This window comes from Helianthus annuus, chromosome 16 (genome assembly GCF_002127325.2).
Source record: "Helianthus annuus cultivar XRQ/B chromosome 16, HanXRQr2.0-SUNRISE, whole genome shotgun sequence".
Lineage (NCBI taxonomy): Eukaryota > Viridiplantae > Streptophyta > Magnoliopsida > Asterales > Asteraceae > Helianthus > Helianthus annuus.
Genome location: NC_035448.2, coordinates 104428778 through 104500866, shown reverse-complemented (window position 1 = coordinate 104500866; position 72089 = coordinate 104428778). Strand labels below are relative to the sequence as shown.

The 72089-nt window shown below is 36.9% G+C and overlaps 4 protein-coding genes across 5 annotated transcripts; all 4 read right to left on the bottom strand.

The window, feature by feature from the left end:
• Nucleotides 1-23312: 23312 nt before the first annotated feature.
• LOC110937772 (suppressor of mec-8 and unc-52 protein homolog 1) lies at nucleotides 23313-42595 on the bottom strand. 2 transcript variants are annotated; one of them, XM_022180231.2, is made up of 17 exons: nucleotides 42338-42582; nucleotides 41802-42012; nucleotides 41572-41724; nucleotides 41428-41476; nucleotides 39369-39452; nucleotides 39181-39284; nucleotides 37746-37832; nucleotides 37612-37665; nucleotides 37386-37481; nucleotides 35901-36028; nucleotides 35636-35762; nucleotides 34499-34558; nucleotides 34291-34398; nucleotides 33518-33618; nucleotides 33310-33361; nucleotides 24026-24091; nucleotides 23313-23426 (listed from the first exon to the last, which is right to left on the bottom strand). In XM_022180231.2, the coding sequence occupies exons 1-16, from the start codon at nucleotides 42364-42366 to the stop codon at nucleotides 24041-24043; spliced, it is 1494 nt and encodes a 497-aa protein (XP_022035923.1). In that variant the 5' UTR covers nucleotides 42367-42582; the 3' UTR covers nucleotides 23313-23426; nucleotides 24026-24040. The 2 variants fall into 2 exon arrangements, with proteins under 2 accessions (XP_022035923.1, XP_022035922.1); XM_022180230.2 differs by lacking the exons at nucleotides 23313-23426; nucleotides 24026-24091 and adding an exon at nucleotides 30763-31178 and having other exon boundaries at nucleotides 42338-42595.
• Nucleotides 42596-43563: 968 nt separating this feature from the next.
• Nucleotides 43564-45437, bottom strand: LOC110935229. The gene is made up of 3 exons (XM_022177719.2): nucleotides 45050-45437; nucleotides 44510-44897; nucleotides 43564-44437 (listed from the first exon to the last, which is right to left on the bottom strand). The coding sequence occupies exons 1-2, from the start codon at nucleotides 45401-45403 to the stop codon at nucleotides 44574-44576; spliced, it is 678 nt and encodes a 225-aa protein (XP_022033411.1). The 5' UTR covers nucleotides 45404-45437; the 3' UTR covers nucleotides 43564-44437; nucleotides 44510-44573.
• Nucleotides 45438-56529: 11092 nt separating this feature from the next.
• Nucleotides 56530-60861, bottom strand: LOC110937773 (TMV resistance protein N). The gene is made up of 4 exons (XM_035985829.1): nucleotides 58536-60861; nucleotides 58240-58437; nucleotides 57102-58022; nucleotides 56530-57010 (listed from the first exon to the last, which is right to left on the bottom strand). Exons 1-4 carry the CDS (start codon nucleotides 59640-59642, stop codon nucleotides 56660-56662), a joined length of 2577 nt encoding a protein of 858 aa, XP_035841722.1. The 5' UTR covers nucleotides 59643-60861; the 3' UTR covers nucleotides 56530-56659.
• On the bottom strand, nucleotides 60366-60860 carry LOC118488230 (disease resistance protein RPV1-like). The gene has a single exon (XM_035985469.1). It carries the CDS (start codon nucleotides 60858-60860, stop codon nucleotides 60366-60368), a length of 495 nt encoding a protein of 164 aa, XP_035841362.1.
• Nucleotides 60862-72089: the final 11228 nt, after the last annotated feature.

Below are 72089 nucleotides of genomic sequence, written 5' to 3'. Positions count from 1 at the left end.
TTAAAAATAATAGCATTATTAAACGTTGTTTAAAATATTTGATAGTTATTATTTCTTGGAATTGTTTAAACGTTTCATTTACAAACTACGAATAATAGGTTACAAACTTTTCTGGTTATACAGATACTAGATTATTTAAACAAGGTTTTCAATAAGTTCGTTATACAAGATAAAAGATTTTAGTCATCGTGGTCAGCTACGTACCAGTCTCTACAATGGTTTTGTGTTGGGTTCAATATCAGTTATGTGTATGGCTGACTTTTGTTCCGTATCAGTTTTCGTTAAAGTTTATATCGGTTAGCGTATTAGTCCTTCTTCTGCATCTGTTTTCTGTACTTGTGTCAGTAATCGTTTCAGTTCAGTCTTAGTTCTATTATGTTTTTCTTTCCGCTGAAATGACTTTACTTGTACTGTTGATCTCTCCGCTACTGAGCAATTTTTGGCTCATCCGTATTTTTCTTTTTGTGTTTTTCCTATTTCTTTTACAGGTAATAGGGATGATCTGGGATTTCAGTGAAGAGCGTTAGGAAGTTTCTAGTCAAGATTCTTTATTTCAGTAATATAATAAATGTAATTAGGATCTTTCATTTAATGCCATGGAATGGTTTTTGGTTTTGATATCTGTAAGAGTGACACGTCAGCCCTAGCGGGATTGGGGTGTTACACGATCTTAGTGATTTGTTGAAAAAGCGTCTTTAATAAAACATTTTACTGATTTTGAAAGAAATTTTAGTAACTGATCGAATAGCATTGGTTAATATTTTGTAGGTGTGCGTGAAAAGTTGGTTTGATTCCCAATTGAAAATAGAGAATCTCTAGTTTAAGGACATAAGATGAGCCTTTTTCAATAGTTACGTTGAATACAAAATTTCATGGGCAATGGATTTATTAAACCAACTAGGTTGATAAGTAGCATTTCGTAAATTTTGAAAATCGAGAAATAAGCGTTTATGGTACAGGTTGAGAATTTCGTGTGTGTGAGCTATAAAAAAAATATATATATTGTAGGATAAGGAATTCGTTCATATAAACAATGCATGCAGAAATAAATAGAGATTTGGCTAATGATAAACGATTTAGGTATAAACGTGATCATGTTTACGTAATATAGTCTATTAAGGAAAAATATTGGTAACGATCACCTAAGTAAGGGAATCACCCCTAATTCGTTGGCGAGGTCGTTGTAAGATGGGAAAAGAAACGGAGTTAGTCGTCAAGGTAAGGAAATCACTCCTACCTTGATGATATGTCTCCATTTATTGTTACAAGGGGTATAAATAAAATTATGTGAAATCATGTATGTGAATAATGTATAAATGTATGATAAAGTATTTGTACGATATATGTGTAAAAGTGAAATTTCGAAAATAATTCGAATTCGAAAAGAGGGAATAGGTGAGACTTGATCATAATGTTTGTTTAAGAAAATGAATTGATCACATAGCATAAAGGGTCATATAGCATAAAGATTCAAGTTGATTTGCATAGCATAAAAGTTTAAACGTTTCATATGGCATAGTCATGGATTCCACATAGCATAGCATGAATAAACGAAAGCATTGTAAATTTAGTTTGTTCACGAGGGATTATTATTGTTTATGATTGCGATTACGTGCGAAATGATTAAAACGACATTTAGAAATGAATGAACGTTCAAGTATAAGAATCACATATAAATTGAGATACATAAGAGAGGTTCAATAAAACATTGGATTGTTTCGGGTAGAGAAACGTCGACTATTCCAAAGTGGGTCGAAAGTTCTTTCGAATTAGAGATATTGTGCTTTGGCCTATAAGTAAGATACTCTCGTCGAGAAGCGATTAACGGTATCTTACCCTTCCGGTTACTACACATCTCTAAATGATTGAAACATTCGGGACTTTGGCGAGAATAAAAAAAAAATCGAGGAATGGGACTTAATCGACGAGATGCGGGTTTCACCCCTAACTTGACGATTTCGTACCCTAAATGTGGTTGGTACTCGTCGATCAAAATAAAATTTTGACACCTTGACGAGGGTCCACTAGAGTTGAAATGGAAATTACCATTAAGTTGTGGATGTCACTCCTAGCTTAATGGTGGAATTTCGTGCAAAATAGATTAAAGGTAGAATGAGAGTCGTTTACCAAATTGTGGGTTTCACGCCTATTTTGGTAAATTCTTCTCGTTGGTGTTACAAGAGTATAAAAATAGCATAAGTGTATTAGTGTTAGCCTTAGGAAAGGCACATAATTTTAATAGAAAGTATAGCTAGGAAGCATGCATGGTAGAGCACAAAAGTTTTAAACAACAAATAAGAGGCAAAATTCCTAGAACTATAGATTAGGGCAAAAGCATGGAAATTTTCCTAATTCCCTATAGTTATGGCTCTGATACCAATCTGTCACACCCCAACCGATGGCGGAAACATCGGGATGAGACGAAGTGTGTAAAGATTGCTAGAGACGTCATAACACTATGTGACAATATTTAATTAAATTCAAATTTCATTTCAAAACTAAATGTCATACAAATTCAAAAGGAAATAACAACATTGTTTCAACAAATAACATAACAAAAAAAGATAGATAAATTTAGGTGTGTATCTAGTCCACCCTAAACGTGTCTCATCAATCATCCATACTTCAATAATCAACCTGCAACATGTATTAAAATAGAGTTTCAATGCAAAAGCAAAGAGCGAGTATACAAGTTTGTTTACATAGCATAATAGAATAAAAACTCGTATCCAACATGAACATATTAAAATAGTTTCAACCATGCTAGTTTACGCAGTCCAAGTGATAGCCCAAGTTTCCAATGCGTTAAAGTACATAACCCAAAGTTTCACGGGAGGTTAATATGTCTCCTCCTAACAATACCCCCAAGACTAATGGGGAGGTGCATTACCCCTATAGCGCTACCATTGTTAAGGCGGAACTACACATAAGGATTAAACGTTCACATAGCACAAAATAGTCTCAAGTTTCACAAGTTTCATGTTTCATGTTTAAAAGGATAGAGCATGTTTCAAATAAGTTTCAAGTGTCACGTGCGTTTAATATAGAATACATGTTACCCCCAAAGTGTTTAAAAGTAAAAATGGGTTCGAGTATACTCACGGTGGTTGCGAGCTTTCCCACTTGAAATCCCGCGAGCGAGTTTGGTGGATGGATTAAGTTGGAGCACCTAGTCCTTCTACACAAGGAAACGTAGGTGTGTGAGTTTGGCATAACGGAAGATTATAAATTTGGAGTTTAACATGTAGAGAAAATAACATAGGTGAAAATAATCATCTTGTACACATAACCCTTGTTCTTGACACTATTAAAACTCAAAAGAGTTGGTATGATTTCATGGATTCAAAGGTCCATTAGAGTCGTAACAAGAGCATGGTCATAGGTGATGTAACATATTCTTAACAAGTAACTATTTAGTTATCATTAAGTTTAGTTACTTAGGTATTTATATATAGGATAACTTAGATAATATATAGATTACAAGTCCTATGATTCAAGCATGAAGTAGGAGATTAATGTCTCCATTTAGGCACCTCTTTGTGACATAGAGTTCATACATGAGATAGGAAGAACAAGCTCCCATTTAGGCACCTCTATTGTTCACCACTACACTTGTTGTTATAAACAACAAGGAGGGTCATGAACATACAAGTATTAAGGTAATAACAACAACTAATCTATGGAAAAACATCAAGTAGTGAGTGGATTTCTATGAAGGATAGCCCAAGCTAGTCCAACCATCACACATTCAACAAGTTTCATACTTGTACACTACTTGTGGGTAAAACCCTAATTAAAACAGAAAGTTTGTGAGGTTTTAACCTCTGATTTAAGTGTCTCAACCATGTTTTTAAGCCTAACCAACCATAAGAGAGGTTGTAAGCATTAGGACATTGGTATGAGATGTGTTAAACACAAGTTGGATGAAGTTTAAACAAATATGTAACATAACAGAGAGTTTTTGGTCAATTTCGGAGCATTTCCAGGTCTGATTTCTCCAAGGAGAAGTCAAGGAATCAAACTCCATGATTAACCAAGCAAGTAGGAAGAAGAATCAAGTGATTTCATCAAGAAATGAGCAAGTTATGCCAAGTTTTGTGCAAGAGTATGAATCTGTCCGAAAATGCAGATTCTTGCTTGAATTTGAGAGTGTTTTGGTGAGATTAGAGAGTGATGAAAGTGTCCAAGTGCTTGGAGGACCTTGGGTACTTATAGGGAGGTGACTAGGGTTGATTAGAGGGGTTAACAATGGCCAAAACTCGGTTTAAACCAAAAAATCCCGCTCAAAAATGAACCTGGTCGCGACTGTCCATATTTTCTGTAGATATGAGGTCCAGGCGGCCCGCTTGAGGTTTCAGGGTAAGTCCACGCGGGCCGCGCGGGCTTGTTTATTTGGAATAAGTTTCAAAATTTACAATTTGGCCCCTGGAGTTGTGTATTTGATGCTTTTAAGGTAAGTTAAGGGCCGTATTTGCCACAAAGGCATAGTTTAAGACATGATTAAGTATGAGGAGTATAAACCAAGTATAATCAAGCGTATAAGTATCAAATCAAGTGTCATTCTCGTTCAAAATACGTTCAATGCATAAGTTTAGTTTAATTACAAGTTTCACACATAGTTTCCAAGAATAACGATTAAACATCGATTGATTCACGAAGTCGAACATACGAGCATACATAGAATGCGTATAACATAAATGTAACAAAATACAAGCTTCATTAATGATCCAAGTCTCGATTTGATAATGATTACAAAGAAAGGAACGACCACAAGAATACAAGGTTTCCAAAAATAGAATTTCAAGCAATGGTTTATAAATAGGGAAATTATGAAAACGCAGGGCGTTACAAGAAGGCCGATACAGAAGGGCTTCGTCCAGACTACGAACTTCTGGGTCGCTGTCCACATCATCTAGAATCGATTTTTTACCAGCTTGGGACCCGGAGGATCCGACTGCACCCTTGGTAGGCGTTGGGATAGAAGAAGTAACCTCAACAGCGGCCTGATCAGAATATTTTGGGGAACAACCGGACGAATTTCCTGAGCCGAAGAGGCCACTTGCTTCATCAACGGAACTTCGTCCTCACCTTGATCCTCAACGTCGAAATCAAAAACATCAAAACTTGGAACCTTTAGAGCATACAGGAGGGACATTATGGTACCTGCATTTTCAAAGAAAACAAAACAAGTCAGTTTAAATAGGTAAAGAAAAAGGCCAAAGGGAGGGTAAAGGGCTGGAACTTACGATCGCGCTTCCTACGAATGACCGGCCACTCCCTATGTAACATTCCCAAAATTTTATAGAAAAACTTATGTTATTAAAAGGATGCATCATGGGTAAGTTGACCAAGGGAAATAGGAGGTATATTGGGCAAACGTATGAACCATTTAATAATTAAATTATAAAAATACATTATATTTGAATCTACTCTGTTTTTAATGAAACTTGGTTCAAAATGTAGATAAAAATATGCTTGTCCTAATAGCATATTTATTATTTTATAAAACGTCATATTTTAGAAGTTATACGCGCCAAATGAGTGAAGCAGTTGAATTAATTATAAAAAATAAAATAATGTAATCAAAACTAACAAATTGAAATAGTTAGTTTTCGTGTACAGTATATTGAATATACAAAGGTGTACGTGGACACCACAACTAAGATTGAATTTCAATTGTTACGTGTATGGATTGGCGTAGACTCCAAGCTACCATTCACTATAAATAGAATGCATTCTCCTTCATTTTTCGGTCTCCTCTTTCGTTCTCTATGTACTTTGTTTCTATGATTTTATTTACCATCTCTCACATATATTCAAATTTTATTTAGTATTCCACATCATAATATTTTAAAAGCCTTGCCCCATTTTAAGTGTTTTAACCCTTGATCACTGATGTCCTGTCCGACTGACGTAGGGCCCCGTAACGTATGTCAAGGCTCTGCCTAAATGCGTTGGGGTTCTGTCTCGTGACGTAGGGATAAAGTAGAATTGGGTCACTATACTTAATGTGAGTGCACTAGATATTTTATTAAATAATCCAGGAGTTGTACCCAAAATATATCAACCCTCCAAAATATTTCTGACACCCCTAATATATTTAGAATACCCCTATATGTTTTAAAATACACCCCGTATGTAAAAACCGAGCCCAAAATACAATATAACAATAAAAATAAATGAAAAACAAGAAATAGTAAGTTGAGGCCGGCCGCGTAGACCCACCCCAACCTTTACGCGGGCGGTATGAAGATTGATACCGGATTCCTTTGATTTTCTTAAGTTCAAGCGGGCCGTGTAAGCTACCCGTTAAGTTAACGCGGGCCGCGAGGAACTAAAAAGGTGGCACAGCCCGGTGCGGCCACGTGTCCCAACACCCGGCTAAGCTAGTTGTCGACTCAGCACAGCTACGCGTTGACCCAGCTTTGACGCGGGCCGCATAAGCTTTGTGCTTATGTTACGCGGGCCGCGAGAGACCCAGGATCAGGCACTATATAAAGGAGGCATCGGCTGTCCATTTCAATTCATTCACAATTCATTCTCACTCTCAAAATTCTGAATTAGAGTTATTATACTCGGGTATTATACCCCTAATTAGCGAAGCTCTGCCTCGTTGTAAGTATCATAACCCCTGGATACGTATTAGATACTCTGCCCGATTGATCTAGGGTTCCGTAACGGCTGTCGTGGTTTTGCCCGACGTAGTCGTTGGAATACCGTCTTGGGAAGGTATTACTAATGTTAAAATGGGTTATTATACTAACACGTGTGCATTGTTTATTTACTTAGATTATAACCAGGAAGTCACAAAGGAAAGCCCTATAATAGCAATGTGAGTTGATCCACTTTTTGTAAATCTTTTTGTTAACTGTTTTTACAAAACCTTAAATATCTTTCCATGCGAATGACAGTTATTGAGTATTTGTAAAAATACAATTACAGTCGGTAAATTTGGGGTTTTGTATACAAAATTTGTTACCACCTGGTAAAGGAGTAACATGACCATAAGTCGGAACAACATTACCGTGTGGTGGTAATTGATATAACTTGGAAACAAATGTAATTGCAGATGCGCCCTCAATACTGTTCACTGTGACTTTTTATTTAAACTTGATTAAACTGGGATTTACTCACCAGTATTTCCTGCTGATAAAATGTTTTTAAACACGTGTTTCAGGTAACTTAGTGTGAAGCCAATAAGAGCCAGCTGGAGAGCACTGAAGGCTTGGAAAAGTGGCTATAAAGTTACCTAAGATAAAATAGATGTTTTTATTAAATAAAATAGGATTTATTCCTATGAAAACGTGTGTACTGTAAAACTTGGGTTTTATCCCATGTGTTTAATATTATGAAAATATGGTGGTTTTACTCTGATAAAATATTTCCTAACTACGGTCCTGATGAAAAATTCTGCTGCCAAATTAGACAATACGCGATACCACCGAAACTGGCTCACGAACGCCCGTTCCCGTGTTTGTATAAGGGATCGGGGGTTGTGACAGAAGGTGGTATCAGAGCTATGCCACTGGTTCAAGCCAAAGAAGTGTTCTGCTGACACTTAAGTTTTAAATTATGTGTTAGGAAATAACTTATGTAATTATGTGCTTTATGTTATTCGACCAATTGTTAGTCTACAGTATGAGTAATCAATAGGATTAAATGTACCGATAGGCTACATAGGCAGATGTATTAAGTCTCTAATAGGAGTGCCGAACTGTTAAATTGCATTAAGTTTACAAGGGTCATTTTTCCCTAAGTAGGTAAGTGCCTCAATTTACATAATATATTTATAAGTTGAAAGTTTGTTAGTAATTAAAAGTGCAATTCACACGTAAAAACATATATATAATATAATATATATATATATATATATATATATATATATATATAAATAAGATAATATTAACTAGCAGATGAATGACGGTGTGTGTCACACCCCCAAAATCCACACGCGGAGTACCACCGCTTGGAGGCGTGACATGACCAGGATCAAGCCACCAATCATATTGAACATGTAATTAAATAGTAAAAGTTATCCATCAATACGAATGGTGTTTATTAAAACCAACATAAGTAGATGTAGCGGAAGCATTAACGTGGGAAAACCCAACATAAGTATTAACGTATGAAAAGTAATAAGTGTTTGTTCACGATCCAATTCCCACAACGACCTGCTTCTCCTTGTGCAAGCTCCTTAAGTACCTAAGGTCCTGCAAGGCATGCAGCAGAGAGTCAACAACTAATTGAGCGAGTTCACAGAAAGTAAGTTCAGTAATAGTAATTGTATGAGTCGTATTATATTCGTTCATTGTTCATGTATAGTATTGGTTTCCGTCGCGGGCCCTTTCGGCATGTATGCGAAGATTTGGGTTAATACTCCCAAATATCCTAGACTATGTATATTTGTATCGCGGCCACCCTGGCATTACTTGCGAAGATTTATTCTCTATAGTTCGCAGCCTCCCCGAGGCATGTGTGCGAAGAGCAGTCATAATTATCGCAGCCAACCCTTGGCGTGTGTGCGAAGATCAGTTCAAGTAGGTATACTAGTCTAGCCGTATCTTATCATTTACCATCCTCACCCTGAGGACTATATCATTAGGTTCCATTAACTAAGTACGCACGAAATAATCATCCAATCCCATTCCCACCCTGGGAACCCCATGCCTTGGCTGTGTGAACTCACCTTGGGTTGCTCGGCAGATACACAAAGAAAAGAGTTCTTGAACTAAAGTGGTCAACCACGTCCTAACAGGGTTACCATACGAGTCAGGTTTTGACTTAAATAATGCACGTATAAATCATAGCAGACACGTATATATATCATAGCAACACGTAATCAGTCCAAGCATAACATTTTCCACTTGTGCGGTTCGGATGGTTGGGCCGTTGAACTTGTGCGAGCCCAACCATCTTGTGCAATGTACATGTCTAAGCCCAAACCATACCCGGCCCAGCATATCATAACAGATCAAAACACGTCGGCCCAAATAACATAAACAATCCAAATAACTTCTCGGCCCCATAAGCTTAAATGACTTGTGCGATTGTACCGGCCTTGTGCGAGTGGGCCTTGGGCTTACTCGGTCCAATAACAAAACAATAATTACTTAACATAGCTACGGCCCAACACTTGACCAAGATCAACACTTGTGCGATCCGTGAGGGCTTGTACGATCCAGTTGCCTTGTGCGATCCGAGAGATCTTGTGCGACAGGCAACCTTGTGCGATTGGCTTTGTGTGTCCGGCTTGTGCGGCCAGATCAGCTTGTGTGACTGATCCATTTGTGCGAGTGGACATCTTGTGCGACCAAAATGCCTTGTGCGACCGGTTAACAAACTTTCGTGAATCAAGCAATCAGTTACAATTTCAATTAATTCTTTTTGACCAATTCGATAGTTTCCATATCTATGATTATCAATCAATAACATCAACAGTTTCTATTTTCATCATGATCGATCAAAACATAGTTCTTAACACATAATCCATATGAACTCTAATCAAGGCATGAACAACAATCTAATGATTCACATGAACAAGCAACCGATTACTCCATCATAACCCGAATCACTAGCACAATAATAAGTTAACAATACCAATCCTTCAAACAAACAATGGATCAATATCTAAATCTAACCGATTCATATCATAGCCGATTGCATTATTATTACACCATATCACCACTCAGCCGATAACAATTTACAACCGGTTTCTATGTGTTCGGCCCTAACTCAAAATCATGCAATTTCAATTTGTAACAACATAATCAATCATGCTAATCAAGAACCCTAGATTATCATGCAAGGCTATAATAATACACATATCAAACAACTTCAATACGTAATTAAATACTCAAACACTAACCGATTAGATTAAAGTTGAACAAAGAGAAGGTGAGCCGAATGAAGAACAAGATCCTCGATCCGAATGGTTGTTCGCCGTCGGGTTTGAGCGAGAGAGGAAGAGAGAGAGGAAAGCTAGGGTTTTGTGAACTTGTGTGTGTGTGTTATGTTTGCAACAATTGAGAGAACAACTCCCTAAGGGTGTTTGTTTGCGTGAAAGGGGAGTGGGCCGAGCCCAACTCGGCTGCCTCTAATCCGAATACAATGGTACGGCCCAAAGGCCTTGTGCGATCGATGCATTTGGTTCGGTTCGTGCAACATTCTCATAACATAACATACACACATAATGCACATAATAACATCACATTCATTAAATCAAAGTATCACATAGGCACGTAACGTTACATCAAAGTAGGTCTAAAGTTCGAGTTGTCACATTATCCCCAACTAAAAAGAAATTTCGTCCCGAAATTTGGTATGCACTCACTGAGGAAGCTAGGTAAGTTATATCGTTCACTGGTTTTCCTGGGGTGTCACATCCTCCCCCCGTTGATCTGGAATTTCGTCCCGAAATTCCGCAGTAGTAGCTTCAGCCTCAGTAGTGGTTGCATTGGTTCCGAATAACTGGGGGTACTTTTCTGTCATCTGGTCTTCGCGTTCCCAGGTGTACTCTGGGCCACGTTTGGAGTTCCAACGTACTCGAACAAGAGGGATTCTCTTGTTTTTGAGGACCTTCACATCCCGGTCCGTGATTTCAACTGGTTCCTCGACGAACTGCAACCGCTCGTCGATAGTGAGTTCCTTAAAAGGAATTATGAGGGTCTCATCTGACAGGCACTTCTTCAGATTCGACACGTGAAAGACGTTGTGAACTGCACCGAGTTCAGCTGGTAGGTTCAACTTGTAGGCCACCTTGCCTATTTTCTCCGTGATCTCGAACGGTCCGACATACCGCGGATTGAGTTTGCCCCGTTTGCCAAAACGAACCACACCCTTCCAGGGTGAGACTTTAAGTAAAACCCGGTCCCCGACCTGAAATTCCAAAGGCTTTCTACGCTTGTCCGCGTAGGCTTTCTAACGGTCGCGTGCTGCCGCCATGCGTTGTCGTATCTGTGCAATCTTTTCTGTGGCGTCCACTACAATCTCTGGACCCGTAATCTGACTATCCCCCACCTCTGCCCAACAGAGAGGTGACCAGCATTTACGTCCGTACAATGCCTCGAATGGAGCGGCTTGTATGCTGGTGTGATAACTATTATTGTATGAGAACTCCACCAAAGGGAGGTGCTTTTCCCAGCCATTGCCGAAATCAATAACGCATGCCCTAAGCATGTCTTAAAGAGTTTGGATCGTTCGCTCAGACTGCCCATCCGTCTGAGGATGATATGCTGTGCTCATGTCTAACCGTGAGCCGAAAGATTTGTGCATCGCTTGCCATAGTTCTGACGTGAATCGTGCATCCCGATCCGAAATGATGGAGGTGGGCACCCCGTGCCTCGAAACAACTTCTTTGAGATAGATGTCTGCGAGAGTGGAGAACTTATCCGTTTCCTTTATAGCTAGGAAGTGTGCAGACTTGGTGAGTCGATCCACGATCACCCATATGGTATCATTCCCACGCTGAGATCTAGGTAGGCCTGTAACGCAATCCATGGAAATTTCTTCCCATTTCCATTGCGGTATCGTGGGTTGCTGAAGTAGGCCCGCTGGTTTCTGGTATTCAACCTTGACTCTCGCACAGGTCAAGCATTTGCCGACATAAGTGGCAATGTGGGCCTTCATGTTAGGCCACCAATAAGTAGTTCTGATGTCGTGGTACATTTTATCCGACCCTGGATGTACCGAGTAGCGGGACTTGTGAGCTTCGTCCATTACCAGCTCGCGTAGACCGCCATAAAGTGGGACCCAAATACGCCCCGTTACATAGTAGGCGCCGTCTGCCTTCTGTTCCATTCGTTGTCGTGAGCCGCGTAAGGCTTCAGCCCTTACGTTTTCTGGTTTCAATGCTTCTACCTGAGCATTTCGTATCTGTGCTGGAAGGCTAGACTGAATCGTAAGCTGCAGCGCTCGCACGCGCCGAGGTAAAGTGTTTTTTCGACTGAGGGCGTCAGCCACAATATTGGCTTTGCCTGGATGGTACTTGATGGCGCATTCGTAATCGTTCAGAAGTTCAACCCATCTTCGTTGACGCATGTTCAAATCCTTTTGCTTAAGGATATGCTCGAGACTCCTGTGATCGGTGTAAATCGTGCACCTGGTACCGTACAGGTAGTGTCGCCATATCTTAAGCGCGAAAACAACGGCTCCCAGCTCTAAATCGTGCGTCGTGTAGTTCCGTTCATGAATCTTAAGTTGACGTGAAGCGTAAGCAATAACCTTATCCCGTTGCATCAATACACATCCAAGACCCTGGATGGATGCATCACAGTATACTACAAAATCGTCCGTGCCCTCTGGCAATGAGAGGATGGGTGCACTGCAAAGTCTATCCTTTAAGTGCTGAAAAGCAGTTTCCTGCGTATCGCCCCAACGGTAGGTGACACCCTTCTGTGTCAGCAGTTTAAGCGGCTGAGCAATCTTTGAGAAATCCTTGATAAACCGTCTGTAGTAACCCGCCAAACCCAAAAATTGGCGTATTTCCGTTGGTGTACGTGGTGCAGGCCAGTTCCTGATCGAGTCTACCTTGGATGGATCGACATGGATCCCATCCTTGTTCACTACGTGGCCTAGAAAGTGGACTTCACGAAGCCAGAAGTCGCATTTCGAAAACTTGGCGTACAGCTGTTCCTTCCGGAGGAGTTCCAAAATAAGGCGTAGATGCTGCTCGTGTTCCTCCTGACTCTTGGAGTAGATCAGAATGTCGTCGATGAAGACAATGACGAACTTGTCAAGATAGGGTTTACACACCCTGTTCATAAGGTCCATAAATACAGCATGTGCGTTTGTTAACCCGAACGGCATGACAAGAAACTCGTAGTGGCCGTAGCGAGTTCTAAATGCTGTCTTGGAGACGTCCTCAACCCGGACTCTCAGCTGATGATAACCAGACCTCAAGTCTATCTTGGAGTAGTAACACGACCCTTGCAACTGGTCGAATAAGTCGTCTATGCATGGAAGAGGATAACGGTTCTTCACCGTTACCTTGTTCAGTTTCCGGTAGTCTATGCACATCCTGAAGGTACCGTCCTTCTTTCTTACGAATAATACTGGAGCTCCCCAAGGCGAAGAGCTTGGACGAATGAAGCCCTTTTCCAAGAGCTCTTGTAGCTGCCTTGACAGTTCCTCCAATTCTGATGGAGCTATACGATATGGTGCGCGAGCTATGGGTGCTGCTCCTGGAGCGAGCTCGATTTGAAATTCGACCTGACGGTGAGGCGGTAATCCAGGTAAATCTTCAGGAAACACCTGAGGGTAGTCGCGTACAACTGGAATATCCTCCAGTTTCTTTTCCTTCACTGATGCATCTGAAACGAGTGCCAAGATTGCGGTGTGACCCTTCCGCAGACACTTCTGGGCCTTCAAGAAAGAGATGATGCCAACCACGGCACCACTCTTGTCGCCTTGAACTTCGAGAGGTTCTTGACCAGAACGGAGAATTCGAACAATCTTTTCTTTGCATAGGATTTCTGCTTGTTGTTGCTGCTGGAGATTCTGATTTGCAGGCCGTGGGCTCTTGAATCCTTAGTTTCATGGCCCATCTTGAGACACCTCTGGCAACGTCCCTCGTTGCACTAACCACCGTGGTGTCTGTTGCATTAGTTACACATTGGGTGAAATCCCCGATATCCACCTTGCCCCTAGCCACCAGAAGTTGGCTGACTCGGCTCTGGTGATTACTATTCTTGCGCTGCTGCTGTGCTTGAGACTGAACGGTAGCGGAACCCTTGCTGGAATACCCATCCCATTTCCGCTTGTTGTCACTAGTAGTAGCGGGAGTAGCAGAAGTGATAGCGGTAGTAATAGCGCTGATACAACTAGGCAGCCTGTTCTGTTCCACTGCCTGATCCGTGAGGCGATGAGCAAGATGCTGATTGTCTTGGATATTGTCAAGGTTAGCCGATGTCACATGGCTCTGAATCTCTGAGGCTAGACCCTTGAGGTACAATTCGATACGCTTGATTGGAGGGTCCACCATAGTTGGACACAGGATGGCCAGTTCGTTCGACCGTTTCGTATGAGCTTCAATTTCTGACCCCGTCATTTTCAAATGGTAAAGCTCCACTTCCAACTTGTGGGTGTCATCACGCGTGTAGTATTCCCTTTTAATGCGTTCCTTGAATTCGTTCCAGGGGGTGGCGTTAGCAGCTACCAACCCGAGAATCTGTACTTGCGCGTTCCACCAAGTTAGTGCTATTCCTTCTAGCGTGCCAGTGGCGTATTTGACCCTGCGAGCCTCAGGGCATTCACACATCTCGAATACTGACTCGAGCTTCCCAAACCAATGGAGTAGTTCCACTGCTCCTTCTGTGCCACTGAATGTGCTTGGACGACAGTCCATGAAGTTCTTAAATGTGCAGACAGGTTGCTGTGCGTTCTGACCCGTTGCGCGAGGAAGATAGATCAAGGTTAAGCGCGAGAGTTGGGTCACGAGATTAGGATCTAACATCCTAGGACAGGTTTGGAATAGCAGGTTATACCTCCTGCTTGTGCGGCTGCATGCGCCGCAGCAACTTGTTCGTTAATGAGAGCCGTCAACTGGGCTTGAGTCGTGTTCACACGTCCGGACATGATCTTTATAGTAAAGGTAGTGTAAGTGAGAATGGTTCGCGAGTAGGGCGATGACAGAAAAGCGTAAGCACGTAGGTATTCTCATGTAATAAAGTCATGTGTATCTAAGCGTAATGCGAGCAAAGTTCTATATAGTTCTAGCATGCAGGCAATAAACATAAACCTTATTACCTAGGATGTCGAGTCTTGCACGTGGAGCGAAGCGTCGTTGTGGATCGTTGAGAGCACTGTTCTGGTTATAGTCTGGTTTTAATAAAAACGTTTTCCCATATTAAAACCAAGTTCTCTATAACCAATGGCTCTGATACCAATCTGTCACACCCCCAAAATCCACACGCGGAGTACCACCGCTTGGAGGCGTGACATGACCAGGATCATGCCACCAATCATATTGAACATGTAATTAAATAGTAAAACTTATCCATCAATACGAAAGGTGTTTATTAAAACCAACATAAGTAGATGTAGCGGAAGCATTAACGTGGGAAAACCCAACATAAGTATTAACGTATGAAAAGTAATAAGTGTTTGTTCACGATCCAATTCCCACAACGACCTGCTTCTCCTTGTGCAAGCTCCTTAAGTACCTAAGGTCCTGCAAGGCATGCAGCAGAGAGTCAACAACTAGTTGAGCGAGTTCACAGAAAGTAAGTTCAGTAATAGTAATTGTATGAGTCGTATTATGTTCGTTCATTGTTCATGTATAGTATTGGTTTCCATCGCGGGCCCTTTCGGCATGTATGCGAAGATTTGGGTTAATACTCCCAAATATCCTAGACTATGTATATTTGTATCGCGGCCACCCTGGCATTACTTGCGAAGATTTATTCTCTATAGTTCGCAGCCTCCCCGAGGCATGTGTGCGAAGAGCAGTCATAATTATCGCAGCCAACCCTTGGCGTGTGTGCGAAGATCAGTTCAAGTAGGTATACTAGTCTAGCCGTATCTTATCATTTACCATCCTCACCCTGAGGACTATATCATTAGGTTCCATTAACTAAGTACGCACGAAATAATCATCCAATCCCATTCCCACCCTGGGAACCCCATGCCTTGGCTGTGTGAACTCACCTTGGGTTGCTCGGCAGATACACAAAGAAAAGAGTTCTTGAACTAAAGTGGTCAACCACGTCCTAACAGGGTTACCATACGAGTCAGGTTTTGACTTAAATAATGCACGTATAAATCATAGCAGACACGTATATATATCATAGCAACACGTAATCAGTCCAAGCATAACATTTTCCACTTGTGCGGTTCGGATGGTTGGGCCGTTGAACTTGTGCGAGCCCAACCATCTTGTGCAATGTACATGTCTAAGCCCAAACCATACCCGGCCCAGCATATCATAACAGATCAAAACACGTCGGCCCAAATAACATAAACAATCCAAATAACTTCTCGGCCCCATAAGCTTAAATGACTTGTGCGATTGTACCGGCCTTGTGCGAGTGGGCCTTGGGCTTACTCGGTCCAATAACAAAACAATAATTACTTAACATAGCTACGGCCCAACACTTGACCAAGATCAACACTTGTGCGATCCGTGAGGGCTTGTACGATCCAGTTGCCTTGTGCGATCCGAGAGATCTTGTGCGACAGGCAACCTTGTGCGATTGGCTTTGTGTGTCCGGCTTGTGCGGCCAGATCAGCTTGTGTGACTGATCCATTTGTGCGAGTGGACATCTTGTGCGACCAAAATGCCTTGTGCGACCGGTTAACAAACTTTCGTGAATCAAGCAATCAGTTACAATTTCAATTAATTCTTTTTGACCAATTCGATAGTTTCCATATCTATGATTATCAATCAATAACATCAACAGTTTCTATTTTCATCATGATCGATCAAAACATAGTTCTTAACACATAATCCATATGAACTCTAATCAAGGCATGAACAACAATCTAATGATTCACATGAACAAGCAACCGATTACTCCATCATAACCCGAATCACTAGCACAATAATAAGTTAACAATACCAATCCTTCAAACAAACAATGGATCAATATCTAAATCTAACCGATTCATATCATAGCCGATTGCATTATTATTACACCATATCACCACTCAGCCGATAACAATTTACAGCCGGTTTCTATGTGTTCGGCCCTAACTTAAAATCATGCAATTTCAATTTGTAACAACATAATCAATCATGCTAATCAAGAACCCTAGATTATCATGCAAGGCTATAATAATACACATATCAAACAACTTCAATACGTAATTAAATACTCAAACACTAACCGATTAGATTAAAGTCGAACAAAGAGAAGGTGAGCCGAATGAAGAACAAGATCCTCGATCCGAATGGTTGTTCGCCGTCGGGTTTGAGCGAGAGAGGAAGAGAGAGAGAGAGGAAAGCTAGGGTTTTGTGAACTTGTGTGTGTGTGTTATGTTTGCAACAATTGAGAGAACAACTCCCTAAGGGTGTTTGTTTGCGTGAAAGGGGAGTGGGCCGAGCCCAACTCGGCTGCCTCTAATCCGAATACAATGGTACGGCCCAAAGGCCTTGTGCGATCGATGCATGTTGGTTCGGTTCGTGCAACATTCTCATAACATAACATACACACATAATGCACATAATAACATCACATTCATTAAATCAAAGTATCACATAGGCACGTAACGTTACATCAAAGTAGGTCTAAAGTTCGAGTTGTCACAGTGTGAGACTTCGTAGCCATCAATGCCTAGGAAGAAGACTAGAGGAGAGATGTGGGAGTTCATCAATGCATAAAACATGAGGTCATTTATATAATGATATTAAAAATAAATAAAACTAATTTTTTTTATCAATTTAATAATAGTTTTGAATATTGCACCGTGAGACTGTAGTAATTAATAAGAAACCATTTATTCCATATTTTAGAAATATATATATATATATATATATATATATATATATATATATATATATATATAGGGAGGGGCTCATGCGAGAACCACCCTTATTGTGAGAACCTTGAGAACCAATGTGAACACAACCTAAAATAGCTAAAAAAAACCTAACCCCCACCCCCCCCCCCAAAAAAAACCTAAACACCCCCCCCCCCAAAAAAAAAACCTAACCCCCCCCCCTCCCAAAAAAACCTAAACCCCCTCCCAAGCTAAATGCTAAAAAAAACCTAAAAAAAACCTAACACCACCCCCCCCCCCCCAAAACCTAAACCCCCCTCCCCCACCCCCCAAAAACCTAACCCCCCCCCCCCAAGCTAAAATGCTAAAAACTAAACCCCCAAAAAACCTAAAAAAATCTAAAAAAAATCTAAAAAAATCAAAAAAAAAATGTAAATTTTTTTTTTGAATTTTTTAATATTTTTTATGTTAAAATCGCTACTTTTAGAAGAAAAAAAAATTTTTTTAAAAAAATTAAAAAAGAAAATTTTTTTTTGGCTTCGAAAAGTAGCGATTTTTTTATAAAAAAATATTAAAAAATTCAAAAAAAAAATTTTGTGTGATTTTTAGCTATTTTTAGGCATTTTTGGTGTGTTCACATTGGTTCTTGCGGTTCTCACAATAAGAGGTGGTTCTCGCATGATCTTCTCCCTATATATATATATATATATATATATATATATATATATATATATATATATATATATATATATATATATATATATATATATATATATATATATCATACGGTCAAAGCCACATTTCAAATATCACAAGAGATATAAAACTTTATTTAATTACTTATAAAACAATGAATACAAACTTAAATTATTTGATATCAAATAGAAGTGTTACAGCTATCTGTAATTTATCAATATAAATAGTTAACACAAAACATAAACAGAAATGGAATATAGTTTGTGACTATTTTAAGCACACTATACTGCAGTTATACAAAAAAAAATTGTATATCTCTCATATAGATACTTGATGTTAATATTGAATTACATCCCCTAGTTATAGCTATAGTAGGTAAACCCAAAATTATATTATGGAATATAATTATATGATACAATGTTGAATACTCCTTATGATCAAAGGTACCATTATTCATTATAACCTATCATGGGAAGATGAAAAAAAAAGTTATCTATGAATTATTATATATATCAAAAGATAACGTACGTTTGCGCCAGTGTACTTTCGTTTTTTATGGTTTTCTACACAACACTTTTTTGCTTTTCACTTTTGACAACAATAATTATAGACAGGTGTTTGTCTATTATGTTGCCATCAAATGATATTCCATCTATCAATCACATTCAAATATTATCACTATATATGCATTAAAATGAATCATAAGATATGTTTGGTAATTTACATAAGAAAATAACCTGCTTCATGTCATGTTAATTAGTAACTTTTTTATGGGTTTTTTAAAAAAGAATTAAATTTTACTTCAAATCCAAAGCTTATCATTTACAAAATTGTTTTCTTTTTTGCTTTTTTATCTTTTACAATTTAACTTGACAATTTTTTTTTTATTTTCAACTTTGGTCTAATATACTTTCCATCTTTCGCAAATTTAGTTTTACGTTTCATTCAAATGCGAGTTAACATGACGCAACATGCGTGTGTGGTTCAATATTTTTATGTTTCGTTCAAAATTTTGTGAGTTAACATGGCGCAACGATCATGTGTGGTTCAACATTTTTACGTCTATTTTTTCGCGTTTAGCAGATTCGTCGCAACGCACGGGTTCTAGATAGACTTAATTATTTGTTTCACCTTTGGTCTAATATACTTTCCATCTTTCGCAAATTTAGTTTTACGTTTCATTCAAATGCGAGTTAACATGACGCAACATGCCTGTGTGGTTCAACATTTTTACGTTTCGTTCAAAATTTTGTGAGTTAACACGGCGCAACGAGCATGTGTGGTTCAACGTTTTTACATCTATTTTTTCGTGTTTAGCAGATTCGTCGCAACGCACGGGTTCTAGATAGACTTAATTATTCGTTTCAACTTTGGTCTAATATACTTTCCATCTTTTGCAAATTTAGTTTTACGTTTCATTCAAATGCGAGTTAACATGACGCAACATGCGTGTGTGGTTCAACATTTTTACATTTCGTTCAAAATTTTGTGAGTTAACACGGCGCAACGAGCATGTGTGGTTCACCGTTTTTACGTCTATTTTTTCGCGTTTAGCAGATTCGTCGCAACGCACGGGTTCTAGATAGACTTAATTATTCGTTTCTATATTTTACGTTTCGCTCTAATTTTTTCGCATTGACACGCCACAACTTCAGTGTTGGTGGTCGTTGACGATGGTGTGGTACTTGTGCTATTTGATACGGTTTTACGCTCCCGCCGCAACACGCGAGGGCCTTAATTCTAGTTATGAATTATAAACTAAAACCCCTACTTTTTTAAGCCTAGGGCTATCCTACGTAAATTAAATGCATGAAATGAAAATGAAAACTAAAGGCATAAGAATCAAAATCTTAAAGTCAATATAGATATACACGTGTAACTAGAATGATCAAATGAATTATTTCAAAGTTTGTACGTGTACTCTTAGTAGCGTAACCTCAAACCTATTAAATTAACTGAAAGGATATTAAGAATTAATAAAATTTAAAAGATTGCTTTAGTAGATCGAGTAAAAGCAAGTTTTGAAATCCAAATGCACCAATTTACCAATTTCTTTTATCCCTTCTGGTTTGTAACCAGATGACCATAAGACTTCATACTTTCATAGTTTTATGAAATAACTGATGTTGGAATTACTTGTAAAGATTTCTATTAAAATACTTAGCAATAAAATAAATGGTTAAATGAATATGATGGATATTCATGATTAAATAAAATCATTTAATTTTTTTTTTTTAGGTTTGGGATAGTTGGACTAGTTAGAAAGGTCTAACTAAATGTTGAAAGCATTTCTACAAATCTTAAGTATTAAGGCATGTCCAGAATAGGTCTTATGCCTGGGAATAATTAATATAAGATTATAAGATTAACAAGTCATATTAAGTTATAGGATTGTGTATCCTAAATTATAAAGAAAAGTATTCAAGTCAGCTGACTAATGTATAATAGTTAAATAATACAATATTAGTAAATGAGTTGAGTTGATGTTAAACTTACCTTAGGAAGTTTTGAAGTTCTCATACTTTAAAAAGATTATAGTAAAGATAAAAGAGATGAGATTGAATTGTGATATGGAGATGAAAACTCTCGTAAAATAATTGTAGTAATAAAATATCAGTGATGTAACCGTGACACAAGTAAAGTCGGTTACGTGAATCTATAAAAGATCTATTTAATTAAATACTTGAAAAATAGATCCCGTATATATACGAAGTAAAGTATTAATCTTAATATAATTTGAATATAAAATAGACATACTTTGATAGTATAGGATGAAGTATGCTACATAAGGTTTGAAAAAAAATCACATTTTTGAACAGAGGGCAAAATCGTAAATTAATGTTATGTACTATATCCTATATATATCTGCTATATTATTATAACTAAAGTTTTCAATTACAGAAAGTAATTTATGTATAGTATATATCTCTTGGTAACCCATAAATACAATGTCAGGAGTCACATATGCACATAGTCTTCTAAATAATGTCTCTCAATCTTAAATGTATATTATAATGGATTCTTATAAAGGAAAAGGAAGGAATGTGATAATTAGAATAGATATATAGATGGTTACTTGAGGAGAAATTATTAAGGTAATATAAATAGTGAGTCTGGTATAGTTTAACCCATTAGTTAAAAATGAAATTGTTCTTATGAGTCCAGAAAATTTATATTTGGAGTAATTTATTTTCCGTAAACTTTTAATTCCAAAATATTATATTTGACAAGAAATTTATTTCAATATACTACTTTTATAAAATGATAAAATAAAGTCATGGAAGTAAGCTTGATGATTGGTACCATCGGATGTATAGTTATTATTTTATATATGTGTGTATATATTTCGTAAGTTTAATAGTAACTAAAGATTTGAAATTTTATACACATATATGCATATACCCAATAGATTTCTTGATGATATACCCAACATAATATCTTCTGTAAGATAAACATAAGAGAAAACATCATTGGTGATCCTTATGAAAACATGAAGTCATATAAGAATAAATCCTGAAACGTATTATGTTTTAAAATACCATCTGTCTCAATAAAATATTCCGTGCATCGGAATCTCATAATATATAAGCATTAGCTATAAGCATACTTATTACATTAAACCTAGCTATAGTATCAATGGAGACAATGATATATTTGAAACTCTATTCTCCAACCAAAAGAAAACCACAACCATAATAATATCTATGCTTTAATGAAAGAGTTACGATATTGATATTCACTAGTAACAACCAAGACAGTATTTAGACTTGAACCTAAGGAGAATGCCTTAGTATAAAGCTTTGAGATAAGCCAATTACTTGCATAGATAAAGTGTGATGGTTATTGGTATCCCGTGAAGATGATGACTAGAACAGTGCAAGTATGATAAATAAGCGATAACAACTGGCCACTGTTATTTCTTGTTTATTAATACTACTCGGTTCTAGAATATGATCCATCATGAGAATACTAATTTCCTTGTTTCGTGATATAAGTAAAAATAAATGATGCAAATCATGATGTGAGAAAATTATGTTTATGGGAAATACAATGATAACTACCTCTCCGGCAAGCCTGGGTATGATGTGGTATACACTCCAGCTTGTCCGGGTGAGATGGGGTACCTCTCCGGCGAGACCGGGTGAGATGAGGTATATGTTATGATAATGAAATTCCCTAAATAGTACCATGACTTGATGTCTGACCTGTTTTTGGAAATATGAATCTGTTAAAAACATTGACCTGATAAATGGTGTGTATATTACAGTATGTGAAATATATGATTATATAGATATGTATATCTATGTGGAAATTCAAAGACCATATTGATTGACAATTAGGGATAAATCACGAATAAGTGTGTCAATGATAATTTGGTTTATTAAGAATCTCCCGCATACGTCTATAATTCCAATATCAAACACTATTTCATTTGATCATCAGTCTCGAAACTCGTACGACAAGATGAACGACGAGAACCCTATAAGTTGGGACGCCATGGAAAGTATAAGATTCCCTTTGCGATTATTAATGCATTAGGAAGCTTGTAACCAAAGGTTGTGCTAAGTCACAAAACATCTAAAAACTTATAGAGAGTCGTTTTACCTTTATTAAGAGCTCATGAGAAGATAAGAGTAACCACGACTAGAACTCTCTTCCCCTATGATTCTACTAAGATTTACCATTCGGAACCCTTAAATTTATTTAAAATGACAGGAATACATACCTAACTGATAAATCTGTAGTTGTACCTCTTTAAAGTTATAGAAGTAAATGAACAATTTAAATCCATTAAAAGATCATACAAATTAAAGATAAGAATCTAAAAGTATAGAGAATAGTTCTGGTGGAAGTAAAGTAAAATTCAAAACCAGGACCCGAATCTACCTGGAAACTAAACTAACTAAATATTCATCCATATTTCAGGAAATCTCGAGGACGAGATTTAAAACAAGGTGGGGAGGATGTAACATTCCCAAAATTTTTATAGAAAAACTTATGTTATTAAAAGGATGCATCATGGGTAAGTTGACCAAGGGAAATTGTTACACCCTTATATTTATACTAGAATTAATAGCTAATTTATACCAAAAGATAACAATTCAACATAAGTTTCAAAAATGTTACACTTCTTAGTCTACTAAGGACTAAGATAGAAAGTACTAAGTGTGTTTAAGAAATTGTTTACAACCCAAGAACAACAATTTAACAAGTTCAAACATAGCGGAAGCTTCGAAGTGGAGTGTTCGGTTCATCATCAAGTCGCTTGATCGCCATCCCTGTGACCACCTAATTACCTATGAATCAACAAATAAGTCATTAGCTATGACGTTTATGAATGATAAGATTTCAAGGTTTAACTTCACTTTGAAACAACAAAAGTATAAAAGTTTTCCAGGCTCCACCGTAATTTACGGTGCCACCGTAAATTACGGTGAGTGCTGGAAATTCTTGGATCCACCGTAACACAGTAGAAAACCACCGTAAATCATTGGTCTCTACCGTAATTTACGGTGACACCGTAAATTACGGTAGCACCTGGGAATCCATGTTTTTGTTTGTTTGAGCGATTCAACCAAAATCCCAACTCTCGGGTTTCAACATTCTGCATCATCAATGTAGTAAAAATCTGATATTTCTAGTACGTCACAATATAACCACTACATACATCAATTTATCATGTTTGGAATGTACATCATGTTTTACTTGATTATTTGACCCGTTTGGCTTGTCTACGGAATTCCTTCCTTTATGACAACTACCAACGAGTTTAATTCGTTATTCAAACAAGTATTCAATACAACAATGCCTTCGCTTCAATTCAAAATAACTAGTAACTTTGATAATCAACTACAATGATCTAATTTCACATAGTGTAACGAGTCATGTTACATACCTTGGCGCACGCCCTTCAAACGAGAATCACCACCGGCTTGTCCGCTCGACGTCCTTGTATCTTGTCCTATAGAGTTCATTTACAAAACATGTTTAGAACCCTCTTAGACATCATTTCGCATAATATACCGAAACATCTTAATTAAGCGTTAAAGCTTCAAATTTCTATTTGTCAGCCTTCTTTGAGGCATTTCTACAAACATCAAGAGGGCAGAATTTCTATATTATTCATATTCATGTTTATGGATTGCTTAGTAGTTAATTTAACTTCAATTAAGCCATCATATATCATGTAAACATCACATCTTTTCTGGAACTATCTTCTAAGGTCGAATTTTACTAGTATAACCACTAAGAACCCTAGAATTCATCATCATCTTGTAAAACCCACAACCCACCTTCAAGGTGTTCATGGAGTTTTCTGAATTTGGTCATGATTTCACATGTAATTGGTTGAGTCTAACCTCTAAACACCAAATAGATTCTAAACTAACCAAATAACACTCATGCAACATCAATTTTCCAGATTTCACAACATCATGGGAAATTCAAGCAAAGAATTAACACAAGTTTTTACATACCTTGGAATCCTCTCGTGATGGGATCACTAATCTATGTTTAGATTTCGTTTTTGATCAGATTTGAGCTTTCAATTTGATGTTTTTGTGAGTTTAGGGTTTTGGAATCGGGGTGTCGCCCCCTTCTGCTTTCTGATCGACCAACACTCCAAATTTTGGAGTGTTTGGTTACTAATTGTGATTTAGTTTTAACTTTTGACAATTCCAGCCCCTCAACTTTGTTCTACACATTATTTAGTAGGCTTTAACCTTTCATGAGTTATTTCTAGTCTATCAACTAACTAGGTTAAAAGTTTCTAGTTAGTAAACTCCCGTTTATTAATAATTTATAATTTTAACATAAAGTTTTATATTTTCGGGGTGTTACAGAAATAGGAGGTATATTGGGCAAACGTATGAACCATTTAATAATTAAATTATAAAAATACATTATATTTGAACCTACTCTGTTTTTAATGAAACTTGGTTCAAAATGTAGATAAAAATATGCTCGTCCTAATGGCATATTTATTATTTTATAAAACGTCATATTTTAGAAGTTATACGCGCCAAATAAGTGAAGCAATTGAATTAATTATAAAAAAATAAAATAATGTAATCAAAACTAACAAATTGAAATAGTTAGGGTATGTTTGGTATGGCGTAATGGAATAGACGGGGGAATGGAATGTATGAGGTAATGGAATGGACGATGTAATGGAATGGATCATTACCATTCCATGTCTTGTTTGGTTACCATGTGAGAATGAAATGAATCATTACTTTGTGTTGTTTGATAGAAAAGAATAGACGAAGTAATAAAATCGGTGATGAGCGACGGTAGTCGGTGGTGATAGGTGGCAATGGTAGCGATGGTCGGAGGTGGTGGCAGTAGGTGGCGGTGGTGGGTGGTGGCGAGTGACGGCGGGGGCGGAGGTGTGGATGGTGGGTGACGGTTGGTAGCGGCGGAGGTGGGTGACGACTGGGGTTAAGGTGGGTGGTGGCGGTAAACAGCTGGGGTGGAGGTGGGTGGTGGTGGTGGCGGCGAAAGTGGGTGACGGCGGCGACGGTAGTCACGGCGGCAGCTATGGTAGTAGTGGTGTCGCCCGTGAGTAAGTTATTAAAACCAATAATAATAATAATAATAATAATAATAATAATAATAATAATAATAATAATAATAATATATTTTCATTCCTTGAAGGAATGAAAAAAAAACACCACCTTACTAAGGAATGAAAATTATTATATTTGGAAGGTTTACATTCCTTGTGGAATGCTCCATTCTATTACCACTTGACAACCAAACATGTTTCTTTTCATTCCAATAGAATGATCCATTCCATTCCGCTTTCTATTCCTTCGTACCAAACGCTACCTTAGTTTTTGTGTACAGTATATTGAATATACAAAGGTGTACGTGGACACCACAACTAAGATTGAATTTCAATTGTTACGTGTTTGGATTGGCGTAGACTCCAAGCTACCATTCACTATAAATAGAATGCATTCTCCTTCATTTTTCGGTCTCCTCTTTCGTTCTCTATGTACTTTGTTTCTATGATTTTATTTACCATCTCTCTCACATATATTCAAATTTTATTTAGTATTCCACACCATAATATTTTAAAAGCCTTGCCTCGTTTTAAGTGTTTTAACCCTTGATCACTGATGTCCTGTCCGACTGACGTAGGGCCCCGTAACGTATGTCAAGGCTCTGCCTAAATGCGTTGGGGTTCTGTCTCGTGACGTAGAGATAAAGTAGAATTGTGTCACTATACTTAATGTGAGTGCACTAGATATTTTATTAAATAATCCAGGAGTTGTACCCAAAATATATCAACCCTCCAAAATATTTCTGACACCCCTAATATATTTAGAATACCCCTATATGTTTTTAAATACACCCCGTATGTAAAAACCGAGCCCAAAATACAATATAACAATAAAAATAAATGAAAAACAAGAAATAGCAAGTTGAGGCGGGCCGCGTAGACCCACCCCAACCTTTACGCGGGCGGTATTAAGATTGATACCGGATTCCTTTGATTTTCTTAAGTTCAAGCGGGCCGCGTAAGCTACCCGTTAAGTTAACGCGGGCCGCGAGGGACTAAAAAGGTGGCACAGCCCGGTGCGGCCACGTGTCCCAACACCCGGCTAAGCTAGTTGTCGACTCAGCACAGCTACGCGTTGACCCAGCTTTGACGCGGGCCGCATAAGCTTTGTGCTTATGTTACGTGGGCCGCAAGAGACCCAGGATCAGGCACTATATAAAGGAGGCATCGGCTGTCCATTTCAATTCGTTCACAATTCATTCTCGCTCTCAAAATTCTGAATTAGAGTTATTATACTCGGGTATTATACCCCTAATTAGCGAAGCTCTGCCTCGTTGTAAATATCATAACCCCTGGATACGTATTAGATACTCTGCCCGATTGATCGAGGGTTCCGTAACGGCTGTCGTGGTTCTGCCCGACGTAGTCGTTGGAATACCGTCTCGGGAGGGTATTACTAATGTTAAAATGGGTTATTATACTAACACGTGTGCATTGTTTATTTAATTAGATTATAACCAGGAAGTCACAAAGGAAAGCCCTATAAAAGCAATGTGAGTTGATCCACTTTTTGTAAATCTTTTTGTTAACTGTTTTTACAAAACCTTAAATATCTTTCTATGCGAATGACAGTTATTGAGTATTTGTAAGAATACAATTACAGTCGGTAAATTTGGGGTTTTGTATACAAAATTTGTTACCACCTGGTAAAGGAGTAACATGACCATAAGTCGGAACGACATTACCGCGTGGTGGTAATTGATATAACTTGGAAACAAATGTAATTGCGGATGCGCCCTCAATACTGTTCACTGTGACTTTTTATTTAAACTTGATTAAACTGGGATTTACTCACCAGTATTTCCTGCTGATAAAATGTTTTTAAACACGTGTTTCAGGTAACTTAGTGTGAAGCCAATAAGAGCCAGCTGGAGAGCACTGAAGGTTTGAAAAAGTGGCTATAAAGTTACCTAAGATAAAATAGATGTTTTTATTAAATAAAATAGGATTTATTCCTATGAAAACGTGTGTACTGTAAAACTTGGGTTTTATCCCATGTGTTTAATATTATGAAAATATGGTGGTTTTACTCTGATAAAATATTTCCTAACTACGGTCCTGATGAAAAATTCTGCTGCCAAATTAGACAATACGCGATACCACTGAAACTGGCTCACGGCCGCCCGTTCCCGTGTTTGTATAAGGGATCGGGGGTTGTGACACCCTATCCCCTTGGCTCCACTGAAAACAAACTCGGCCTAATAAAAGAAAATGCTCATGAAGGGGACGGATTGGGGACTTATGCTCTATCAAGGAACGGGCGAGTTCTTGGTCGAAGACGAAGTCTTCACCAAGATCGAAAGACATTGTCTGGTCCTTGAACCGCCATCTCATGTCCTCTGGAAGGCAACGATCATCCAGCCAAAGAAAATTGTCTTTCCAATTCTTTAGACTGGACCTTTCGTCGGACGAAGGGGGAGGAATGCCTTTCCGGTGGGCAAACGTGTACCAATCCCCTGCGGTAATAAACTCGTAAAAATACCGGAAGACGTTTAAGTCTGGTCTCCGATCCAAGGCCCTACATGAGATTTCGAAATGGTTCACACGGCTTAGGCCGAACGGATTCACTTGACTAATGTGAACTCGAAAGAATTAGAGTACCCTTATCAGAAATCTCGAAAACGGAACCCGATAATTTGCAAAATTGCAAACACGGGTATAAAGGGGAAACTTCCCTTGACGAAAAGGGTAAATAGTTTCGTCCTTAGAGGGCAGAACCGGGTTCAAGTCCAAAGGAATATTATAATCACGAACAAACTTATTCAACTGTCGTTGAGTAAGCACGCTTACACTCTCCGACATATTATCCTTACCAGGGGCCATATTACATAAAATGAAAAAGGACGCACCTTAAGGAAGAAGAAACTATAGAGGATAACAATGAAGAAGAAGAAGATAAGAAGAGAAAAGGGTAAAAAAGAGACGGTAAAGGATGATTTTATAGGGGTTTTGAGTCGGTTAAAGCGCAATCAAATCAAGCCGTCATTTCAAACTGAAATGCTTGCGGTTCCCAACGTGGGGTTCCGCAACAGTCACATGTAGGTGACTGACGGTCAAATCCCTAAGATCACCCACACCACACCACATCAGCACCATTCAGATCGTACCACGTCATTTAACTCGGACCACTCAGGCAAAGACACGTCACACGAACAAAACAGCTCATGCCAACATTTTGCTAAGTCCCTTACGAAACTTAACAAACTGGGGGACTTGAAGATACATATCCGAGGCCGGACATGACCCATCAGGGACGAACGTCTCAGGATGTCCGCCCCCTTACCTGAACGAACATCACAAGGAACGTCCGTCCTCTGCATAGTTCCGAAGATGAACCGCCGTTCAAGTGCGTATGGACGAATGACGTCATCTCAGTTGACCACTATAAATACCTCATCAAAGTACAACGCCAAGTACGATTTTCTGAACCTTCATCCCTATTTTCTCTCTCTACTTTCTGTCTCTTCCAATACTTATCCTCACACCGGAGGGTGGTCGCAAAGGGGCCCTCCCATCTCTGCGGCGAGCCTAACGGTTTTCTGTTTTGCAGGAACTTTTCCCTAGCTCTCCTACAAGATCCAAACCCTCGATTACAGGCTCCGGCCTAAGCTCGATTCTTTGGTTCTTCAATCTTGAATGCCATTTCTTGATTGGATCATTTCTTTCAAGGTTTTGTATAGGAGAATCTTGAACAGTGTTTCTTGACTAGATCACTTCGGGTCTTATGAGACCAAGGGGTGTGGGGATCGCCCCCCCCCCCCCCCCCCCCGGCTTTGGGTCGTCGCCCTCGTCCCACACCGCCCCTCCTCCTCGTCGCGGCGCAACCGGCAAAGTTTGGACGTTTGGGACGAGCTTGAATGTGGCCACCCCATATAGAGAGAGAGAGAGAGAGAGAGTTGAAATTGTTTTTGTTTTAATTATTTAACTAAATAAAAGTAATAATAATAATAAAGGGAGGGAGGACTATCCTCCACACCCTTAGGTAGTCCCCAAGGGGATGGTCCTCCATCCATGCTGACGTGACGCCTACGTGGCGGATAGTTCCCAAAGGGACTACCCAAACCACACCCATGGTTTCGGTACTTTGCAAGTCTTTGTGGGCTAATCATGAATGGTATTTCTTGATTGGACCATAGACCATGTGGGTTTCCGGAGTTTTTAAGATCGTGTATGCTAATCTTGAACGGTATTTCTTGATTGGATTATTATTTTGAATCATGGATATTCACTTTTTTTTTAAAGATTTTGTAGGTTAATCTTGAATAGTATTTCTTGATTGGACCATTTCGGGTCATGTGGGTTTTCGGGCATTTCAAGATTTTGTAGACTAATCTTTAGATAATCTCCGATCATATTCATTGATCGGAACATTTCTCTTATTTATGGGTTTTTGGATTTTCTTGTATTCAAGATTTTGTAGGTTGAACTTCGCTCGCTTCTTGCTAAGAACTTTTTTGGCATTACAAATTTTGAATTTTGTCAGCCATCAACTTTCAAGGTGCACAACTAAACCAGATTGGTTCCAGAATAGGTTTCTTAGCCGATTTGAATCCAATTCGGAAATCGGTTTTGATTGTATATACTTTGAATCCGGTTGCAATAACCGCTAGTTAAATAATAGGCTGAAATCAGTTTTCAAGCCGATCCAATCCAGTATGGTTTTCCATACAATAGTCTGGGCCGATCCGTTTTTGACTTTGACTGACTAAATTCAAACAGGTTTTAAAATATATCCACTTTGGCCCAAAACCCAGTCTGTGCACCTCAAATCAAAATGGGTTTTCTTGGTTTGTATCTCTGATTCATATGTGCTTATTTGAGTTTTCAAAGATTTTGTAGGCCCATATTAATGGGTTTTACATAAAGACAGATAGTTCGAATTATGTGATATTTTATATTTTGTTTGATGTTTTGTTACATTGGTGAATTTTTGTATTTTGTTTGTAGTTTGTATCTAAGAAAGAAAAAAAAAACAATAAACAAATGTTTTCAAGTGAGATAGATATGAATAAGATGTGATAGGTTTACAAACTTTAAAGATAAATATAGAGAAATATGACATCTAGTTAAATCATAAAGATAAAGATTCTGCCGTAAATGCTCTTATGTATGACAACTAAAACAATAACCGTTGTATCATTTCAATGCTTTAACTTGAGGCTTTTACTTCACGAACCTATAGACGATGACGCATTCTATGATCATCTATATAAAAAAAAGACTGGAAAAGCAATTCATCATGTAGTTGAGATAAAAAAAAAAAAAAAAAAAAGCAGACTAATAAATCAAAATGCATCAAAACAATGTTACACTAATGGCAAATGAAACAAGGCTCATGCAAGAAAGGGTAAAAACGTAAAAAGGTAGTTGAAAAAGAAAGGCTTTATGGCTTCCATAGTTTCATGGTGCAGTCTTCACTATATGTGGCTATAAGATTCCTATGAGGATGATGACAAATACCGATAACGTCCTTTTCATGCACCTGCAAGTGATAAATACAAGATTCCGGTGAAGATAGTGACCCGGATTTTCACATTATTGAGGTGTACTTAGATTGAAAAATGGGCGGGTGGGTGAGTGATAAGTCAAAATGGGTCAATTGTGTGGGTCGGGCCGCGTTGACCCAAAATATGTTTTGCCAATTTTGTGTCAACTGTCCACAAAAATGTAATTTTTTTAAATATAAAACCTAAAAACCTGTTTGAAAATTTTGACCCATTATTAGAGATAAAACATAACCAGATGATTATTTTTTATCATATAGTTTAGTCACTGTGGAATCATATCTAAGGGAAAAGATCAAATAGAAAGTTTATTTTAGCTAGGAAGTGTAGGAAGCAATAGGATTAGGACATGTGGCAACATTTAAAATAAAGAAAAAGGGTATTTTAGTCAATCCAACCCTTTCTTCTTCCTTTTCAAAACCCAGTAACTTCAAAACCCACCATCTTCAACCATTTCTTCACTTTCTATCTCAATAATCACTACATTATAGTGCGATTTTCATCACCAATCAATGATTCAAACACCCGATCAACGTGTTCTTCAGCTTTTTTGAAGAAAACCCAGTTTAATTTCATACAAAATCTTGTTTTTTTCCGGTGATTTTGAAGATAATCACTTGATCCGTTCGATTCGAGGGCTGATAAGTGTTTCAATCATTCAATTCGTCAATTGTTGAAGAAATCACTTCGATCCGTGTAAGAAATTCTTTAATTTCATTTTTACGATCTGGGTTTTTGATTTAGTCATTGCGTTTTACGATCTCGACGGGGGTCCAGGGGCAGCGCCCCTGGTAACGTGGTCCCAGGGGCGGCAGCCCCTAGCGGGGTCCAAGGGGCAGAGCCCCTGGCTGGGGTTGAACTCTGGAAACTGCATTCGTAAACTGCTGTAATAAAATTGCATCAGAAAAATTAATTTTCTGTAAATTGCCTCTAGAAACTGCATTCGTAAACTGCATTGGTTCAGACAGTTCACAGCACAGACAAAACTATTGTCATGGTTCAATGCGTTTTAGAGACAACACTTTGGTGTTTTTATGCAATTGCGTTTTAGAACTAAAACATTTTTATGTGTTTTCTGGCCATTGCGTTTTAGGTAAAACACTTTTTTAGGTGTTTTCAGTCCATTGCGTTTTACATAAAACACTTTCTTTTGTTTTTTAGGCAATTGCGTTTTAGAATGAGTCATTTATAAGTGTTTTCTGGCCATTGCGTTTTACAAATAAGACATTTTTTTGTGTTTTTGGTGCATGGCGTTTTAGGTAAAACACTTTTTTATGTGTTTTCAGTCCATTGCGTTTTAGAAAACAGACATTTTAAGTGTTTTCTGGCCATTGCGTTTTAGAAATAAGACATTTGTATGTGTTTTTGGTGCATTGCGTTTTAGATAAAACACATTTTTATGTGTTTTTAGTCCATTGCGTTTTAGAAAGTACATTTTCTTTTGAGTTTTTAGGCTATTGCGTTTTAGAAATAAGACATTTCTTTGTGTTTTCTGGCCATTGCGTTTTACAAATAAGACATTTCTTTGTGTTTTTGGTGCATTGCGTTTTAGAAAAATGTCATTTTTTAGGTTTTTTTTTCATTGCGTTTTACGTAACTGGGGGTATTTCTATTGCGTTTTACGCAACTTGGGTTTTAAATTTTTTTTTTTGAAAATATAGCAATAGTATACTTGTTTTAAAGATAAAAAAAACGCTCGTTTTTTTGGTGCAATTTTTATAAAAAAATAATGTCGTATGAAAGAGTTATTAACGTTTAAAAAATGGGGGGGAATTGGAGGAGAGAGAAACTATTGCCTTGCATTGACTAGAATACCCCTAAACAAACTCACGCGCCTCTTTTCTTCCCTTCAATTTCCATCATTTAATCTTAGCCCTTGATTAACTAAATGGATGGTCAAGGTCACTTCCTAGCCTTCTTAGCCATATAAACTTCCTATTGTATCTCCACCCTCATATCTAATGCATAAGTTATATACAAATTTAGAGAAAATAAGTACAACGGTGTTGGCGGGTCGACCCAAACCGTAGTCTTTTGACCCATCACCCGACCCGCCACTTTGCCATCTCTAATTCACGATAATCATTGTAAAGAAGATGAAGAATGTACCTTCATCAAGTGCTCAAGTTTGCCAGATTGATGGCTGAAACAGTACAAGTTCCTGCAAATAAATTCAAAACGTAATTAACAATAACTTTGATTTAAGAGAGAAATAAACCAAAATTCAACCCATATGATTTGGTTTACCTAATGGTAAGTGCATACTGCATACACCATAACCATTAAGTATAAAAAAGCAAAATGGGTAAAACCATACCTGTCTTCACCAATACAATATATCCATTCGCCTTTAGGTGATATACAAGCCGCAACAAAATCTCCACCCTCCCTTTTACCAGACGAAAAACTTCTCACAACCTGCATTAAGCCAACAAACAATCATCTTCATTTTTGACATAAACATATTCAAGAACATTATCTTTTATAACTAATTTCTGTGCTATTATCATTTGACTCGTTTGAGATTAAACAGATCCCAAATTGACCCGTTAGTAAGTAGATATATAAAAATTGCCGCCTCTATTGTGATGCATCTACACTATGGATGTGAAGTTCTGACACGACCTGAAAACACAAAACACGACACGAACCTAACACGAAATTCACAGGTTTAAATTTAGTTGTTTCAGGTTGAACCTGCCAACACGTTAAGCTAAACAGGTTGGGTTCGTGTTTAACCCATTTATGTTATATTTAAGTCTTTTCATAATGTGTTTATGTCATAAGTTAAATTGGTTGGGTATTTTAAGCGATAATAATATTAAAAGAGTAATTTTTGTTATATACATTTGTATTTTTGTCTTAAATTTTTATTTTGAAAATATTAATGTGTGAAAAAACATAGAAATAAAAGAATTCAGGTAGAATATTCGTGTTGTGTTAGGGTTCATGTCTTACACAATTTCCGGGTTCGGTGTTCAGATTCGTGTAAATTTTTCGGGTTCGGGTCGGGTTGGACCCGCCCACCCGCGAACACCACCCATTCTACACAACATACTGAGAAAAAAAATATGATAATAATAGATCTACCTGTCCTTGAAGAGTCATAAGGTATATAGATGATGTCTTGTTACAAACTATAACATGGTCCGGATTTTTGGGTGACAGGTGGACGGAATTTACAGACGCGTCACCACCCTGTAGATCAAAATAAACGACACTATAATCAAACCCTGTACGCCTGTAGTATAATGCAAAATTACACAAAGCAGGAAGAAAATGAAGTAAATAGCAATACCCTCAAAGGAGGCGGTGGCTTGAATGTTTGAAGACAATCGGTAGTCTTTAAATCCCAAACCTGTATAAAAAATAAGAAATAAATAAGAAGAATATACACTTGCAGGCAGGGGTCCAAAAAGTAGGGGTGTACACGGTTCGGTTCGGTTCGGTTTTATGGTAAAACTGAAACCGTAGCCGAAATGCTAGGTTTTTGGTTAATGAAAACCGTTCGGTTTCGGTTCTTTCAGTTTCAGTTTTTTCAGTTTTAGCAATGTTTGGGTTTTTGGAACAAATTTACGTAAGATTCAAAAATAAAAAAGTATAATCCATGATTCAAGAACCTTTATTAGATGTTTACATTTAAGTTATTATTTTTAACCTTTTTAATTAATATTGTTCTAATAGGAAGGTTTGTATCATGTTCACATAAACCTAACATTCTAATCTATTTTTATGTTTCTCCAAAGTTTATATTAAGACATTTTCTTTTATAATTTAACGCCCCGCTTGCGGTATGGTATGCGCATGCGCATATAATGTATATATGTGTGGGCGCTAGGGGGGCAAAAGTGAAAGTGCACTAAATTTAACGTTATTTTACTAATTTCGAGAAAATAACGTTAAAAGAGGGGGATGGTTAATTATGCATCATGTGGTGGCGCTGATAGCCGAAAGACAAGGGGGCACATGCACTAATCGGCAGGTGTCTCAATTGCTGAGTGTTATATGCCTTATGTCCAAGGCTTGATGCAAAACTACTATCGAGCCGGGGGTCTCACTAGAAGCAGCCTCTCTATTCCTACGGGGTAGAGGTAAGGCTGTCTACATCTTACCCTCCTCAAACCCTACCTTAGCTTTGCTATTGGTGGGATTTACCGAGTATGATGATGATGATGATTTTCTTTTATAATTTATATGTTTTTATTATAAAAACATAACATTCAAGAATAAATTAATAATTCCTAAATCAATATATAACAAACATCAAAAAATGTTTTTTAGGTTATTCGATTCAGTTCGGTTTTATTCGGTTTTCAAAAAATGTAAAACCGTAATTGAACCGTAAATTTCGGTTAGGTTAAATTGGTTATTTTGATTTCGGTTGGGTTTTTCGGTTTTCTGCTCACCCCTACCAAAAAGTAAGAATATGTCTAACCTTCACTGTACAATCACTTGATGCTGTGATGATTCGAAGTCCATCACTTGTGAAAATGGCATCATTTACATATGAAGAGTGGCCACGAAATTCCTTCAACAACTTTCCACCTTTGATCCCGTGAATTCTGATATAAATTTAGCAACGATAATATCAGTTCCTCGTATGTGAATAATCAATGTCCAATTGTTTGGTGAATGTGTATTTAAGGAATTGAAAGATAAAATGACCAACAAGGGCATTATTGTGAAAATAGAAAAGATACCTTGCAGTTCCATCAAACGATGTGCTTAATATCTGACTTCCATCCCGGGAAAATGCAACACTTGTGACACCCCGAGAATGAGCGTTTTCAAGACGGCGCAGGCATTGACCGTTTCTTATTCTCCAAACCTTAAATCATGTTTAAAAAAAATATTCATTACTAATTTCCAAAAATACTTCTAATATTTCATAATATCACTAGATTGTTGCCATAGGCCGTGCATTGCGGCAGCGACGCCCAAGGTTTAAAAAAACGGAAACGAGTTTCGAGGCGTTTTCCCTTCGCCTCATGAGGCATAAGTATCGAGGCGGAACGAGGCGTAAGGCTGAGGCGGTATTAATAAATAAATATTAAAATTATATATATCATAAAATAATAAATACTAAACATCAAAAAAAGAGTTTTCTTCAGTAGTTAAAAACATAAAAAAGATTCAAATTTCATCAAATACTTGACATAAAAAAGCTATTTAAGAAAAGCGCACATAGAGAAAAAAATATAAAAAATATGTTATGCTTTGAAAATAAATAAGATTCCACATATAAAATTAAAAAAAATATTATATATGCCATTTGGTTGAACTCATGCGTGCCCGCACCTGCGGACACGAATGCAGCTCCGAAAAAACCGGGCCCGCGTGAGGCAGTTTTTTATTTTTATACGCAACAACTCTAGCCTCGCCAAATTAGTTCCGCCGGCCGTTTTTTTAAACCATGGCGACGCCTTAGTTGTTTATAGCCGGTGGCATGTTATGTGATGCACTATGAAAACTTGTGTTTCGATGTATCCGATATAACTCAGTATATATAACACATATAAGCATTGTGGTTACAAAAGAAACGAACTCGAACCCGGGTTGGTTCGTTTAGTGAGGATTCCACCTAACCACCACACCAGCCTTACCATTGCATCAAGGCTTAGCGACGTCAAAACATACAGTAACTCGAATTTTTATCATTGAATGACAACGTATTATATTTGACCCGACTCGTTTCCAAACACAGTTTACATCAAAACGTAGACCAACCGAAAATTTACGCAAAAATAAGTATGAAAACATAATATATTATATTATATTATATTATATTATATTTGACCAGACTCGTTTCGAAAAAAAAAATTATGTTGAAATGTGAATTTATACCAACACGTACATTAAAACAAGCACGTGGGAAAATATTTTTTTTTTAATTTACGTCAAAACATAGACCAACTGAACACGTACATAATAAAAAGCATGAAAACGCGTTTGAGTTGACACGACTCGTTTCAGAAAAAAATGAAATCAAAACGTGAATTTTAAGCTAAAGAATGAAAATACGTGATAAATATAGCCACGTGATAAAATAGTTTTTTTTTCTTTTAAGCTAAAGAATGAAAATATGTGATCGTTCGGTTCGTTTGCAGCCCTATATATATATGAAGATGTCCATTTTCTTATGAATTAGTTGTATGTAAAAGAAAATCACAAAAAAAGATGCTTACTTTAATCTTTCCATCCTGGGATCCAGAAGCAAGCATCTCTGAATCTCTACTAAAATCAATGCATAAAACAGCATCATCGTGCATCATAAAAGATTCCTGCACAAATAAAACTTAATATGTTAAACTACTTTGAGAATGCATATCAAAGGCATGAGTGTAAACTTGCATTTAAAATTAAAATGTATTTAAAATAAAATAAACAACATTAAAACTAACTAGAACTCACTTCTGCTTGGTACTGAAGATCCTTTTTAAGTTTCCCACTTATATGGTCCCAAACCTGATATTAAAAGTAATTCGGCTAATTTGATATTATCAACAATTTAAAAATAAAATAAAAAAGTTTTTAATCAGACGAACCTCGATAAACCCGTCAACAGAGCACGAAACAAGAAACTGCCCATCCGGTGAAAACCGAGCGTTTTCGGGGTGACTTTTCTTTCCAAACTGCAACACAAGTATTACATAACATCAAAAAAATATATATTTTTGTCGCAAATTACATGAACTTTTTTGTCTGACTGCAAAAATTACCAAAAAAAAAAAAAAAAAAAATTCCTTCAGTGTGCGAAGATGAGAAATTACTACCGGTATATAGCATGGTTATCAAAAGCGTTCGCCTGGTGCGCCTAGGCGCAATTTTCAGGCGAGGCGCAACCATACCGCCTTGTGCCATTAAAGGCGCGCTTCTGGTAAGCTTCCGGCCAAAAAACGACTTTCCGGTGACTATTCCGGCCGGATTCCTAACCAGTTTCCGGCGAACTTTTGCAAAACCAGTGCCATTTTCCGTCTGGACAGTGGTTGTGAATGGATCATCGGAGAGCAGAAATTTGATGAAGATGAGAAGAAAAATAACGAAAGACAACGTGATTTACAGAAAAGAGGAGTATGTGTTTTGAAGAGGAGAGCAGATTTTTGCTTAAAAACTATAACCTTAACAGTGTTTTATTTAATACACCTACAAGATATATTTATCATCTTTTTCAATACGTAATACATTTTTTTTTCATTAATGTGCGCTTTTTTTTTCTCGGGCCCTCGCTTTTTTTGCGCTTTGCGCCTAGGCCCCAGGCGAGGCCTATGCGCCTTGAGTGCGCCTAGCGCATTTTATAACTATGGTATATAGTATATACTATCCATTATGATGTAACGTCTGTTGATCTTTTTAAGATTTAAGATAATAGCAACCTTCAGAAAAATTTTAAGACAACGATGACCAATCCTTTGTAAAAATTTATGATAATATGGCATTATATTATATTATAGTATATATAACAAAGTTCATGCTTGTGAATAGTGAAGTGGTGCTAAAGTGCACCAACTCCCTTTGCTAAAATAAGCCGCTCCATCTACACTAAAATGAGCCGCTTTTATGGTTTTTGTCTTTTTGTGTTTTTTTTAACTTTCAATCGCACTTGTATACTTTAAATAACACGTGTCCATTAATTCTTCTGATTGCCAGTATTGTACTTTTGGGGTTTTTCCTTTCGGTTGCTATACTAAGTGTCGGTACCGTATCAATACCCGTGTTTTGTGGTTTTTGTCTTTGTGTGTTTTTTTAACTTTCAATCACACCCGTATACTTTAAATAACATGTGTTCGTTAATTATACCGATTGTCGGTATTGTACTTTTAAAGTTTTTCCTTTCGGTTGCTATATCGTTACCGTAACGTAACGAACGGATCTGACACCAACTGGATTCCCACCGCAACGCGCGGGAGAAATTTACTAGCTATTAAGAAAAACAAAGATGGAATCATGAAAAATATTTACTAGATAATATTTATAAATCACCTTAATAGTATGACCAAGAGTTGTTGGGTACGTATCATCTACATCTTGCTTCATAGCAGCTGTTCCTCGAAACAAATCAAACTGTGTTCCAGGTGGAAGTAAACCTGAGAGTTTATATCAGTAAACAAAATTAACATTTAAAAATATAATAGTTCACATCGCATCGAGCAAAAATATATAGTGTCAACCTTGGTGTTGTTGCCATTTTAAAGCTTGACCAATTAGAGCCATTAAACGTGATGGTGGAACCACAGAGACTTCTGCAGCAATAGCTGAAAAAGAAATTAAAAATCATATATTAGATTATATTCTGATATAGTGATATCATTAGGCTTACTATGAGTTATTAATTATTGTAAAAATTAACATAGAAAGGTCCAAGTATTCAACCTTTTCAATAAGACCATATGCCACTCATATATTGTAACTACTTTATAGGCCACTAAAGCATGTATCTACATGTGTCATTTAAACCACTTGTGGCCAAAAATACATCTCGTGTCGTGACGAAAAGGCGCCTAAGAATTTTAGAAATATACCTTGATGAGGTGGCAATATGTTATAAGTAGGGCTGCAACCAATAATACATCTCGTGTCGTGACGAAAAGGCGCCTAAGAATTTTAGAAATATACCTTGATGAGGTGGCAATATGTTATAAGTAGGGCTGCAAACGAACCGAACGTTCAGCAAATAGTTCATGAAACGATCGGTGGGAAGTTCGTTTGTGTTCGTTTGTTTAATAAATGAACAAACACGAACAAGAAATTCCGTTCCTATAGTTAAATAAACGAACATGAGTAGATGGCGTGTCCGTTCATTTATGTTTGTGAACGTTCAGTAACGTGTTCGTTTGTATTCGATAGTTCATTGGTGTTTTTAATTTTTATATTTTATTTAAATACTTCAAAATTTCGACAAATGGAATATTTAATAAGTATTAGTGTATTATATATTCTGTTCAAGAACAGTTGTTTGTGTTTTTGTCCGTTTTCATTTGTATTCATGAACGACATTTGTGTTCGTTACCTAAAATTAACAAACAAACACGAACACGTTCATTTCCTTAACAAACTAACACGAAAACGAAATCTCATCGCTAAGTGTTCATGAACAGACGAACACGAACAAGGTCTTGTTCACATTCATTGGGTTCGTTTGCAGCCCTTGTTATAGGTTCAAAATTGTTGTTTTTCCAAAACAATTATAGGCATTTTCGTCATGTGGCATATTTTTGGTCGGAATTGGTATAAAAGAAACAAGACACATAGTTACATACTTGGGTGACCTATAACGTGGTATTGGGGGATGATGTATGCACATGCCACCCAAGTATTTAAAGTATTCACTTAGGCCAACCTTAACTGAAACAACTTCAGAGGCTACCCAAATAACATTGTGGTTTCAGTTATGCAAACTAAACATTTTTTAGCTAGAAAACTGACCAAAAGCCCATAAATTTAAAGCTTTTGTCACATCTAGAGTTTGTAAAATGCCAAAAGTGTCGATGAATACACGCAAATATATATATATATATATATATAAATTCATCTATAGTGGGTTCTGAGTCGACTGATGTGCAATTTTGTCACTTTGTAACTTTAGATGGGACTAAAGCTTCAATTTTATGACTATCTACAAGTTTCAAGCAATTTTTTTTCATCGGAATCAGCATCAACGAAACCAATATGATACTTGGGTGAGTTGTTTTGGGCATAGTGAATTCTTTGAATACTTGTGTCGCCTATTTATACATCAACCAAACCCTAGCTTCAATATATGGATGGTCATAAAGAAATAGTAAATAAATACTTGAGTGTTCTCCGAATAATTATCCCTTTTGGAGTAAAGTACACGGATGGTCTCTATGGTTTACCAAAATTTTGGATTTGGTCCCTAGCTTTCCAAAAGTACATAATTGGTCCTTGTGGTTTGCACTTTGTAACGCATTTAGTCCCCAACCAACAAATCTAAAGGTTTTAGGAGATCCAAGTTAAGGACTAGATGCGTTACAAAGTGCAAACCACATGGAGTCAGGGACCATCCATGTAACTTTTGGAAAAGTTGGGGACTAAATGCATTACAAAGTGTAAACCACCGTGTACTTTTGAAAAACTAGGGACCAAATCCAAAATTTTGGTAAACCACAAGGACCATCCGTGTACTTTACTCTTTATTCTATTATTATAGACCCCACAATTCCATAAGTACGACATCTAGAAAGGATAAAAGATGTATAAAGTATAAACCTTGAGCAACTTGTGCACGTCGTTTCTCCTTCGTTGATTCTTGATAAGCCTAAATAACAAAGTCAGTGAAACAAATATCACAAATAGCACACTCCCGGAAGTTAGAAGACATGAAACAATAAATTTGGAATTTCTAAATTTAACCTCATTGGGATCAAAGTAAGTTCGAACTAAAAGATGCTCAAGTCTCAAGTATCTTTCTGGTTGTTCCTGTTTCATGACACTCATTGCTTGTGTTTGCCTCAATATCGCACGAGCAGTATCCATTTCACGAAGTTCAATCATTTCTAGAACAATCTAGAACAGATTAATATACATTAGCACATACATAGCTCAAAGTAGGAAACGTATACGATGATAGAAAATGTACCTACCTGCTCGTATAGGTCTTCAAGTTTCTTTCTTGGAAGCTTAAGTTGTGCGACTTGAGGTATTATCGTATCCCATCTGCCACTGTTGATATCGGCTACAAATGTTTCAAGGCTGTCTACTGTATTTAAAGATACTTGACATTCACTTTGGAGTGTTTGAAATGTTTGATGCAGAGAGTTCTCTTTGCAGAATTGAAGAACTATTTTAATCACACTGCAACCAAAATCATATATATAAATCACATAATATGATTCCAGATCATAGTAATATCCATCTCTTTAATAAAGCTTATTGACACTTGATCATATAATCAGCTTCTGATTATACTTACAGTAGTTAATAATATCTGGAAAATACCCTAATCTGAGCCTTAATTATGAGAAAATCGAAACGAAATTAGGTTTTGGTAAACAATTAGCAGTAATTCAGTCGTTCGTAATTGTTCTAAAATTTGGTAATTGAATTGTTTTTGTTCGGAATCAATTAGGTAAAACTGGTGAACATAATATTGATGAAGTAATAATGTATTTGAACTTACTCTCGAGCTTCGATTTCTAGGGCAGACATCGTCTCTACCGGTGGAAGAAGGGTTTAGGTTGAACGCAACACAACAATGGAGTTTCAGAAACCCAGACACACTACGCAACACAACAATGGAGTGCCACTTGAGGTATTAAACGTTTAACGACCTCGTTTCGTTTATGTTTATGGTTTGGTTTAAAAATCCTGTGAAGAGACCAAATTTGGTGTTATCGGGCCGAATATAACCGACCCGACGTAGATGAGAGACGACTGACAGGTGAAGAAAATCCATAAAGGCGTGTGAACTGAGGGGGTGTTTGGCCTAGCTTTTTATTTTTTTGACTTAAGTTATGCTTATAAGGGAAAAGTTCTTATACAAATAATCTTAATATACTAAACATATAAATCGAAGAAAAATTCAAAAACACAAGGTGACATTATCTAAACCCACCCCTCCCCCCCCCCCCCCAAAAAACCTAAAAAAAACCTAACCCCCCACCCCCAAAAACCTAAAAAAAACCTAACCCCCCCTCCCCCCCACACCCCCCACCCACCCAAGCTAAAATGCTAAAAACTAAACCCCCAAAAAACCTAAAAAATCTAAAAAAATAAAAAAAACACACAAATTATTTTATTTTATTTTTTTAGCATTTTTATTAAAAAATCGCTACTTTTAGTAGCAGCAAAAAAAAATCTTTTTTTTTCTACAAAACGTAGCGATTTTTTTATAAAAAATATTAAAAAAAATTATGTTTTTTAGGTATTTTTGGTTGAGTTCACATTTGTATAGTAACTTTGATAGTTGGTGCTAATTACAAAAATGTCACCTTGTCTTTTTTAGTTTTCCTTCGATTTGTATGTGTAGTATGTTAAGATTATTTGTATTTGATCTTTTGCCTATATTTTAAAGTTGCTTATGCTTATTTTTTTCCATTTGATAAGCTACTTTTAAGTGTTTGGATTAGCTTATATTCTACAAGTTGATAAACTCTTTTTAAGTGTTTGTGTTAGTTTTTTTTATTTAGCTTATATTAGTAAAATGACCAAAAAGGGCATGGTTACATATTATCACATAACTTATATTTTATATGTATCTACTTTGTTTTTATGAGTTATACCATCATTTTTGGATAAATTTATGTCGAGGATAACGTAAAACTTCTACAAAAATACATTAGTATTCAATAAACATTCATCATGGTTTGGTTAGATCTCTGCAATCATATCATCTATTCTACGTTGTGTACTTGTGTCTTCATTTACTTCATTAATGTCATTAGATCCTCGACCATTATTTGGAGTGTAAGATTCTTGTTGCGCCCTGGTAAATCCTTCATCACATGTATCTTTTTTTCTAATATAATTATGAATTGCTATAGATGCTAGCACGATCTTCACTTGTGTCTTGTAGGTGTAATTGACGTGCATATGTTGTAATATCTCCCATCTAGCCTTCCATACTCCAAAAGTTCGTTCAATGACATTTCTCAATGATGAATGATGGTAGTTAAATATCTCTTTAGGTCCTCTAGGAGCACGACTAGCAATTGTTTTTCCACGAAGAAAATCTGGTAAAACTTAGTGATAGAGGAAAGACTTGAAATTGAGACCTTTGCATTATTTTGAGATGGTTTTTGCCACTACACCACCAATACTTTTTTGCATAATAAACGGATAAATATACTAAATATATAATTTAATAAATATATACAAGCTTATAAAGACTTTTCGGGCCCTTTGAAATTTTGGGCCTCGGGCGTCGGCACGGGTTTGCCGGGCCCAGAGCTGGCTCTGATTTATCTATAATGAATAAAATAAATAGTATTACTTATATAAAAAGTTAAGCAAAACATAAGGTTTAAGCAAACGTGGAATGGTACTAACCACCTATTGGATGTGGAAAATTAACTTCGGGCCTACGCAATGCTTCATTTTCAATTCTAGTATCATATGTTGTCCCCTCCCATCCAGCCCATGCAAACGTAAAGCACATGTTAAAATCACATGCCGCCATTCTGTTTTGCGTCGCGTATCCTTTTCTACCAATATATTTTGGTTGCTCGTGTTCTCGAACAAATGCCCTTACATGTGTCCCATCGATAGCTCCAATGCAATCCTACATAGAGAAACATAGATGGTTCATTATTTCAAGGTATACTTTAAATATGTAACATATGATATGGACTACCTTGAACATCGGGTAATAACGAGAATTTATAATTTCTGATGGTACTTCTTCGTTGTAATTTGCACTAGGAAATAATGTCTTTAATTAACTTAAGTACCGCGTTTAAAACAAGATGAAAATGCCTATGAATAGTTTCTCCCGAATCACTTGTTGGAACCATGAAATTTTCACGAGCTTGCTTTTTCAAGAAAATGTCTAGTGCGTGACAATAATTCCTTGAACCTTCTTCAAAACCAGGAAAGGTTAACACAATATCCATGCACTCTTTTGTGGAAGGTGACGGGTTTTGTGGTGGAAACGATTGTGAGCTTCTCGATGATAGTGCCTGCATAACATTATCAAATTTGTCCTCAAATGCAGAAGTTATTGAGCTTCTCGATGATAGTGCCTGCATAACACTATAATATGATATAACCAAACTTTCATTTTTTCAACATAATAATACCAATGATTATGATATGACTATAATATGTTTAAATATCTCTTAAAATCGTCAACTTAATGAACTATAGAAAAAAAACTAAAAAAACAAAATATTACCTTTATTTTTTCATCCCACCATTCATCCGATGCATCAATCGTCTTTCTCACGGGATCCCACCCAATTCCAGATTCAAGTCTCATTAAACGATCATACAACTTCCATTCTTTCTTCATAGTTTCCCAATGATTTTTAATTTGCTTGTGGTCGAAAGTTTTCCCAGTACGCTTTTTCATGTACTTTTCCAAATTCTCATACCCAAATTTATTAAAGTAACCAGTTGGCTTGTTCCCAACTCTAACCTCATTCAAGCATAACTCAAGAAATATCATATGAGTATCATCTGTCCACAATGATCTTATTTTCTTTTTCTTAGTTTTCATGACAACGTCATTATCATGGTTCAAGTCCATGACTTGAAAATTTAAAACAAAGAGAAAACAATTCAATAAGTAAACAACGAAGAGAACAAATTACCTCAGTATATGAAAACAGGTTGGTATTACTCCACTTCAAGCAAATTTTTTGAATGCTTGATAAATGGTAGATGGGTGTTTGATAAATCGGATTTTTTAAGGCAAGAGTTAATGGTTTGAGAGATGGTAGATGGATTAAAAGAATTGATCTTTTCTCCATATTTGCTTAACTTTCTACAATTTTAATAAGAATGAAACTGGCTTCTTTTAATAAAACTTCAATGTGGCTGCAGTTTTCACGAAAGAAGTTTGCTGCAATTTTGAATGGAATGAAGTTATACTATATGTTTAATACAAATGCATATGAGGTAGGTGCAATACTAAATGCAAACAAGTGGTGGTGACAAACTAATCCGTGGAAATGGTGTGAAAGAAGTGGTGCAATATTAAATGCAATATTAAATTCACTATTAAATTCACTGATATTCATTTAAAGCATGCATCTTTTCTTTTTGTCTTTTATTAGTTGCATATATTTTTAGTTATACAAAAGAGATGCAGGTAGTTAATAATTAATGGAATGGTCAAAAGAGATGCAGGTAGTTGTAGTTTAATCGGTGGGTAAGATAATTAATAATTAATTTTTAGTTGTTTGTTAAGTTATTTTGTATTATGTGAAGGGTTATAATATCATTGTGTGTAATGAGTTAATCCACCATTTGAGGGCAAATGAGTAAAAAACCATCTTCTTCAAATAAGCTTATTCAAATAAGCTAAAAACCATGTTCCCATAGGCTTTTTGGAATTAGCTTATATAAGCTAATAAGCATAAGCTTAAAAAGCTAAACCAAACACCCATTAATGCTTATTTTGTAAAAATAAGCTAAAAAAGCTATAAGGTGAAAAAGCTAGGCCAAACACCCCCTGAATAGGCATGAAGAAAAAGTCCATGTGTATGGTTTAAAAATCCGTAAACGCGTGCGAAGAAACCAAATTTGGTGTTATCCGGCCGAAGATAACCGACCCGACTTAGATGAGAGACAAACAACAAGGTGAAGAAAATGCGTAAGGCTTGTGAAGAGGCGTGAAGAAACACAAGGTGCTATTTGTTTTTTCTGAGGTAAAACGTCAACAGTCTGCAAATCACATCTCCAGACATCTGTAGCTGAAGAGGTGTACCAAACACTATTTGTTTTTTTAACTTCTGCAAGCTGCTGAAATAAACTGAAATATAAATAAACTGATTTTATCAAGATGAACATCTATATTCCATAACAAACACAAAAAATTAACATAATCATAAACGAAATCAGAATATAAACACCAATAATTAACTTATGAACTAACATTAACAAAAATAACATTTATGAATTATGAATTATGAACTAACATTAAACGAAAATCAGAATTGAAACAACAATTATAATAAGAATTTAACATAAACAAAAAAAAAAAACAATGCTTAAAAATCAGAATTGAAATTGGAAGCCCTCATCGCCAACCCCACACATGGAGGTCCTGCTCTGCTATTGATCAAATTACAGAGCTTTGATGGTAATCTCTGATCTTCTCAGTTTTCCGGCCGATCCTATGCATTTCTGTAAGATCCTTCCATGGACAGCAGGAAGGCTAACCTTCCGTCAGATCACAACCTCTACCCTTCCTTCAACGCTGCCACATCGTCTTCTTCTTCCTTCAATTCTTCTCCGCCGGACTTCCTCCGTAATGTGCAAGCCGCCTTCAAGCGTGTGACAACTCGAAATTCTGAACCTATTTTTGTGTAACGTTTATGAACATGACACGACTATATGAACTTGATTGACTAAGCGAATGCTTATTGAATGTTATGTGATATGTGCTTTAATGAATGTATACATGATATGTTATGTGTATGTATATATGTTACATGAACCCAAACCGCACAACATGAACGAAACGTACAAGACTCACCGATCGCACAAGTCCTTTGGACTATATCACTTGCATTCGGACGTAAAGGGCGGCCCAAGTGTGGGTTCGGCCCAACCCCTCATGAACTATTAACACTTATAAGTTAGTAAACTTCTCATTATTTTGCCAAACATCAAAACACACAAAACCCTAGACGACTTTCTCTCTCTCTCTCGTTTTGCTTGGAACCCGACGGCACAAGATCATCCTCTTGTTCGGATCACACTTCTCTACTCGTAATCGGTTAGTGTTTTGTTTATGCTTTCGTGTTAAGTGATGTTATGATTACATGCTTAGATTAAACCGATTAGAGTTGCATGATAATAAACTAGGGCCGATTCGATTATGTTGTTATGCTTGGTCCTCGGATTGATTGTTATGATGATTTGAGATTGGATGTTTGCTAGTCGTCTGATGTGTGTGTTTAGATACGGATGATGTGCAAATCGTTGAGTTAATATGCATGCTAGTAATCGGACTGTACCACACGATTTGATAAGATGATGAATATATTGTTTATGTTCTTGATAGATTAGTGTTCATGCTTGAATTAGGGTTCATGTAAAAATTGATGCTTGATTTCCTTGTTTAATCGAAAAAGCATAAAACAAGAAACTGTTAATTGATTTGGTAAACTTGGAAACTTTGAATTAGTGTAACCGATTGCTTGTATTATGAAAGTTAGTTAGACTGATCGCACAACACAAGCCAGTCGGTCGCAAATCATGGCTCGATCACACAAGTTTCCTGACCGCACAAGGTGGCCCAATCGCACAAGATCCTTTGGATCAAACTGTTGTTATGTTGTTGAGCAGTTGGGCCGACCAGCCCAGATAGAACCGCACAAGCCCACTTCCGATCGCACAACCCAACTCAGCCGCACAAGGCTAATCGGGTCGCACAAGAATGTCTGGATCGCACAACTGGGCCGATCGTACAAGCCTTGACGGATCGCACAAGTGTAGATCTTGGGCCGTAGCTATGTTAAGTAATTATTGTTGTGTTATTGGACCGAGTAAGCCCAAGGCCCACTCGCACAAGGCCGGTACAATCGCACAAGTCATTTAAGCTTATAGGGCCGAGAAGTTATTTGGATTGTTTATGTTATTTGGGCCGACGTGTTTTGATCTGTTATGATATGTTGGGCCGGGTATGGTTTGGGCTTATACATGTACATTGCACAAGATGGTTGGGCTCGCACAAGTTCAACGGCCCAACCATCCGAACCGCACAAGTGGAAAAATGTTATACTTGGACTGATTACGTGTTGCTATGATCTATATACGTGTCTGCTATGATTTATACGTGCATTATTTAAGTCAGAACCTGACTTGTATGATAACCCTGTTAGGACGTGTTGACCAACCTTAGTTCAAGAACCCTTTTCTTTGTGTATCTGCCGAGCAAACCAAGGTGAGTTCACACAGCCAAGGCATGGGATTCCCGGGTTGGGAATTGGGTTGGAATGTTTGATATGGAATGATTACTCGTACTTACGCAATCACTAGACTATAGACCATCGTCCTCAGGATAGTCAGGACACTTACGTAAAACTTACGTAAACTAGTATCTACCATTGTCTCCCGGGTCGGGAGGACACTTACGTAAATCCTGCGTAACCTAACACCCACTACTGTCTTCCGGGTCGGAAGGACACTTACATAAATCCTACGTAAACCCCACGCGTACCACTGTCCTCGGGGAAGGGCACTCACGTAAATCCTGCGTGACCTTGTACGTATTCCTGTTCTCGGATTAAGAAGAACACATGGTTGCAAATATTCTAGTAAGTATCATAATGGGAAGCCCCCATTATAAAGGATAAATGTGAGAATCCCTCACCAGTAGTATATACTTGCATGGGAAGCCCCCACTAGATGAACTTACGCATTGCTGTTATGAACTTACTTTCTGTGAACTCGCTCAACTAGTTGTTGATTATCTGCTGCATGCCTTGCAGGACCTTAGGTACATTATGGAGCTTGCACAAGGAGGAGCAGGTCGTTGTGGGCAAATGGATCGTGATTACTTATGTCATTTCATACATTAATACTTATGATTGGGTTTTTACATTAATGCTTCCGCTATACTTAACTATGTTGGTTTTGATAAACACCTTTCGTATTGATGGATAACTTTTACTATATATTTACATGTTCAATATGATTGGTGGCTTGATCCTGGTCAGTCACGCTCCCAAGCGGTGATACTCCACAGGTGGATTTTGGGGGTGTGACAAAGCGCCACCGTACACTCTCTCTCTCTCTCTCTCTCTCTATATATATATATATATATATATATATATATATATTATCAATACAGATGTTAGTTATTCGATTCTCACTTGATTATGTTATATTAGGGCTTTTAAACTTTTAGATTAGTTCTTCGGGTCAACCGGAGGTGGGGGAGGTGACAGAGATGTGGTGGTGGCTGAGATGTGGAAGTGTCGGCTGGGTGGAGGAAGATGCTAGGGCTTGAGAACTTGTGTTTTGAAAGTGCAGAGGAGATGAGAAGAGACTTGAAGAGGGGAGCCCACATCTGCCCCAAGAAGAGGTCTAGAAGACCTTTTTTTAATGAAATCACTTCGAGAAAACAAACACACTGTAGACTCAAACGTCTGCGCGTGGTCTGTGTGGGGCAGACATAAAAGGTCATGAAGTGCTTTTCACAAAAAACAAACACCCCCAAGTCTAAATCTTAAAGCATGGTTATATCAACATTAAATGTTACCGGGTTTTATAAACGAAAGAAAAGAAATAAAGGAGAGAAAATTAAAGAAAAGACACAACTAAATTTTATGTTCCCGAGTTGAAAAGAAAGTAAAGGCAGAACAGAGAAAAATTGCAGTTTTACAATTATACCTTGTATTAGTAAAATAGTAGGTTAAGTATGTCACACCCCGATTTCCGGTGGGCCTAGTTGGTGGGTTTATGCGTGGCGATTGATAATAGTTTCACAATAAGCAGCGGAAGATAGGATGATAAATTAATATTATAGAAGTTCAAAATATATTAAATAAAATTTTATAAGTGTTCGATACAATGACCCACAAGAAGGATCCGAAGTAAAAGTGAATTTAAGGACATTATAAGCCTTAAAGTACATGAGTCGCAAATTCCTACGCTTTTCCTTTGACCGAGCTATTCCACCCTATATTCAGGGCTCGTTACCTTCGGTTTAATCTTTTGATAATACGTCACTTTTTACTGGTAAATACAATCAACTGACTCGTTTAAAAATCATTTTCATAAATCATTTTGATACATATTATGATAACCCGTGGGTTAATAATTTAGTATTCTTTTAGGATAGATTTCTTATAACCAGTTTTACATGTTTGTCAATATAGTTGGGTACCAGAAATCTATGCAGGTATGTGATGATGGTACACACCACCTTTAATACACGTCTTCTGGGAGTATGCCTACTACCCTGCGCATATTTTATATGGCCATTCCTATTTGATGAGTCGGGACGCCCGGACACGGTACCATTACCCTAGTGTTTAATGTTATTCAACCAATATGGGTTAAACCGGATTCTTATGTTTATGAAAGCATTTGCCCATTTATATAATGCCCATTCCAAACGGCTAATGTCGTATCCCAAGTTTTCAAATAAAACTAGGCCAAGAATATTTACCTTTACTTAACCAATTTTCTGTTTTAATAAGTTCTATGAAGCAAAGTCGTATTTCAGGTTGTATATCCTAGGCATGATTATCTGGAATGCTCTATAGTCCAGAATGAAACAGATATAAATATCCGTTAGAATATTCACAAGTCTTTTTGTAAATTATTTTATTTGACTCGCTACTTAGAATATTATTCGGTTTCGCTAGATTAAGCGTTGACCGGTTAGAATGTGGTTTTATACCCTTCCGAGTGTGAAGCCTCATTAAAATATGGATAACGAGAATGTAACAAGTATCATGTTTGTAACAGATAGAGTATTGGCATAAACAAGTTTAATCATGAGTATGTGATTTGTATATATTTGTGTACATGGTGCACCAAAAGTGTGTAAAACGGTAAATGGGATCGAGTATACTCACGGTTTGCATAGTAAATTCCACGAACGTGAGTTGGCGAGTCTTGAGTTGAGAACACCGAAGTTACCCTAAGATGGGAAACGGAGGTGTGTGAGTTGCGGATTGATTAATTTGATCGGACTCGGAAATTAGATGGCGATTTATAAGTCATAGTAAAACGTAAAATAAGATACCATGAAAATGGTCATGCAATAAGGTAGGATGATTAGCATCCATTAACCTCATTATATGATTCACCAAAGCACAAAATCATCAAGTTTGTTGATGATTTCGGTTGGTCATGAATGTGAAAATAATAAGAACTTAAACCTACTAAATCTACAAACAACTAAGTGAGCAAGCTAGATGCGCGCATCCCAAAGATGGAAAGTGTCATACCCCAACCGATGGCGAAAACATCGGAGTGAGACGAACGAGATTGCTCGAGGCTTCATAACACTAAAGATGGCAAATATTTAGTAAACATTTTCATTTCATTGCTAACATCAAGTACATTGTTTGAAATAGAATACATCGAGTTTGAAACAAAATGAATTACAACAATTATCGAATGACTAAGCTGATAAACACGAATTAAAGTTTGGTGTGTTTCTAGGCATCCTACTAGATTCTGTGCATCATCCTCAGCATAAAAAATCCTGCAATACATTTTAAAGTATACTTCAATACAAAAGTATTGGCGAGTATACAAGTTTTGAGTACTAGCATGTATGTTTAAGAGTTTGAACAATCCACATGACAAAAATAGTTAACGAGATTAATGTAAACATGGCATGCAATTATACAAGGCAATCCTCTGATTACCGCAAGTATTAAAGACTTAACATGACCACAAAACTACGGGCGGTGCGTTACTCCTATAGCGCTATTCATGTTAAGGGGAGGCTCGTACGAAGTTAATGACAAGTAAATCGCACACAAAAGTCATCCAAGTATACAAATCAAGTATCACGTATATTAAGCATGTATGATTGGATTGTTTGTGTTTGTGATTTAAGCATAAATATCATTTCGTGTGTTTAAATAGTATAACGTATTGCACCCAAAAGTATGAAAGGTAAAAAGGGTCATGTATACTCATAATTTTGCAAAAGCTTTCTGATTATCTGTAGGTTGACGATTTGTTGAGATTGGGGAAACGAAGGTGTATGGTCGCTCGGGGCTTATGGAGTGGTTGGATTTGGAATTTTAAAGTATGTAAGTATATAGTATGAAAGTATGTTCAAAACAAAAAAATATATATCATGTCTAGACACTTGTCACGACACTGAGTTTCCTGTGAGTTTTCAGGTCCTGGTTTGCCCGATAGAACCAGTAGCAAGGAACGCGGAAAAAGGATAAACGGAAACCGAAACACAAACTGTTCGGATGAATGAGCAGTTCGGACGCCAGGGGCCTTTCGCGCGAAAGGGATCACCCTTTCGTGCGACAGGGACTGTTTGAACCGAACTTCATCTCAGAATGTTTTAACTATTAATCAGTTATGTTGTGAGTCCAGTTATGTTATAGATATATTATAATAACAGTCCAGATTGTCAAATAGTTCATAGAAGTCATGCATGGAGGTATTTACCTCGTTATAGATCACCAAAGCACAAGTTCGTTAACAAAGTAAGCTAACCGGTTGGTCATGAATAACAGAAATGGAAATAACAGAATTTAAGTAGCCAAACAACCGAACAAGGACAACCCAGGTGTGCCAACTCAACATAGAAAGAATAAACTAAGTGTTGGAGGCTGGACGAGGTTAACTTGTTCTAGATCTAGGAGATCGTTTGGGTGTTCATGTTACAATTTCAAGTGAACATTCAACACTTAGAAATTGTCAGAACTAATGAAATCAGTACCTTTCTTGCGAGAGGGAAACTCCTCTCGCGCGAGAGAGTTAACCTTTCGTGCGAGAGGGTTTGTTCCTTGGGCGACAGGCGGTATTTCGAGATGAAATCAGTTCGGTGTTGGTTGAACTGTTCATCTTCTCGGCTGGAATTGACTCTAACATGAATCCACAACTATGAACTTAGCCTGTAAGCTCAGAGAGTCTCTGATTCGGCAAAGTTTAATATCAAAAAGTTGTTTTGTAAAAAGGTTTGAAAGTTTAAACTCCAATCTTAGCTTGGTCCTCAACATATTGACAATTATTATCAGATTGCCAAGGAAATCTGATGTACCAGCTGATTTGATATAGAGTTCTTGCAAAAGGTAGAAAAGTAGAAGATTAGAGTAGAAATCAAGGTGTTTGTGAGTTGGAAACTCACTTAAAAGGTTGCTGGAAGTGGCTGAGCTCAAGTGTGCGAAGTCAGGAACCTGGAGAGAATTTCGGAGTTGTGGAAGTGGAAAAATGAAGAAGTGGGTTGGTATTTATAAGCTGGAGACGAGTTTGGGACGAGAGACGATTGGGACGAGAGGGGCCTCTCGTGTGAGAGGGCCTTTCGCATGAGAGGGGATTTCCCCTTCTGTTCGAAATTCAAGTTTGTCGTTTAAACGTGTTTTGTAGGTTTTAAGCGTTTTAAACGTGTAAGTACTATGTACTAGTGAAATATATGAATAAATGAATGAATTTGTATGTATAATAAGTAGGAGGTTGCGTAAAAATGTATTTAAACGGTCGATTGAATGAGTAGTAAGTATGTATAAAATATGAATTTCGTTACTATCAAGGTTCCAAATTGCGAAATTGGGAGTGGATTATGAATATGATACGAATACAAGTTTCCAAAGGTAGAATTACAAGTAATCTTTCTAATTGAGGAAAGTCCCAAAAAGCGGGGCGTTACAGAAAGTGTTTGGGGATGTGTTGTTGCCTTGTCTCTTTAATGGAAATTATTTGAGTTTTATGGCATGAACATAGTAAATCAACAAGTGAGGTAGTGGAACATAGTTGGAAAGCCAAGACTTCTATGGTTCACACTTGCACCAAAACACAAGTTTCACCATAATGAAGATGATGAACTAGGATGGTCTCAACACTTGTAGGTTGTTTAAAACCTTGTGGAAACAGAAATTTCGGGAGGTGTTTAGACCTCTAAACTTGTGAGAATCAACCATACTCAAGCCCCATAACCATAAGTTTGGTTAGAAGCATGGTAGGTGCAAGTTTCTCACAGGATGAATGAGTTTATGAAAAGTTGGTGAAAGATAACACCAAAACAGAAAGTTGGACCTCAAAATGGTGATGTTCCACCTTAGTTTACTATGGTAAACTTGTGGAAAACATTCCTAGAGGTGTTCCAAGCTTTCGAGAAGAAGAAAAGATGAAGAAACATGATGAAAAGTGCGGTAGAAGCTCACTTTTGAGCTCAAGTAGAATCTGCCCAAACTTGTGATTTCAACTGACGTGAGAGTGTTTTGAGAGTGTTTGAGGGTTTGAAAAAGTGAAATGGAGGTGTAGGAAGCTTGGTTATATAGTGGTGAAGTAGGGTTTGTGTTTAAATGGAGTTAGAAGGAGATTGGGGAAGAAGAGAGGTAGAAAAAGGTGAGCAACCCGTATGCTCTAAACAACTCGCTGCGGATTAAGCCCCCTCGCCACCCGCGGCGAGCAAGGGGTTAGTCCCCCCCCCCCCCCCCCCGCGACGGGCTCTTTCCCAAGTTTGTTTTTTAGCATTTTGGCCCCTAAACTTCCATAAGTTCGTTATTTTACACCCAAAGTTGTGTTTTAACTTGTTTTCGAGTATGGAACGTGTTTGTGAATATGTGACAAGTATTGTGTACGTAAAAACAATGATTCAAGTGCATAATAAGTCTAGGTTTGCATGTAAATGTGCATTTGATATTTGTTTGTGTATAACACAAGTATAACATGTACGAGTGTAAAATGAATTTCCATTATGATCAAAGTCTCAGATTACAAGATAGGAAAATGAAATATGAATACGATACGATTACATGTCTCTAAAATAGAAATGAGAATACAACTTTCTAAATAAGAAAAGTACAGAAATGCGAAGCGTTACACACATTATACTTTACGATCTGGCCTATAATTATGCGTGCTAGCTTCAACATAGTATATGAATTGCCATGTTGGATTTGAGAAAATTTTATACGTATGCTATGTAATCAAACTTGTATACTCGCCAACTTTGTGTTGATTTTATTTTAATGCAGGAAGACGTATGTTGACGCTTGAAGAAATCTATTTAGGATGGATTTAGAAACACACTTAAATTCTTTATTGTAATTCTAATGTTGTATTTTTTAAGTTGCAATTGTTGTACTTTTCCATTTTAAGACAATGTAATCCTCTTTTAGTATAAAGTGAAACATGATTTATTTAAATATTGTCACATTAGCACGTTATGAAATCTCGAGCAATCTTGTTTTCGTCTCACTTTGATGTTTTCGCTATCAGTTGGGGTGTGACACTCATTGTAATAGATAAATTTTATTTGTTTTATGTAAAGTTTCTTATTGTAAAATTGTAAAACTGAAAAAGAAAAATATTGGAGATCTAAGATGGTGCAACTAGATTAGAGATGAAGATCTCATACTAAGTGAGAGCTACATGATATGGAAATGTATATACTAATAAAAAGGTGTTTTTTAAGTTAACTCGAAAATGTATATACTAATAAAAAGGCCAACAGTTTTTAAAATTAAAGAGTTTATTTTTAAATCCGTAATTTAAAAAAAAAGAATTTATCAATTAAAATCAAGTTCGTGTTAAACGACCAATGTAGTTTAAAATAGGGTATTTAAAATTGATCATGTTGAGCGATGAAAAGAGTTTCAATTATTAGGAACAAATGTAAGATTGGATTTTACAAAATTGCATGATTTTCCGCATGCTACAAATCGTTCAAAATATTTTTGACCCGCATTGGTAATAAATATTAAAGTAGACCCCACTACCTTTTCTTTTGAATGGCTTAAATTACATTAAGTCCGTCTTTAGTAGGGCTCGAACCCTTGACCTCAAATGGAGCAACACCTTAACTCCAACGATTTTGCCAGTTGAACCCAACCCCATACCATAATCCCACTAATTAAAATCGATATTGATACGCCACCCTAAATTAATTCTCTAGTCTATATGTGCAATAAAAAAATTGAAATACTACTGAAAGTAGGTGCAATGACCCATATATATGCACTTGAATTCTTTAATTTACAATTAAAAATATACTGAAAGAATTGTAAAGCTTGCCACTTATTCATTATCAAAAATATTACATATGTCTCCTATGTATTACATAGAATACATAAAACAAACTAAAGATCCATATATGCACTGCAATATGTTAGGATACTAGTCATGTTAAGTTGTTAACTCTATAAACCAAACAACACTTTTGATTGCATCTTTTTTTACATGAGCTAAAGGGTACATAACCCACCTGTGCATGTTCAAAAGATTCTGGATTTTTATCAAACTCCTCCCAGTGATCATGATCTGGTTCGGAATCCATGGGCATCACTTGCTTAATAACTACTACACATTCATCATTCCACCGATGATTATAACAACTTACTAAAAATCCGATAAATTCACTCTGCCAATTGGGTGGAAGTTGCAGTGTGATGATTGTCGTTGTACGAGAAACTATATCATGTTGTCTACCCGGAAGTGTGACACTCATAAAGCGATCTTGAATAGCGTTTCTCTGCGACAGGTTCATTCAAATTATGAGGAACAAAAAATTATTGTAATCCATACAAAGATTGAATATTTTTAAGAATAAGAGAGAGCTAAACCTGAAGCATGGAATGTAGTACCCGCCCCCCTTCGGTCAACTTATTACTATTCCAAAGTGAGACTTTCCACAACCATTTATATTTTGATAAATCTCCTATGCTTTCAAGTGAGTCACAATTATATGCGTTGAGTATAGCTATGCTTGATGGGAGACTTGGAAATTCTACAAGGTTTGTGCACTGTGACAAACTGAGGAACTTGAGACATGGGATTCGCAAGAGGCTGGAATGTAATCGTGAAAATGTGTTTCCACTTAGGTCTAGTATTTGTAGGCTTACTAACTCACAAATACCAGATGGGATGTCTCCGTCTCCTAAGTTGCAGTAACTAAGATTCAACCTTCTTAACAAATGTGGAAATTGAGCAAACTTCAGGTTCGCCGAACTGTCTTGTTGAAAAGATTGTAACCTTATGCGACTCATGACAGATGTTGAATCTTGACTCTGAAGTTGACTACAACCGAAGAAATTAATATCTTCCAAACGTTTTAAGAGATGGAAGTTGCACGCTATTCTTTTTAGCTTGTAACACCGATGTAAGTCAAGAGAAACAAGGTTGGTACAAAATTTTCCAACTGACGTTGGGACTACTTCTATGACAGTATGATCCAATTGAAGGCTTACCAAGCTATCCATGTTCGAATGGATGTCTGGAAACTTTTGGAGTTGATAACATGAAGATAGCTTAAGAATCTCCAGTTTTTTCATACGTATGATGGGTGGAAACTTTTTAAGGTTTAAACATCTAGTCATGTCTACCAAAACAAGCCTTTCATGATATCCAATTGAGGGATGAATCTCTTTCAATTTTTCACAACCCCGTAAATTCAATCTTTCAAGACATGGAAGGCCGTTAAAATCTGGTGTCTTCATTAGGTACTTTGAATACCGGAGATCAAGAATTTTCAAATTCGGTAGATGCTGTCATAAGACAAGTAAGTGTTTTCAAATTCAGCCCAAAATATTTAACAATGTTACTTTATACTGTATGGATGTAAGTGTTAGCTTCGAAACCTTGCAAGCGATCCGAGTTTTATTACAATGTTCATTAGTTTACAGTCTACCTCTCGAAAGTTGGCCACCCGTTTTTTTTTTTTTTTAAATTAATTGATCAAAATTGGGAAACAAGAAGAATTACCTTACACCCTTTCCAGAGTTGTTTTTGCTGGCCCCTTATCAACACTAGACAACCAAGCTTACTTGGCTGAAAATTTGATGGGAATGAAGATGCTGGATACCTATCCCAATCAATCCATCGAAGTTTCTTCATGTTTGCAACAACGTGAGGAAGACGTGGATGCTCGACATAACTTGGCAAAACTAATACTTCATTTTCCTGTGTGATTTAGTCAAAAGAACCAAAATTGTGTGAGTATCCATAACCAAACATCACCAGATACACATATAATATAATTTGTGCAAAGCGAGCTTTACCATTAACGTTCCAGCCTCCATAGCACAACACTCGATAATATCTTCTCTTTTCCAAATTCTACTATGTTTTTCAGGATGATTAGGGTATGCCCCTCTAACAATGTAGTGAGCCATTTCTTCTATCAAGTCATGCATATCAAATATTCCATTTGAAACATTTATGAGAGACTTTTGTACCAATACCTTTACCCCTATACCTGGGTGAAAACTACAAGCATCAAGCACCATCATCACCTCATTTACATGTCTTCTCCTCAAGAAACATGCAATATCTAAGAATAACTCTTTCTCGTGAAGTTCAAGTCCGTCATAACTTATTTTAAGTCTCTCCATGACCTTAACATCTGGTATGCTTTTTAACTTGACCAAGGCACTCAACCACTCATCTTTATCTTTGTCATATAGAAAAGAACCTAGGATTTCAAGTGCTAATGGGAGCCCGCCAGCATAAGAAACTACATCTTGTGAAAGCTTCTCATAATCTTCTACAGGTTTTTCTTTCCGATATGCATGTCTGCTGAAGAGCTTGATAGCCTCATCATGTGACAGCAAACTCACTTCATATATCGCGTCTGTGTGGCGGGTTAGCAAATGCTCGTCCCTTGTGGTGATTATTATCCGGCTGCCCTCACCAAACCAATCGTGCGATCCGGCTAATGCATCTAGTTGCATAACGTCATCAACATCATCAAGAACAACTAAAACTCTTTTACGACATAACCTTCTTTCTATTATGCTTCTTCCTTCTATCTCACTCTCTACCACCACATTTGTTTTCAGTAAACGTGATAAAAAGATTTCTTGCAACCTTTTTAAACCATACTTGCTTGATTCATCACGGATATTTTCAAGAAGACAATGAGCTTCAAATTGGTGAGAGATTTCCGTATAAGCTGTAGATGCAAGAGTAGTCTTTCCGCCACCCCCAACTCCCCATATTCCAACCATGCGCACACCACCAGGCCCAATTTCCAACTTTGATTTCAAATCTTGCAAGCGAGTCTCTATTCCAATCAAGTGTTTATTAACATTTGTTATCAGCCTACCAGAAATTCTACCAACAATGTCTTTGATGCATTTTGCTTCATGTCTACACATTGAGTACATTAAGATAATTAGAATACACTCGCACTCACTTGCTTAGTGAGGTGAAGGTTAATGTGATGGATGAATAGTCGAATACCATCACTAATCAGAATGTAAAGTAACTACTATCCGCTTTTGGATTTCAATATTCGATCATATGTTTCAGGAAAAAGTTGTTGCTGATTTAGAAGTGCTAGTATATAGTAACCTCTACTTTAGTGATAATTTTTTTTTTCTAGAAACAAAAGTTTTGGGAAACAACTCTCAGTCAAATGTAAGTTTTTTTTTTCTTTTTATTTGTAGACATAATTTTAAAATTACCGTTTGTCACAACTGAAATTGGATTATTAATCCTAAACCTGAAGAATCAGATTTATTTAACTTCAATTAAAACAAAAAGAAAATAAAAGTGAAATCAAAATACAGAGTAACACAAAACATATAATAATATCCAAAATTTTGAATATGTCAGATCAAGAGCAGTTTCCTTACTAGATTTTCATATAATACTTGTAGACAAACGTTTTTGGTAAATCAAACAAACTTTCAATTCATTTGACCTAGTATTTTTATAATAACTTTTTAAATTTAACCTACGAAACTCGATTTTAGAGATAAAAGCATAAGCCAAACTGAGCTATTAGACACAATTAAGTTGAAACTCCAGCTTTAGTTACAAGTATAATTGAGTTACAAAATGCAGACATCTTAAGCAAAAAAGGTTTTTCGAAAAAGTAGAGAAAATTATCCGTTTGCAAAGTCCTTGGGGACCCATCCAGAAAGGTTGCCTGCTTTTACAAGAGCACTTCTCCATGATTCAACTTTGTTCTTATGCTCCAACTCATGTTTGGCAAATGATTCTTCAAATTTTCCCTTTAGTTTTCTGACATCTGAGGGATCTATGTCATAAAATATGGGCATAACGATTTGCCCTCTCTTGTCCATGCATTCTATAATATATGCAAGCTCGTCCAAGCACCAAGATGACCCTGCATAGTTTTTGGAGAATACAATAATGGCAATCCGTGATTCTTGGATAGCCTTCACGAGCGATTGACCGATTGACTCACCCCGAGCAAGTGTTTCGTCGTCCTTGTATGTGTAGATTCCTTGTTGATCAAGAGCCGAGTAGAGATGATCCACAAAGTTCTTGCGGGTATCTTCTCCTCTAAAACTCATAAAAACGTCATATTTCCATGATGTGGGAATCAAGTGAGAAGAGGACGACGAAGACGCCATTGATCTGTCAAATATGCTTGAGATTAGTATAAAAACAAGAAGTGGAAATCAGAACCACAAAGATATATGTGGTTCTAAATAGCTGACCAATATTTTAGCCTACTACTTTATCAAAAGAGTTAAAATGCCATTTTAGTATTTTAGTCGATGTGATTTGACCATTTTGTCAATTAGTTTAAAAGATTCATTTTTCTTTCTGTGGGGTCAAAAAAGTTTCTCCATTACTATTTTAATCTACTGGGTTAACTTTATCCATTTTTTTTTTGTTAATGAGAAGGCAATTCGGTCATTTATATGGCCGAATTGTCCTTCTAGTTAACAGAATTACATATAAAATGACCAAATTGTTCTTTTCGTTAACAGAAAAAATGGATAAACTTAACCCAGTGGATGAAAATGACAATGATGAAACCATTTTGGACCCATAGACGAAAAATAAAACCTTTAAACTAAACTGTCAAAATAACCCAAACCACAGAACTAAAATAACATTTAACTCTTATCAAAAAGATATACGTGGGTAAACAGAAGATGACAATATTTCACATTCAACATTTCAATAGAGGATTTAATATATATCAAAAAGATATATGTGGGTAAACAGAAGATGACAATATTTCACATTCAACATTTCAATAGAGGATTTAATATATATCAAAAAAATATATGTGGGTAAACAGAAGATGACAATATTTCACATTCAACATTTCAATAGAGGATTTAATAATATCACATAGTATATGTTTATCTTTGTTGTATACATTTATAGGGAAAAGGTAAAATGAGAACCATCTTGAGTTATGAGAATTATAAGAATTAGGTCCTTTAAAAGTTTTTTTCAATTTTTTTAAAAATCTTTAAAAATCACTTGCTCCAGCGAAAAAAAAAATAAAAAAATGTCGTATGCAAAAATTTACATTGGAATAAAGAAAATTTACATTAGGCGTAAGTTAAATTTACATCGGACATAAATAAAATTTACATCGGACATAACTACCGACTCAACAATTTTTTTTTTTGTTTTTACAGATGTGTTTATAGCATTTTCATCTACGTTTGTGCAAAAAATGTGGCCCAACTCGCGCAAGAAGTAGGAGTTCTCATGGTTCTCACAACTTGTGGTGGTTCTTAATTGAACCGAATCCTACAATTATATATAGTAGGGTGGGGTTCTAGAGTGAACACTAATGTATTTGTGAACTGAGTGAACAAATCTTGACCATTGAATTACATCATCAAATCCTAAAATACACTAGTGTATTTTTATCATCAAATCCTGGTCATTGATTTAAACTTGTGTATTGATAATCAAGAGCTAGGATTAGTTCACTAGTGTTCATAATCAACGGGGTTGTTCACTAATGAACCTAACCATATATATATAGAGGGTCAGGATTTAGAGAAAACGGGGGAAAGTGTGAGAACAGTGAGAACGCTTTTGAACCGTCAGGTCAAAACAATCTATGGATTAGATTGGCGCGGTAGCGTTATCGTAAATAACACCAATTCTATTAAGTGGGCGCGCTTCACTAAGGGTAAAAGGGTCTTTTACCGCTCAAATTCAAAACACCAACAAAAATGATAACACGCCATTCAAAACAAATAAAACGCCATTAAATACAAAACACCAAAATTTAGTGATAAAACGCGTTGGAGATTACAGGGAGAGGAAACAACACAGTAACTGAAATTCAATTATTAACATTTATTAGAAGAAATTCTCTCCTAAATTACACGCCAAAAACATCATTATATAAACAACGTTAAACATCGCTTTCATAATCACTTCAATCTATCATTCTACAAAACATCTTTAACCAAAAACACCAAGTTTAACCAAAACGCCAAAAATGGCAACCATCGTTTGGTGGAGATACACTCTGGGAATCAGACGATTCGTCATACGTTTTGACAACAGAAGGAGGGTGTATGTTAGGACAATCAAAGCAATTTTGAAGATGGAAGAAGAGGTATAGAGGGGTATCCTATCGCTTGGCATCGCTCTGGATAACGAATGTCATGAAACTGATAAGCTTATGAAAACATTAACAAAGAAATTTGTACCAAGCAAAGCAGATGGAAAATCGGACCCAATCATAACATCATGGCGTTTTGATGAGGAAAAAGACATGGTGACCATTATATATGACAGCAGAGAGCAGGAAGACTACCTGCTTGAAGACATCATGACAAAGCAGGGGATTGGGTTCATAGAAGAATTGCACAACGCCACTTGTTTGAACAGAGACATGGACTTAAAAATGACGTTAATGCAGGACATGTTCAAATGGAGGCTTCAGAATCTTCAACAACAAGAAGCCGATGAAAGTGAAAGTGATGACATGGATGAAAGTCTAGATGAAGATTCGGAGGAAGAAGACGGCGGAAGTGATGGATACTTCTCTGATAAAGTACCTTCTGACGAGTAGTTTTAATTTTTTTTTGGTTTTCTTCTGTGTAATCTTTTTTTAAGATAATTAAGTGCTATGTTTCTCCATTTAGTTTCAAAACGCCAAAAAAATACTACAAAAAAGTTATTGCTTACAAAACGCCAAAAATAATAAAAAATATTTTTCCTGTTTAATATTTTCTCTGTTATTGTATTTTGTCATCTTGGTCTACATACCGCCATTAAAAAACGCCAAACTTGGAAGATGGGACGTCTATCACCCTAAAAACAGATAAAGCTGAAAAACAGTAAATACACACAGTAACTGGAAAGACGGTTACTTTATTACAATCATTTATTATAATAAAATTCTCGCCTAAACTATACGCCAAAACACTCCTATAAGAGAGAGGTCTCTACACAATGAATTGATCACAACCCAGAAAATGAACGACATTTTTCCTAGAAACCACTCACTTTAAACGCCAAAAAATAGTTAAAAAAACCACAGATGGCAAAGCTTTTACTGAATAGATTCTTCTCTGAGGTGGGTATCTCTATAAGCTTTTGCTGAATGAGATGAACAAATATTCGAGAAAAAGAGACTGATGACAGTGATATGTCATCATGTGAGCTTTGTTCTTGATGACTATATGCATGGCATGAAGGGATCAATACTAGTGTAAAATGCTATTTGGGACTCCATTATTATAAATAACATTCAAGCAGGAGTTGATCTTCAATGACATATCACCAAACAAGAATATCACACCAAAAAACAGGATGCCACTAACAAAGCTTCGTCTTAAAAGACATGCGTTATGTAGGAAAGTTGGCATCTAGCTAAGGTATTCAAAGGTTCAAAACGTCAGAACAAATTCAAGAAGAAGAGGCTGATGACCGTGAAGATTTGGATGAGAAATTAGATTACCATTTTTAAATTTTTTTCATTTTCTATTGTTTTGTTATCTAATTATCTAATTAAGTTACAGAAAGAAGAAGAAAATGAAGATGCAAAAGGGATATGTGGGACGGGTGAAGCAGATAAATAGAAGAGATTCAGATAGACGTGATGGTGTTAGTCCTTCTAGCACATCTAGTTCAATATCATCTGATTATCATGATAAAGATCAGTTAGATTCTCGAAAGCCTGGCGATGAAGATAAAGGGGATGGTGAAGGAAAGGAGGAGTCAATAAGTGGTAAAGACAAAGGTAAAAAAGATGTGTATGTTTTCCCAGAGATGGGGTTGTTCATGTAGGGGTGATAGAGAGTGTATCGTCACTGATTCTTTCTGAATGTTATCCATCTTCACTTGTTTAAATATCGGTTCTCAAACGTCTCGTACACGGGTAGAAGTGTCAGCCACGAAGTAGGCAAAGACAGGTTTCCTACTTTATAAAGTGCTAAAACAATGGTCTATGTATTGTTCTACCAGATGAAGGTGTGAACACCTGTAGATTATTTTTGTGTGGTTATCATTAGCTCGACCTACAGAGTCCACCGAGATTTCTATGCACTACAAGTCGTTATTACGTGGGCCCCCGTAATAATAAATTGTCTTGCACAGTTACCCCAATTTTCTCTCGTCCAAGCAGATGACCAATCTAGGAGGGGACACTACTGTCCTTATACCTCTGTCATGGAAAAGACCATTGTGGTGGTCCACGCGCTAACACTCGTTATCGGTGCGCGCGTATAGGCACGATGATTAAATGAAATAGGAATAAAGAGAATTCCTAGTAGTTGGAGGGGCACCTTCAAGATGAATACTTCATCTTCCTTTTCTGGTCAAGTATGTCGTTAATCTTGCTTCACATAAGCCGCAGGGATCTCGTCCCGTTGATTAAGAATTCGTTCAAGGTTGCCGCCTCTGCCTCGACATCATCACTGTAGTCAGGCACCTTCACGATCGAGAGGGAAGAGCAGCCATCTCCTACGGAAGCAAGCTCAGAATCTTGTCTGGTAATCACTCTAGTTATGAGCTTTGCAATGAACATGAGGTCGATAGCTTCATCGTGCGAGTTACGTACCGTAATAGGAGTCGGAGTCGAAAGCATCTTATTCACGTCAATAATCACTCCGTACACTTATTCGTATATATGTATCGATAAACAAATATGTTACTTAGCATAACAGGCATTTCGATGCATCATATCACATATAACTCTCGTTTGGAGGGGTCATTTTTCTAGTTGTCGATTCACGACTGAGACACAAAAACATTACTTGGTACTAGTTATCACCAAGAGTGTATTTTATCTTTGGCAAGTCTAACTCGTGTAGACTATGCCTTAATTGGCACCTTATCTTGAGGGTATTCCCTATTAATGTCCTTGCCTTGTCTCTTCTTGAAAAGTGTTTGACTCGTGGATCTTGACGCTTACGTGAATGCAATGAAAACCTTTTTGTAAAATTTTTTCGTGAGAGAACTCTAGTGATTGTAGTCTAGACTCGAGAAGGAATCCTAGTTCACTACAATCGAAGCTCTGATACCAAACTATCACACCCTGACTTTTGCGGAAGCGTATGATGTGTGACTGGTTTAATATCATTGCATTCAATCGTAATAAACAACGACATGATCAAAATGATGTTCATCCATTCATAAAATTTGAGTATTACAAACACTGGTTATTCAAGTTTTTAAAACACATCCTTCGACTAGGTTACAGACCAACAAAAGTGGATGACATCTAAATTTGAAGTCTACTTCTAGTTACGACACCCGCGCCCAAGATCCATCCTGTCACCTGAAATACATGTAATTTTGGAAAAACGTCAATAAAAGTTGAGCGAGTTCATGCGTCTTGTTTGTGTACTGTAATTCTTATAAATCTTTGAGAGACTCCTTTGTAAACAGGTATGAAAAGCGTGTATGAACATGAATGTTTTACAAGGACTTTAAGGCATGTGAGGACATAGGAAGCACTCATAATGGCTTATACCCTTGTCGAGTTTCCTCGACTGTGTCGATTAACCTCGACTGTGTCAATTTACCTTGACTGTGTCGATTACCCTCGACTGTGTCGATTAACCTCGACTGGGACTCCGAAGCACTACTAGGTACTAGTTGTGACCATGAGTGGGGTTCGGCCGTACCCGTTAGATCTAACCCTCGTCCCTAATTATGTATTTATGGCATTTCTGTATTAAGTCTGTGCTCACATGATCTAGTATTTCATAGGCAATTCATACTGTTTTAAGTATTCGTAACATGTATTCCACCCCCAAGAGTTATAAAACCGAAAACAGTTAAGAGAAAAGGGGGAGCATGAACTCACTGTTTTGCGTCTTCCGTACTCGTAACTCAAATCTTGTCAGCAAATACGGCTACCTACAATGTGCTAGGGTCTATTAGACGAGCGGGTCGTGCCTTGCCTTAGTATTCATGTTTTGAGTTACGTTTCCTTTATGTCCTTAACATTATCCGAAGTTATAATACCTCTCAAGGATGGGAGTATTTCATACATGTATTTTCGTATTCTTGTATTTGTAGTTTCCAAAATAATATATTTTCAAGTTTCACTTAGAAAATATATAGACTTGTGTTGTCCAAAAATAATGTATTGCCAAGAAAATATATATTTTTCCTTCCAAAAATAATATATTTACTCTTGGTCGAAAATACAATATTACTCTTGTAATATTTTCAAAAACCGTATTTTCATTTCTTGTATCCAAAACAATATTTGCCAAAAATATATTTGTAATGGTATTTTCTGGAATATTTTATAAGTTACGTTCTTGTTCGATTTGCCAATATTTAAGTGTGTAACTTATATACTTTATTCCTTGTGATTTTTGGTATTATTTTGGATTATAAATTATTGATATTTTGTTAAGTCATACTACTTTAAACCCAAAAATAATGTAACTATACACAAGGTATACACATATCCACACAAGTGTCTTTATTATAAAATATATATTCCAAATATGTATTTACCCATTTTTATTTACAAAAACCAACTCCAATACTTGTATTTTTGTTACAAAACTTTATGGCAAAATTTATGTTATAAATCATAATTTAAAACACACTTGTGAACACTTGTTTAGAAAATATTTTCTAAGTGTTGGAATTTTTAGAAAATTTCGCCATAGTTTCTTTTGTAAATGGAGGTATCCATGCTATTTAGCATATCATTTTCTTTTAAAAAATCATCCAAACAATCAACAACAAATCACTAATCATCTTACACTTACCATGTGCAAAAACTATATATTTTACATAATAACATGAACTTAATCTTTCACAAAAATGTGTAGTAACTTGGTAAAGTATTTAGTAGCGTTTGTTACCCTCCAAAATATATTTACTTCTTGGTAAACTTTTTTCTTGAAGGTTTTAGTTGTTTACAACTTGTAAACATATTTTACAAAAATGCTCATTTATCACATCTTCTTGTTTCAAAAGTATTGCTACACTTATTTTGTCACTAAAATAGTGTAGGTTTAATAAAAATCATGATCTTTCGAAAATCATCTTTTTAAACTTGGTTTTGTTAGAAAATCGTTTGTAAATCTTGAATCTACAAGTTTACTAACTTACTTGTTTATTATTTTCCAAGAAACCATATTTATTCATCAAGTTCATGTCTTTACTAGAAGATGATCATCATATTTTGTTATATGATCATCCTCCCACTTGCTAGATTATGTACTAAATCACCATCTAGCAAATTCCATGTGATGATTAACATCATCATCTCTAGTAAACAACAAGCAAACATTATTCATATACTAAATAACTTCATTTCATTCATATTTCATCATATGTTTCAAGATTCAAGTTTATGTCTTTTATGGTTCTAGTGATTTCAACATATTACATCTTTTAACCATTCAAAATAGAAGTAACAAGAGTTAAAAAGAATCTTACTACTAGCTTCAAGCTAGGGAAGAAACAATGATGAAATTTGAGTGGATAAAAGCAAACGGGTGAGGTCCTTGATAAACCGCAAGCTTCACACTTCGTTAGGCACCTTCTAACACTTCAAAATCACCTTGGAATGCTTGTTAGTGGAATGAAAATGGTGGAAGTAGAATGGGGGTGTTGGGCCGTAAGCTTTAGAGGGGGAGGAAGGAGATGTTGTGAAGTGTGAAAGATGATGATGGAGATAGTTTACTTATAGTACACAATATAATCTTAGTAGATCTTTATAAATCTTACAAGATCTAACCATATCTAGCAAGATCTCAAAGCATATCAAATAATATCTAGGTGAATCAATTAAGATTGTGGTGTGGGGTCACCACCATAACCGTAGGTAAAGGGAGGGTGAAGTTAAGCCTTAACCATGGTTAAGTTAAGTTAAATAGGTTAAAAGTGTTAAAAATTCATGGCTAGGTATGCTAGGTGTTTAGAACATGTAATATGATGTTCGGGGGTCATAACTAGCTTAGAAATAATAAAACAATGCTTCTAGCAATATTTTGGTGTTCCGGGTAATGTCCGGTTGTTCGGTTAGATACCGTTTCGTTAAAGTGCTAAGTTATACCGTATAGTGTCCTTTGTGTAACTTTTGTGACACTTTTAATTCCCGACACTTAGGAAAGCACACAGGACCATTTTGTCATATTTTTGCACATTACTAGCTTGTTAAAAAGCTGATTTTTGCTGAATTATGCAGAATTCTGCACTTTTTGTGGGTTTTAGGCACTTCCCGGCACTTAAACTGTCACTTAGGAATGCAGTTTTGTGGTCCTTACTTCCCTACACACTATACTAGTGTATCACTTGGTCTCTGGCTCATACTGGACCTCAAAATATTGTCTGTCTATGTACTGAACATCGTCAGTATTTTTAGTTTGTCTGGTAATGGTGCCAATTCTGCTCTGTGTATCGTTAGAACTATCTCGTGTTGCATGTAGCAACGAATAAAGTCCCGCAACATGAAATGCCATTGTATGTATATAACAGTAATCAAAAATTCATTTGTCTTGTAAACTAGATCATGCACAATTATTTAAGCACAGATTACTGTTCAATTAGTGTACGGAATGTACGGAAAAGTGACAGTTGTCACAGACTCCCTCCGTTAAAAGAATTTCGTCCCGAAATTCAAGCGATGCCATCGGTCGTAGGGGGGTTGTGAATCAAATGTGGTCACTTATGTTTTAAAATTTTTCTTCATGTTCCCATGTAACTTTGGGTCATATTATGAATTCTATCGTACTCAAGTAAGTCAATTATGTCTTTTCCGTATTTTGTGGACTCTTGGTCCGCAACCTTAACAGGTTCTATAGTATTGTGGACTTCTGGTCTGAAACCTTAACAGGTTCTATAGTAATTTTGTCGTTTGTCATTGACGTGTATCTTATTTGTGGGAACAACGACTGTTCCGTGATTCAGACTCCTCTAGGCACATGGAATGTGTCATGATCACTACTGATCTTTTTCTGGAAGTTTCATCTTGTGAACAATGGTTCCGATCCATACACTGGGGATTTAACCTTTTCGTTTTCCAAATCACACCATGCCTCTTCTAGGCGAGGCTCTCACTAAAGCCATACTTCTCGTTTCAAATTCCTACGATTTCCGCCGCTCATCGGCGCAATCTTTCTGTATTCTGCGGGCTGCCTTGATGTGTTCACATATCTAAACGGTTTGCCTCTAGTTTTTCTCGAACCAACTCGGGCCAGTAGGTTGTTTATTCCCGGTCTCTGATCAACACGACGGGGATCGACTTATTATGTTCCATCTAAAGCTTCACACGAAGCGGTTTAAACGGTGGTGTGATAAATACTGTTGTAGGAAAACTCTATTAAGGGCAAGTGCGTGTTCCAACTTTTTATCAAAGTTTATCAGACAAGCACGTATCGTGTTCATACAGTCTGCATCATTCATTAGCTTAGTCCATCTATGTTAATATTCAAGTTTTTACGATCAACGGTGTGCTGCAATCTTGGTGAACAGTAAAGATCGTGCAGCGTTTTCTTTCAGGTAATGACATCAAATTTGCTGCGTGCAATTACTATATCTAGCTTAAGGTTTCTTCTTATGATTCCTTAATCAATGTGTCGCGTATGCAATGTTGTGGTCTCGTTGCATCGACGTACAATCGAGACTTTGTCGAGAAGCGTCACATAATTGCAACTCTAGCTCCTTAGCTCTTGGTTGCAGGGTTGGCATGATTTTCGTTCTTATCCACCATATATCTTAAAGTTCTCACTTCGCGAATTCGAAATCCGCTTTTCGTCATCATAGCACATAACTGTTCTTTTCTCTAAGAGTTGCAAGGTAAATTGCAGCTGTTGCTCACGACCTTCCTTGGTCGTTGGCCATATAAGAATGTAGTCAATAAGTATAATCATGATTTATCCAGGTATGGCTTACACGTTCGATTCATGAGGTCCATGAATATTGTCGATGCATGTGTCAAGCCAAATGGTACGACAAGGAACTCGTAATGCTCGAAGCGAGTCCTAAAGGTCGTTTTAGGGATATTTCCTTCTTGTATTCACAGTGGAGGACATCTTATCCTCAAGTTGATCTTTGAGTGGTAACTATAACCTGACGATTTGTCTTTTCATGTTATCAGTCCTTGGCAAAGGGTACCAATCCTTGATATCCAGTTCTCTAGAATTTATGCAAAATGGAAACTGTCAACTTTCTCCTCATGTCCTTAACTAAGGATGTCACGCCCTTAATTTCTTCTGTCTAGCAGCTCTTGTAGTCATGCCGGAAGCTCATGCTTCGCGGACAAAGCTAGTCGGTAAGGTGTCATTCGACACTGGTGCTGCTCCTGGCACGGGGTTTATCCTAAACTCCTCTTGTTGTTGTGGAGGGGCGTTCCTGGCAAATCTTCAGAAAAGGCTTCTGAAACTTCTTCCCTCACGGGGATGTTCTCAGGATCTATACTTGGATATCCAATCCATGCTGACTATCATGTTATGACTTCTCAAGTCAATGGTCATAGAAGGTTCTGGCCTTCTGAGTCCCTAAATACAATCCTTAATTGCTTCGTCTGCTTAAACTAGCCTTCTATATGCCCATTCCGAAAGAATACGGGACGTCTATTTTACTCGAAACTAGGCCAAGCAGTTTCTTAAGTCCTAAGCATGCAAGGTCAAAGTTGATGCCAGTATAAATCAAAAATAGATGCATAAGGTTGGTTAATAGGGAACGTACCCGTAACCGCATCTGGATCCTGGCGTGTTTCACGAGTTTCGATCGTGAAAACCCTTCCTTGCTTGTTTCTTCCTAGGGTAATCTTTCCTAAAGTGCCCTGCTTCACCACATTTGTAGCAACCTGGTACTCTACCTTTATTTCTTTTGTCTGGATCCTTCGCCCAACATGCATCCTTGCTGTGTCCTTCCTTTCCACATTTTCCGCATTTAGGCCTCAGACATCGACCTTCATGGTGAAAATTGCATTCCCTGCACCTTGTCTTAGTCCCCGAGTAAACTTTACCACCGGCCTTATTGGTGGCTCCATCAGTTTTCCTGCCATGCGGCGGGTTCACTTTCTTTCTTTTGTTTTCTTTAGAGCTTCCATAGCTGACTTGGGTGCTTATCTTTAGGTTTGAGGACTTCCTCTTCTTGTTGCCTGATGACTCCACATGAGTCTCTTTCTTGTTATCCTTAGATTCCGAAAATTTTCCCATGCGTAGAGCTTCTTCAGTAAGAGTGACACTCAAATTGATAGCCTCTGCAATGGTTGGGGGCTTTGAGGTAGTAACCATGCTCTTGATCTGAGGTGCAAGTCCCCAAATGAATCGTTCAACCCTTTTGAATTCCGATTTGACTAAGTAGGGGACGACCCTAGACAAGTCGTGAAATCGCTGGACATATTCAGGAATCTTCGGTCCGTCCATTTTCAAATTCCAGAACTC

Coding starts and splice junctions, on each gene's coding strand:
- LOC110937773 (XM_035985829.1), bottom strand. CDS start 59,642: ATGTACTCAATGTGTAGACATGAAGCAAAATGCATCAAAGACATTGTT. Junction 58,438..58,535: donor TGGAGGCTGGAACGTTAATG/GTAAAGCTCGCT, acceptor TAAATCACACAG/GAAAATGAAGTATTAGTTTT. Junction 57,011..57,101: donor TACTACATTCCATGCTTCAG/GTTTAGCTCTCT, acceptor AACCTGTCGCAG/AGAAACGCTATTCAAGATCG.
- LOC118488230 (XM_035985469.1), bottom strand. CDS start 60,860: ATGGCGTCTTCGTCGTCCTCTTCTCACTTGATTCCCACATCATGGAAA.
- LOC110937772 (XM_022180230.2), bottom strand. CDS start 42,366: ATGTCTGCCCTAGAAATCGAAGCTCGAGA. Junction 37,666..37,745: donor CTGTTGACGGGTTTATCGAG/GTTCGTCTGATT, acceptor TTTTAATATCAG/GTTTGGGACCATATAAGTGG. Junction 34,559..35,635: donor CAAGTGATTGTACAGTGAAG/GTTAGACATATT, acceptor TTTTTTATACAG/GTTTGGGATTTAAAGACTAC.
- LOC110935229 (XM_022177719.2), bottom strand. CDS start 45,403: ATGGACTTGAACCATGATAATGACGTTGTCATGAAAACTAAGAAAAAG. Junction 44,898..45,049: donor GGTGGGATGAAAAAATAAAG/GTAATATTTTGT, acceptor AGTGTTATGCAG/GCACTATCATCGAGAAGCTC.